The sequence below is a fragment of the Podarcis vaucheri genome (assembly GCF_965113315.1).
Source record: "Podarcis vaucheri genome assembly, chromosome: 3".
NCBI lineage: Eukaryota > Metazoa > Chordata > Lepidosauria > Squamata > Lacertidae > Podarcis > Podarcis vaucheri.
This window is the reverse complement of record NC_138761.1, coordinates 63,517,305-63,589,393: the sequence shown is the minus strand read 5'-3', so window position 1 is coordinate 63,589,393 and position 72,089 is coordinate 63,517,305. Positions and strand designations below refer to the sequence as shown.

General features: G+C 44.5%; 1 protein-coding gene across 1 annotated transcript; it reads left to right on the top strand.

Annotated features, from left to right (window-relative positions):
* The first annotated feature begins 35,068 nt into the window (after positions 1–35,068).
* Positions 35,069–59,974, top strand: TNFAIP3 (TNF alpha induced protein 3). Its single transcript, XM_082215910.1, has 9 exons — positions 35,069–35,486; positions 41,536–41,848; positions 49,278–49,468; positions 50,435–50,582; positions 51,055–51,225; positions 52,929–53,109; positions 53,903–54,831; positions 56,562–56,791; positions 57,797–59,974. Exons 2-9 carry the CDS (start codon positions 41,551–41,553, stop codon positions 58,079–58,081), a joined length of 2,433 nt encoding a protein of 810 aa, XP_082072036.1. The 5' UTR covers positions 35,069–35,486; positions 41,536–41,550; the 3' UTR covers positions 58,082–59,974.
* Positions 59,975–72,089: the final 12,115 nt, after the last annotated feature.

Here is a 72,089-nt window from a genome sequence, read left to right as displayed (position 1 = left end):
CAAGAAGTTAACTAGGTGATAAAACATTGGGTTGATAAATCACCTAAAAAATTATGTATCACAGATTTTGCTTCTCTTTAAATCTATTTTACAAATACAGCGTTGACATTACCATGAAAATCATGTTGTCTAAGACAGGAAAAGTTTAGAAAGATGAACACCAACCACCCAAACCTCAAGATGGAAATCACTCAGTTCCTCTCTTTTTAAGAGGAAGCAGTTCATCATCCTCTAGCTCAGTGTTTCCCAAACTTTTTTGGGCAACGGCACACCTGTTTAATGAAAAAAATCTCGCGGCACACCACCATTACAGCCCCGTGACGTCAGCGCGCAGCGTCACGCCGGGAGGGACGCACGAAAGTGAAAGTTTTTTCCCTCCCCCTTGCCGGGGAACCTCCAAGCTTTGGGGATGGGAGGAGGCAGCAGAGCGAGGGACTGAGGGACGGCGGCAACTGAGGCGGCGGCAGCTGTTGTGGTGGTGGCGGCGATAGCAGACGGAGGAGGGGGCGGCGGCGGGGCTTGAGGAGCCGTCGCCGGGAGTTGCTGCTGCTGTTGTTGCTGCTGCTGCCCGGACATGCCGGCCTCCTCCGCTGTCTCGCGCTCCTCCCTTTTGCACGCGCTGCCCCGCCGCTCGGCACCACCACCGCGGAGCCGCCCCCGGCTCGACGCGGATCCTCGCCGCCGCCGCCGCCTCTCACCGCCCGCCTCCCTCCCACGGCACACCAGCCAACGTCTCACGGCACAGTAGTGTGCCGCGGAACACCGGTTGGGAAACACTGCTCTAGCTCACAACAGAGATAGGAGGAAGATACTTAGAAGACACTTGGTTCTTTGTAAAACTTGGGCCTCATGTTGTACATCTGCTCTGCACCACTTGATGCCTGATGCCCTAACCAGAAAGGACTTCTGCAGAAGCAAATGGCTTATGCTGGATTCGCAAGAACTGTGGCTCTCGTAGGACAGCAGCAGCTAGATTCAGTCCTCCTCAAAAAGAGATTATTCTGTTCAAAGGGGAAATGTGTAATTAACCCAAGGGGTTTTCCTCTGAAGCGTGCTTTCATGTATCCTCTACCTTTTAGCTTGGTGATTTTCTTTAGATTGCTAGAACCTTGCGCTATTGAAAACCCACAGGAAATAATTAAGATGGGGGGAAATATCCAAACCACATCCTGCATCACACCTGTTTGACACAGTCCCCCTAGCCCATGGGCCTGGGTGCCGTTGTGGAGCTTTCTCCCCAGGGGCATTTGCAAAGTCTCCTCTATTCCTGCTTTTAGATAAACTTGGGTGGAGCCGGGGGAGGAGGGTGTTTTTGTTCCAAAAGGCTTTATATGAGGACTTACTATGCTGATATTTGGGGCTGTTATGCAGGTTTTCCTGTTTGACCTGAAGTATTTTAACTGTTGTTTCATTAGGGATTTTTATTGAATTGCCAGCCTTTTTCTAAGGGGGGAAAAAATAGTACCGGTATTTTGAGTAGCAGGATATAAATATGTTTGTTTCTCTTTTTTCTAGGTTCAAGCACAATGCCACATCATTCATTCAAACTGAAAAGGAAAAGCTATACAATCTGAGTCTTTAAACCGCCCCAAATTCATCTGTTCCAGATCAAATTTTCAAAAAACAAGGAAATAGCTTTTGAATGGATGAAGCTTTTGAAATCAGGGCCATCTGCTACATCCAGTGAAACTGCAATGTTTCAGAGTAGAAAACGTTCTTGTCAAACGTGTCTCATCTCTTAGCATAAGGGATATGAATGAATCAGTGCTCTTTTCCTTATAATCCCTTAAGTGATATTACAAAGTCTAGTGCTCAGATGGTTGTGCAAGAAATACTGAATGTCACTGGATTTTCTGATCTTGTGACACACAGATACACACGATGCCAGTTATACAGACTTTTTCCCTGCCTTTAAAAAAAAAGTTGCCACTTATTCTGTTCATTCTGTACTTTCCAGCCTTGTCATGGCTGCACACTTCCTGCAGACACTCAAGTCAGCTGCTACTGACTGACTCTCTAATGCAGACTAGCAGGGTTTTCTCAGACCCACTACAAAGGAGCCGCGGCAATAGGTCAAAACTCATCCTGAGAGAAGAAAAAAACCAAAAGACTTTCCTTTCCTCCCATCCCCATTCATAAATTCTCGCTGAAAGGTCTTCAATGGGAGGCCCTGCAACCCCCTGAGACAAGAACAAAACAGAAAGTGATTGAATAGATTTCAAGAATACCTGGTATTTTAAACTGAAGTTGTTTGTTTGAATGAATGAATGATTCACAGTTACAGTCATCCCAGCACTTTAAAAAGAACAGCTATGGTGTAATGGATAGTGTCCTTGACTTTGGGTGAAAGAGATATGGGTTCAAATGGGTGCTTAGCCGGGGAATCCCTTTGCTGTCCTTAGGCAAGTCACCAAGCCACTACCTCCCTGGATTGTTGTGAGGATAAAATGAATGTAGGGAAATGTGGACAGCCCTGAGCTTTGGTAAATAAATAAAGTGAGAGAGATTATTGATTATTTCATTTTGGCTGCTGTTAGGTGTGTAAGTAAGCTTCGATTTCCATTCAGATCTGTGTTGGTCGCTTGCACCGCTGTTTCCATTCTGCTGCAGCTTAGCTTCCAACAACAACAAAATATTCATCCCACTGTCCTCTGTGTTGGAATTTTATCTAATTAATTATGTAACTATGTTATTCCACACCATTAATTTCAGTGGAAAGGAATGCAATGCAAATGGAAGTCATAGATTGTGTATCATTTGCAGACTGAAAACAACCGCACATACCAATTGTATTCGCTGGATTGAGTTCCATTCCAGACAAGCGACAAGTAAGTGAGCATCGCCAATATCCATTCCCATTTTTTTGCCAGAATTCTCTGACATTCCCAGCTGCTGTTGACCGCTGATCTCTGTTGAGACGGTGGTTTGATGATTTCTGGGGCATGTTCCACAGGGGGGGGGATGCACTGGGACAACTGATCTCAGTGATCACGGGTAGGAGGAGGAGTTACGCTAAGACCAGACCATGTCATTACAGAGGAGGCAGGTTTAGTCGTTGTCTGAGGACTATTCCTGCCTCCGGGTCTGGTCCTGACCGGATGGATACTAGAATCAGCAAGGGATGACCTGAAGGTGCTGCTGTGCAATGCCAGGTCAATGATTCATAAGACCACTGCCATCCATGACGTGATCGTGGATGGAGGACTTGACCTGGCATGTGTAACAGAGACTTGGTTGGATGAAGCATATGGGCCTGTCCTTGCCGCTGCTTGTCCACCGGGTTTCTCTTACGCACAGCAACCCAGGTCATGTGGGCGGGGAGGGGGGGTTGCAGTGATTTTTAGGAAGTCATTAGTTTGCACCAGGCGTCCTATTGGGAAGACCCAGTTTTCTGAGTGCATGTTCTGGAAGTTGGGCAATAGGGGCAGTACAGGATTCCTTTTGGTGTACCAACCTCCCCGCTGCACCAAGGATTCCCTGCCCGAGCTGCTTCAGGTCGTGGCGGATGTTCTCCTGGAGACACCTAGCTTGGTCGTCCTAGGGGATTTTAACATCCATGCCGACACGACCTTACAAGGGGCCGCTCGGGACTTCGTGGAAAGCATGGCATCCATGGGGCTGTCCCTGAATAAGTCTGGCCCAACCCATAGCCGTGGACATGCCTTGGACCTGGTGTTTACCTCTATGGATGTTGGTGATCTGACACTAAGTAAAAGCGAAACGAAAGAAGTGCCATGGTCAGATCACTTCCTGGTGCAACTGGACTTCTCTGCGACCCATCCCCTCTGCAGGGAGGTGGCACCAATTCGGATGGTCCGCCCCCGCCACTTAATGGATCCAAATGGTTTCCAGAGAGTGGTAGGGGATGCTTTATCCCATGTTGATGGCCTTTCAGCTGATTCCCTGGTGGCCCGCTGGAATGTGGAGTTAACCAGGGCTATTGACTGTTTGGCTCCGAAGCGCCCTCTCCGATTGCATGGAGCCCGGACAGCCCCGTGGTTTTCCACGGATCTGAGGGCAATGAAACAATCGTTGAGACGGCTAGAGCGCCGGTGGCGGATAACTCATTCCGAATCTGACCGGACACAGGTTAGAGCTCAACGTCGAGCCTACCAAGTGGCGATAGTGACGGCGAAGAAGAATTTCTTCACCGCCTCTATTGCATCTGCAGAAAACAGCAGCAGGAGACTTTTCCAGGTGGTTCACAATTTAGTGGAACCACCTGCAACATCGGGGCCCAGTACGGGCCACATGTTCTCCTGCAATGATTTTGCAAAGTTTTTTGCAGATAAAATCGCTCAGATTCGGGAAGAAGTAGACTCCACCGTGGGAGCAGGACCGGGGCGGGAGAGTGCTAGAGTTCTGTCTAGTCAAGTTGAGTGGGATCAATTCCAATCTGTTACCTCCGAGGATGTGGACAGGCTGCTTGGACGAGTGAAACCAACCACCTGTCTCCTGGATCCTTGCCCATCCTGGCTTATAAAAGCTAGCCGGGAAGGACTGGGCGATGGGCTTCGTGGGGTGGTGAATGCTTCCCTCCGTGAGGGAGCCTTCCCAGACCCGCTGAAAGAGGCAGTTATTAAACCGCTTCTTAAAAAAAACATCTTTAGATGCGGCCACGATGGCCAACTATCGCCCAGTCTCAAATCTTCCATTCCTGGGCAAGGTGATTGAGCGAGCGGTTGCCGAACAACTCCAGGCACGCCTGAAAGAAGCGGACCATTTGGATCCCTTCCAGTCAGGATTCAGGCCTCATCATGGGACTGAAACTGCCTTGGTCGCACTGGTTGATGATCTCCAGCGGGCTAGGGACAAAGGTGAGAGCTGTTTCCTAGTTCTGCTGGATCTCTCAGCGGCGTTTGATACCATCAACCATAGCATCCTTCTGGACCGTCTTGAGGGGCTGGGAGCTGGGGGCACTGTTATACATTGGTTCCGCTCCTTCCTCCTGGGCCGTGTTCAGAAAGTGGTGGTGGGGGATGAGTGTTCAGACCCCTGGGCTCTCACTTGTGGGGTGCCTCGGGGTTCTGTCCTCTCCCCCATGCTTTTCAACATTTACATGCAGCCGCTGGGAGAGATCATCAGGAGGTTTGGGCTGGGTGTTCATCAGTATGCGGATGATACCCAGCTCTACCTCTCTTTTAAATCAGAACCAGTGAAGGCGATGAAGGTCCTGCGTGAGTGTCTGGAGGCGGTTGGAAGATGGATGGCGGCTAACAGATTGAGGTTGAATCCTGACAAGACAGAAGTACTGTTTTTGGGGGACAGGAGGCGGGCAGGTGTGGAGGATTCCCTGGTCCTGAATGGGGTAACTGTGCCCCTGAAGGACCAGGTGCGCAGCCTGGGAGTCATTTTGGACTCACAGCTGTCCATGGAGGCACAGGTATCCAGGGCAGCTGTTTACCAGCTCCATCTGGTACGTAGGCTGAGACCCTATCTGCCTGCGGACTGTCTCGCCAGAGTGGTGCATGCTCTGGTTATCTCCCGCTTGGACTACTGCAATGCACTCTACGTGGGGCTACCTTTGAAGGTGACTCAGAAACTACAACTAATCCAGAATGCGGCAGCTAGACTGGTGACTGGGGGCGGCCGCCGAGACCATATAACACCGGTCTTGAAAGACCTACATTGGCTCCCAGTACGTTTCCGAGCACAATTCAAAGTGTTGGTGCTGACCTTTAAAGCCCTAAACGGCCTCGGTCCAGTATACCTGAAGGAGCGTCTCCACCCCCATCATTCTGCCCGGACGCTGAGGTCCAGCGCCGAGGGCCTTCTGGCGGTTCCCTCATTGCGAGAAGCAAAGCTACAGGGAACCAGGCAGAGGGCCTTCTCGGTAGTGGCGCCCGCCCTGTGGAACGCCCTTCCAGCAGATGTCAAAACGATAAACAACTACCTGACATTCAGAAGACATCTTAAGGCAGCCCTGTTCAGGGAAGTTTTTAACGTGTGATATTTTACTGTATTTTTTGTTTTTATGGAAGCCGCCCAGAGTGGCTGGGGACACCCAGCCAGATGGGCGGGGTATAAATAATAAATTATTATTATTATTATTATTATTATTATTATTATTATTATTATTATTTCAAAAGCAAGCAACAACAAAAAAGGTACATATCCTACAAGAAGTGACACTAACAATCCTTTTTAGACTGAAAGATGACACTTTGGAGAGACTTTTGTACATGATACAAAAGGTGTGTCGGCGTTTGTTTGCCTTTTGTTTTCTTGGTTTTTCCACCTCTGTAATGGAAATGCTGTAAAGCACCGTATTGAATAGGTAAGTCAAGACCCACAACTAGGTCGCATCCTGGTCCAAGAGCCGCCGTTGCCATAAAGAGAAGGAGAAGTGGCAGAGGCAGGGAGCTATGACGACAACGGGGCCCCTGCACAGTTTGATTTGTCCTGGACCCCACACATCCCTAGGGATGGCCCTGGTGATTAGTTTCCACCGGTCACCATGCTTACTTGGGATATTTAAGGAGGGTCAATAAAACTCACAAGGCACATTTATGGATGCTATGGGGATTCTCATACACTGCTGAAGGAGAAAAGTTAAGGGAGAGATAAAGGGGAGAAATGAGAAAGAAGGAGAAGGAGGAACAACAACAAAATGCTTGGTCCATTATATAATTTAATGCTGTCTGTTCTATTGGATCATATATCATATTATTGTTTTAATGAAGTTTTAATGAAGTTTTACTGCTAAGCACTCTGGGCTCATAAAAGGAATGTTTAGGAATATGAAATACAATTACAGTCGTACCTTGGAAGTTGAACGGAATCTGTTCCCGAAGTCCATTCAACTTCCAAAACATTCGAAAACCAAAGCGTGGCTTCTGATTGGCTGCAGGAAGCTCCTGCAGCCAATCAGAAGCTGTGGAAGCCCCGTCGGACGTCTGGCTTCCAAAAATAGTTTGCAAACCAGAACACTCAGTTCTGAGTTTGCGGTGTTTGGGAGCCAAAATGTTCAAGAACTAAGCTGTTCCAAAACCAAGGTATGACTATATAATGTTAATTTTTCTCTCTCTAATATACAAAATAGTAAGGATGCTATCATGCTGCAGTTCACCTGGTTTCAGATAGCTGCTATTAACAGCTGCGTTATTGGACAGGAGGCCCTGACAAGTTGAGGAGAAGAGAGGAGGAAGGACCTGGAGCATGGAGATGCAGGCCCAGGTGATGTGAGGAGGAGGAGAGATCTGGTGGAGAGAGATGCAGGTGGCCAGGCAGTTCAGGTGAGTGGTCCAGGCAATGTAAGGAGGATGAAAAGGATAGAGCGAAGCAGGTGGACAGCCCAGGCAAGCCATGGAGCTATGGTGAGAACGAAGTGGGGTTTTTTTGGTGAGGTGTAAAGGGAAGGGATGTGGGTGGCGCTGTAGCCTAAACCACTGAGCCTAGGGCTTGCCGATTGGAAGGTCAGTGGTTCGAATCCCAGCAACGGGGTGAGCTCCCATTGCTCGGTTCCTGCTCTTGCCAACCTAGCAGTTCGAAAGCATGTCAAAGGGCAACTAGATAAATAGGTACCGCTCCAGCGCAAAGGTAAACGGCGTTTCCGTGCGCTACTCTGGTTTCAGCAGAAGCGGCTTAGTCATGCTCGCCACATAACCCGGAAAAACTGTCTGCAGACAAAAGTCGGCTCCCTTGGCCAGTAAAGCGAGATGAGCGCCACAACCCGAGAGTCGTTCGCAGCTGGACTTAACTGTCAGGGGTCCTTTACCTTTTTAAAGGGAAGGGGTTTGGCTAGGCATAAATGGAGGTGGAGGGAGTTGGTGAGGGAGAGGAGGTTCATGGGAGCAGGGAGCAAAGTGGGCAGGGGCACAGTCTCTACTACTACTAATAAATGAATAACAAAAACAATGGATCATATCCAATACTGCATTTCCGCAAATGCAACGGACATCCATGCACAGAGCAGAGCTTCCTCTTCTTCTCCTGTTTCTTCCACTCTCCCAGCCCCATGCGCCCTCAAAATCAGCTCTGGGTGGTGCAGATATACTTATGGAGCACTGGATATAACCCAATAATTTGGTGTTCTTCTTGTTATTGTTGTTGAAATCTATTAAATTGGCAATTGTTTACATTTTATCAGTAAGTCAAAACTGAATCTAAGGACAGGGGTCAATTCACACATCCCTAGCTGTGAAAAGTATTCCTTTCATTGACACAATATCTTCTTCCCTATAGAATTAGCAATATGATGCAGCAGCTTTTCCATTACCAACACTTTCCAAACTTTTTAAAATAAGTCTGTAGTTTCCAGGGTTCTTTCCTATCTTCTTCCAGCTCTTTTGCCATTTGTAATCTTCACATGAGCTATCAGCTCCACGTGGAGTGTGCATGATGCATTGTTCAGAAGAAGAGTTAATAAAAAAGATTGAGGGAGTTTATCAGACATCCTGCAGTTTCCTTTGGTCGGAAATGTTAATGTATTAATACCATAGTTTTGTTATTTGAGTCTGTGTTTCTGGAATATTTGTAAGTCAACTTACTTGTGCAAGAGCCAAAAGTATCTCCCCACCTTCTGCCCCCCTTTCGAGTGGGCAGTTTAAAACTCAGAGCACTGCAACCCCAGAGTCATTCGTGACTGGACTTAACTGTCAGGGGTTCTTTACCTTCTTTTATTATCCAGTCATTTGTCATCCACACCAATGGGCACACCTTGATGGAATGTATTCATGCTCTCTTGCTTTGTCCCCCATCCCCATCATTTCTCTTGCTCCCTCCACTAACGTTTTCCACTCTGGACAAGCATGGAGGTATTTTTATACCTCTCTATATGGATTTTTAAAAAGCTTTTCACCAGAAGTGGACAAGAGTACATGAGAACTATTACCAGACGTTAGTTACCACGTCTCACAATAGAGAAAATGGAGGTTGGGCTTTTTTGGGAGGTGGGTTATCAGTTTCCATTTGTGGGCTTAGGACGGTAACAGCCAAGAAACCTAAGAATAACCCATAGGCCCTCAATACCATTAACAACAAAAGCACACATTCTCTCTCTACCTCCTCTAGGTGCCCAAGCATTTTCAGAACAGAACCAGGCTGTGTCTTGCCTTCAGAGACCACCTGGTGAGCCCTTACTCTCATGAGTTTAGGGCTCTTTTCATAAATGGATCCAGTCTGCCCTCCGCTTATTAGAATGGTGAAGCCTTTATGTTAATACCTGTGATTTATGCAAAGTAGGGACTCTACCAACCCCCACACTGCTTTCTCTCTTGTTCTGACTCACCGCGGGGGTGGTTTGCTCCAGACCTCCACCTATTGCCTTTCTACCCAACAGTATCATACTCTGAACCAGGTGGTTGAAATGTGGATATATATATCTCCAGCATGTGGCGACCAGTGGAAATAGGTACTTGGCATTATATGGGCTGCCCTAAACAAAATGGCCAGGTTGTGCTCGGATGAGGAACCAATGGAAGTAGGAATTTGGTGGTAAAGGCCAGCCACCGAAACACCACCACACACACAAAATCCCACAAACAAGTTTCCATACCACCAGTGACTGGATGTTGACCAGGTTAGCTCCACTCGGTGAATTTTCTGTGGAATGGGTAAATCCAGAGTAAATGAAGGAAAAGTACACAGGCTGGAATTTGGATAAACATGACACCATGTGAGAAGCCTCTGAGCATCAGCCGTACTGCTTCCACAATACATTCCCAACTGGAATTACCGTAGAAGCACCTCCACCACTTTCCTTCGGGGGGGGGGATGTTTTGAAAAAGAACAAAGGAGAAAAAAGAAGTGTTTTCTGTGCTGATTCTTACAAACGTAAAGTTCCCCACCCTCAAAATTTTAAAGAATTTTCTCATGTTTAATGTTCTGTTGAAAGCTGGCCAGAGTGGCTGGGGAAATAATAAATTATTATCATCATTATCATGACTACCCTTTTTTTTAACTTCTTCACCCCACCCCCAATTTAATCCCCCCTAACACCCCTGCAAATGTGCCAAAAAACTTCCACCCAGAACTTTCAACACAGGACTCATTTAATGCAAAATGTATCCCAGAATCTTCCACATAATGCACAAGTTCCTATTCTGGGCATTATGTCAGAAGCAGCTGATAAAACAGCAAGCCAGGCAATGAGGCAGTAGGTGAGACTGATCAATGTGGCTATTTTTAGAGAAAGTTCAGAGTCAGACAGACCACATTGTGCCCCCGCACCAACAATTAGCCCACCTCAGAATTCTCTAGTTATTTTTAAAATGCTTCTGTGACCACATATGCTCCAACCCACTCAAAACCTCCTCAATGCTTAACCAGGGGGAAAACCTTGTCAACCACGATATTTCTCTCAAAGGGCTTCCAGTGTGTTTCCCCACCTCATTTCTCTCATATATGATTTCTAGTACTCCCACCCTGACGTGACCAAAATACATTGGGAGGAGGGGAAATTCCATCCTGTCTGATAGTGGTGCTATGAACTTCAATAGGAGGTGCCTTTACCTTAAGCTTGCAGAAGTTGGTAAGGCAGACCTGAGAGTCGTGATGAGGAACCAGTAAAGATTGAATGACTTTAATGAAAAACCACAAACACATAGTGTTTAAAGGCTAGGATAGGAGTAGAGTATGAACAAAATTGAAAGTTTGGTTTGGATAACCAGGTCTAATAGACAATACTGCAGTAAAGATTGAATGACTTTAATGAAAAACCACAAACACATAGTGTTTAAAGGCTAGGATAGGAGTAGAGTATGAACAAAATTGAAAGTTTGGTTTGGATAACCAGGTCTAATAGACAATACTGGGGCAGGTATGTTGGTAATGTCTCTGATTTACTAATAAAAATTAACATTCCTGAGTGGAATACCACAGCAATTAACAACTATTTTAACGTGTGTATATGTGTGTTTTAGAGTTTGACAGCTCTTTTCATAGAATCATAGAATCATAGAATCATAGAAGTTTATAAAGTTCTGAATCACATTTTTTTAAAGAAAACAGGATTTAAATAACTGTCATGAGTATACAAACAGGGAATACAATCCACCTATACTTTGAAACTTTTAATCCCGGTAATTTCAGTGGAAAAATAAAGAGCTTGCTTAAATCTCTGCCACCTTGGCTTGCAAAAGTCATCTTTGTATACCCTGAATTCCTTAACCATGGCAACGTTTTGATACTTTGATTTTAGAGATCAAAATATCTCAGGGAGTTTTCACTGGTGACATATGCACAGCAATGTTCGTTTACAGCAGTGGTGAGATCTGCTCATAGAGCTACTGCCGCACCCATTGCCCTGCTGTGTTGCATAAAACTGCATAAAATAGGATGCATAAAAACTGACTCCTCTTGGAATAAAAATTGTACAGACCAAAATATGGCTCCAAAGCTTTACTAACAGAACCTTCCTCAAACAGACAAAATAACAAATACAGTATGTTACATCCAAATAGTTGCATAAAATCATATAGTTATCCAAGCATAGATTCAGATTCATACAAATATAAAATTACCCCAAATAGACCTAAAACCTCCACACACAGGCTCCGTTAGCCTGCATTCCAGCCTGAAGCTGTTCTTCCTTGGCTGGATCTAGACACATAAAAAAAAATGTTTCAGGAAAAACACTTTGTAAAGCTCATAATGAGAAATCACATTGCTGAAAGACGGAACTCTACAGTGCCATCTACATTTAAATGGATTTTAAAAAGGTAAAGGTAAAGGACCCCTGACAGTAAAGTCCAGTTGCGAATGACTCTAGGGTTGTGGCGCTCATCTCGCCTTACTGGCCGAGGGAGCTGACTTTTATCCACAGACAGTTTTTCTGGGTCATGTCACCAGCATGACTAAGCCGCTTCTGCCGAAACCAGAGTAGTGCACAGAAACGCTGTGTACCTTTGCACCGGAGCAGTACCTATTTATCTACTTGCACTTTGACATGCTTTCGAACTGCTAGGTTTTTCAGGAGCTGGGACCGAGCAACGGGAGCTCACCCCATCACAGGGATTTAAACCGCCGACCTTCCGATCGGCAAGCCCAAGGCTCAGAGGTTTAGACCACAGTGCCACCCGCGTCCCATAATGCATTTTAAAAGCTTTTAAAAAAACAAAAAACCTTATGTAGTTGAGTCCCTGGAGAGGCATGATTTGCACACCTTTCCTCTACAGCAGCTTGAGAACAAAGACGACTCCCTCAAAAGGGAGATTTGCAACTGAATAACCCTCCCATGTGATCTAAGTTAAAGATCATGTGAGAGAGCAGCAGAGATACATCAACAGTTAATTATCACCCTGTTAGGTAGTCAGAGAGCTCTTAACTTCAATAGAATTTTCCATGTCCCTTTAGCAATACACATACAGAACCACTTTCCATTTCAATGTAATGCACAATTAAACAATTATACTGGCCCTTTAATTGGTGAAATGCTAGAGATGGGAGGATCTAAGGCAGACCTGATGGCAGGTAAAAGAGTTCAGCAAGCAGTAGGAATGGGAGAGGAAATTGATTCAGTTTGCATTTAAATTGGGCATCTTAAGGGAAACTTGCTTTGCAAAAAATTGTATTAGGCAACAAGTTTATACCTTGGGAGGAATATGCCCTACAAATTGGTGTATTACCATGAAAACTTTAAAAAACATACTGATGACTGATGCAGAAATACAGACAACTGAACACAACATTGGAAAGATGAGAAACCAAGAGAAACAAAACTGACAGGTTTGCCCATACCTAGCAAGCCTGGCGTGCTCTGGTCCATGGGGTCACGAAGAGTCAGACATGACTAAACAACTAAACAACACCAAAGCAAGCAGTGAAATGATGACAGTCATCCGAAGAAGTATAAACTATATATATTAGCTGGCCACAGAGCCTAGAACTTGCCGATCAGAAGGTCGGCGGTTCGAATCCCCGCGACGGGATGAGCTCCCGTTGCTCGGTCCCTGCTCCTGCCAACCTAGCAGTTCGAAAGCATGTCAAAGTGCAAGTAGACAAATAGGTACTGCTCTGGCGGGAAGGTAAACGGCGTTTCCGTGTGCTGCTCTGGTTCACCAGAAGCAGCTTAGTCATTCTGGCCACATGACCCAGAAGCTGTACAGCAGCTCCCTCGGCCAATAAAGCGAGATGAGCACCGCAACCCCAAAGTCAGCCACGACTGGACCTAATGGTCAGGGATCCCTTTACCTTTACCTTTAGGTCTCTCTCTCTCTCTCTCTCTTTCTCTCTGCCAGAGAAGGTACATACTGTGTCTGTTTTAGTGCCTGAGACAGAAAAATTTCTACCCTTGAGTTGAATTAAATTGGCATTTAACTGTACCATAAAACAGACTGACTGAGATTGCTAGCTTGCCAGCCTTTAGAACTGGCCCTGTCAGCTTTTCCAAGGGACACCCAGATTACTGTTTATTTATTTGCGTTAACTATTTAGAAGAGGGGTTGCCAAACTGAACATCATTCAGGTGGTCCACAGCATCCTTGTAAAAATATACAGCATCTGGCACAGCACATAACAATTGCTACATGAGGTAGGGGGGGAAATTAAATGGTCCCGCAAATACCCTCAGCAAGTTTCAAGTGACTTAAGAGCGTGACAAGATTTTGGGTTCTTTGGGGCATGATTGACAACTCTTCACACGGTCTTGATTTTACTGCTCAGTATTACTTATTTTGAACACCTGAACATCCCTCTGCATTTACGCAGTCATCCATTTCCACACCTGTATGTGGTTCTGAGAAAATGAAAAGCAGAAATAGTTTTGTCCTGTTATTCCCTTAGCAATCCAATCTGCTGTTTCCTTGTTGTTGCTTTTTTAAAAAGCCTCTTGATATGTTATGAAAAATGACTGGAAGATTCACACTATTAATAATAATTGGGCAAGTTCCCCCCCCCCAAAAAAAATAGTGGTTTTATTTATATGCAAACAAAGAAAAAACATTTAAGTCTTAAATACATGTTTCAATGTAATTGGACCACATGACTCAGTCTACATGATGTAATCACTGATACCGTTTCCCTCTTTTGCAATCCCAGAATGAAGGCAAGGAATTGATGGGCTCAGAATACCTTTCTACTGAGTAAGGAAAAGGAAACCAAATGTAAAACCCTGTATGTGACTAGTACTGAATCATGCCTTTAAGATTTATCCAGGCAAAAGGCTTGCAAGTATCTGAACCAGATCACAGGCAAATAAACCAGAGGTCTCGTGGAGGGAGAGGGGTGGGGCACCGGGGAGATTGCATGTGGCAAATAGTACACTAACAAAGCCAATCTGGAACTCCATACCAGCCTCTCTGCTAACTCACCTGGCACCTAACAGAGCAGTTCCACACCTCCACCCCACCCTAGAAACCACTTCTGAAATCCAATACCCTTTACTACACACAAGAAATGGACCCTGTAGAGCTGTTCCAGTAATCCCTAGTGAATTGACAAAGTCAGATTCCATTTCAATAAAATATAAGCTTAAAATAGTTAATAAGTTCATTATAAGTTTTTATGAATGTTTGCTTTAAACTGTTTTTAATATTGTATTTTTAAATTGCTGTAATATTCCCAGGAACCTGATGGCGAAAGCTGGCAAGAGAATTAATAAATAATAATAATAAGTACGCTGCTTATGATATTCTTCTACTTAAATGGTTTATCATTTTTTTTTCTAATTAAAGAAACCCCTTCTGGCAGGGGCCTGACTTTCATAGCCTTTCCCTTGGATGATGTTGTGGATACAGGCAAAATAAAATGGGCAGAGGGAAATATTTTGAGCCTTGTTAAGCATATTTTTTGTTTCATAGAGGAACTAATTATTTGCGCGTTAACCACCCAAAGTCTATAAAGACTCATGCTGATGTACAGCAAATTGGAGTTGTCAATGGTTACTCAGACTTGCTTTTGGCTGTTCTCTATTGGAATATACCCGACAAGAATACAAATTTGCAGTGAATTAAAGTAAGCTTTTCCACATGCTTTCAAGTCTAGAAGTACCCCACCCACCACCACAGTATTTGAAGAAGTACAAATCACAAACCTTGGAAACCAAGTTTTTAAGGTCTCCAACCTACAGCTTCTTTCCTTCCCATTCCTTCAAGTTATTTTTGTGACAATGGAAAATAATGAGCTACTGTACTTGCAGATACATGAGGGGGGGGCGTAGCATGGGGACCAGAGCAGCGGCCCTGGGTGCAAAATTCTGAGGGGGTGCAACCCGGTGCGCACACCCACCCACCCCGACACTGGCTTCCACAGGGATCTCCATCATGCCCTGGCAAAGGTGACAGAGCATCCCGTTTTGGGGATGCCACTGCCACCAAGGCCCCATCTCAGGCTCCTCATCCTTCCCTGCCTGCCTGCTGACCTGCCGCCAGAGGTCTCTGGGCCCAGAGCCTGGCCTATACGGGCCTCACTGCTGCTTCCCCGGCAGAGGCTGGCAACCATGGAGCTTCTGCACAGGCTGGGCAGAGAACTCCATCCACCTTCCTTGTGCTTCCAAGGGCTAGCCTGCGCCGAGGCCGGCCCCCTCACTGAATGGCTGCCTGGCAAGCGCTGGCTTGCTCCTCACTCTGCAGACCACACTCCTCGTGTGACGGTGGGAGCAGCCCAGGCCCATAGTGAGTAGGCACGGACGGTGGGAGGCAGGCAAAGGTGCAGCCTTGCTCAGCCTGACGCTCCTCTCCATGGGCATCAGGGTGATTTGCCCACCAAGGACTGTGTCAGCCTGCTGGGCTCCCCCCTGCATCAGCAGGCAAGTGGGGCAGCACAGCCTGGCTTTGCTCCAGTGGGGGATCGCTCCAGTAGTGGTGGCTTGCCTGCCCCGGGTACCTGCAACCCCCTCTATGCTACTGGAATGCAGTGACTGCTGCACCAGAATCCCAGGCTTTGGTGCTATGCAAGTAAGCTGCAGTTCTATCCAGTTCACATTTAAACACAAACCCACCCAATTCACACTTTCCAAAACCACATGTGAACTAAAACAGAGCCATCTTTCAAAGTTCACACTTCTCCAAATTTCTCAATGCAATTCTCTACATAAGTAATGCGTAAAAAAAAAAAACCCTGCATATACCAGTCAGTGTAGATTGTACTGAGTTAGACGGGCCAATGGTATGATTCAATATAAAGCAATCTCTTGGGTTGATTGTGTGTGTCAAGGAAGAAAGCCAACAGAGAGAGACCAGGCAGGTGTGGGCTGATTTTTCTTCCAATAAGTGCCCTCAAAAATTCACTCACTGCTATTAGGTAACATTCATTTGGGGCCACAGTAACTTAGAACTCAGAACTGACATTTTAGTCCCCATGCCAGGAACCTTGCAATCAAAGGATGTACTGAACTATATTTAGTCATCTGTAACATGAAGCCAACTGAGGCTGCAAATGTCAGAGGGGTGACCTTCTTAAATCTTTTTCCTCTGTGGATTTCCCACTAAAAATTATGTACCCAAGCTGCTCCTTCCCCCAGTTTGAGAAAAATATACTCGTATCCATTCTCTCCTGGAGAGAAAAACAGTTGGTGGGGTGATAGCTAGGCAGAGCCAGCCCACCTATAAGGCAAGATGAGGCAGCTACCTTGGGCAGCAGGCTTCACATGAGCAGCACATCCATCCTCCGACAAATGCTTTGCCCACTGCTGCTGCACACTCCTGGAGGCTGGATCTACTGCCTCTTCAGCAGCCCCCCCTCCACCCCCACTGCCATGCTCCCTCTTAGCAGTGGCGTAGTGTGGGTTCTCAGCACCCGGGGCAAGGCAAGTAATTTGCGCCCCCTAACCCGGGGCAAGGCAAGTAATTTGCGCCCCCTAACCCATGGATTTTAGCACTCGAGTCTCTTCCGCGCCCCCCCCCAGATGTTGCGCCAGGTGCAGCAGACCCCCCTGCACCCCCCACGCTACACCACTGCTCCCACCACAAGTCTTCAGGACAGCCTTCCGAAGGCTGGTACGGGGAGAAGGTCTCTCCGCCCCACCGCCAGCCTTCGGAGGAGGTCCGAGGACAGTGGGGTTCCTGCTTCCTCGAGGAGGGCCGGCCAAACGCGCCCCCCCCCAAAATGTTGCGCCCGGTGCGGCCGGCACCCCTGGCACCCCCCACGCTACGCCACTGCCTCTTAGTGAATACATTGATTTTCTGCTCACTATACAGGTATAGTATCCACGGTAAATTCTGGTCTCCTCCCACCCCTAGGGAGGAAATGGCAGGGGCTGCGCTCTGGGGTCTCGTGCGGTCTGCACCTGTTCAACATGATTGAGAGCAGGCCTGTTTTTGCCTTGCAATTCCCACTTCAGCTGCCAGGTAAGGTTGATCTGAATCATCTGCTACAGTATACTGTGTCCATATCTACATTTGGTGAAAGGAGGGCCCAAGGAAAATCCTGCGGACACTTACGGTAACTTAGGAGCTAAATGGGTTCATCCATACAGGGGCATTATGTCACACAAGATCCAACGAGTCTGCGTGCAGATTTGAGCAAGAGTGTCCACACATGAGCAGTTTAAATTTTCAGCCTTGGATATGTGTAAAGCTGTTTCCCACCCACACAAGGTATTCTTCCTTGATGGAGAGGTTGCACTCAATTTCCACTCCCCCCCCCCTTCAGTGTTGTTTCTCAAGCATGTCTCAAGCTATTTCTGTGACTATGCATTCATACCTTTTCATAGCTAGGGAATGCACCGTACAGGAAGATCAAATCATAAATTCATTTTATGCACATTTCCCTGAAAAGGAATGCTTTTTTCCCCTCTGTGCACATTGGCAAACTGTAGATAAGCACTCCAGCCTTCTTTGGCTTTAAAGTTTTTACCCTAAAATATAGATTTTGTCATTTCTGATCTGCTGTGATGGGAATGTCATTCACCCCTTCCCACTCTAGGGCAGCTGCCATCCCTTCCTCCTAGCCCCATCTGTAGTGCCAGTTCTGTGGTAATGTTTGGATGATGGTGGTAATAATCCAAATTAGCCCTCCATCTCCTCCTCCGAGTGTGTACCTCTCTTCAACACACACACACACACACACAGAGAGAGAGAGAGAGAGAGAGAGAGAGAGAGAGAGAGCGCAGAAGGGAGCATCTTTGGGCTGTTTTGCCAGGTTATTTCAATGGGCCAATGTTTTTACTATTAAAATTATTTAATTATTTGTCACTCTAAAACAGTGTTTCCCAAACGTTTTTGGGCAACGGCACACCTGTTTACTGAAAAAAAATCTCGCGGCACACCACCATTAAAGCCCCGCCCCGTGACGTCAGCGCGCAGCGTCACGCCGGGAGGGACGCACAAAAGTGAAAGTTTTTCCCCTCGGCAGCTCCTCTCAGCTGCGCTCAATCCGCCTCGGAGCGCAGGAGCGATGCCTCTCTCTGGCTCTCCCTCCGCGCAGGCTGAGGGAGGGAGGGAGGGGCGCGTGTGACCCGTCTCTGCTGGGAGACCAAACCCAGCGAGGCAGAGTCGCGCGGAGGCGCCCAGGCAGCGCTGCCGGCTGCGAGGAGGAGCGCCAGGCAGCAGCAGGAGGCGCGACCTCTCCTCGCCGCCGCCGCCCCGCCTCTCGCCGCCCGACTCGCCCGCCTCCCTCCAGGTATCTCGCGGCACACCAGCCGATGTCTCACGGCACACTCGTGTGCCGCGGAACACCGGTTGGGAAACACTGCTCTAAAAAACAAACAAACTCAAAGCACTTTACAACAATTACTTCCGTTTTGTGCAAAAGGGATGCATGAAAAGACAATGAACAGTCTTTTCACAAGCTCACAAGGAGCAGCTATGAGGTACTGAGTGGGCACCCTATATCTGAATTGGTGAGTGTTGCCAATTCTATGCATGCAGAAGTAGTTCAGCTTGATATTGATATTTAATATACCTGTCTTCTTCATGAGCAGATCTGCACAAAGCAGGCGTATCAAAAATAAAATTTTAATGTAGATGTGCCTTCAGCAACTCCTGCAAACAGGCAATCTTTTCCTTTGGGCTGCTAGAAAGAAAATGACTGCATTGTGCACAGGCAAAAAGCAAATGATAGTAGCGGGTGTGGTGACAGAGAGCACCCAACAATTTACATGCATATCTATAGTTGGGCAAAGTACAAATTTATGCGGGACCTCCCTTGCTTTTCAGGTTATGCGAGGATGGGGGTGGGAAGCAGATTCAACGGCGAAAAGTGCAGTTTAGTATTTGGATGAGGAGACTATCGTGCAGACGCCAAGATAAAAAAACATGCAGGCATGAGTTGTTCTGAATCCACATTAAACTGTCATGTGGATGCACCCAAAGTTATTGTACTTAGGGGTGCCATTTCAGATTTCAGCAGATACTGGAGCAAAATTTAAAGGCCTCCTCTTAGGTTTAATTTCATAAGAGCAGTGTTATGTAGCTTAAGAGCATTACAGTCAAATAACTGAAAGAGTATGTGCCTTTGGCATGCATATCTAGGACATTTTTAAATTTTAAATTATTTGTTAGAATATGGACTAAAAATGTGGAATGTGCTCCCACTTGATATTAAACAGGTGCCAAAGGTTGTGCGTTCCTGCGCATGTCAAAGGCATTCTTAATCAGACAAGACCTCCTGGAGTGGTGTTATCAACCTTTTATTTTGATTCCGTTGTTCAATGCAGATTTATGAATTGAACATTTAAGCTGCTGTGTTGAACAAATGTTTTCTGTACAAGATTTTGTGCACCTCTTTTTTGTGTTGAGAAGTTAATCATTTTGTAAATAAATAAATAAATGCCGTGACATGAGTGGAAATGTTTACACTTCTGTGTGCTGTTTTCTGGAGAACTTGAGTAATCTTTTAAAGCTGAGGTGGGGAACCTCTTGCCTAGGAGGTCCAGTGCAGCCCAAGAAGCCATTTCCCCCAAATTATGCACACCCATCGGCTGATGTCTCTGAGGGCATCAGCTGATGTGCAAGAAGACAGGGTTTAATATTGCATTGGCCACACACCCTGTTCCCGTAGTGAATAGTACTGCACAGAAAATCAGCAGGAGTTAATTCCCACTCATAGGGATGCGGGTGGCGCTGTGGGTTAAACCACAGAGCCTAGGACTTGCCGATCAGAAGGTTGGCAGTTCGAATCCCCAAATGGGTGAGCCCCCGTTGCTCGGTCCCTGCTCCTGCCAACCTAGCAGTTCGAAAGCATGTCAAAGTGCAAGTGAATAAATAGGTACCGCTCCGGCGGGAAGGTAAACGGCGTTTCCGTGCGCTGCTCTGGTTCGCCAGAAACGGCTTAGTCATGCTGGCCACATGACCCAGAAGCTGTATGCCGGCTCCCTCAGCCAATAAAGCAAGATGAGCGCCACAACCCCAGAGTCAGTCACGACTGGACCTAATGGTCAGGGGTCCCTTTACCTTTACCATAGGCTAATGAGGGGATTAGAGCCCTTTGCAAAGGAGCTGTTTGAGGTGGTTCACACTTTTCTCCTTTAAGCCAGTGGGCTGGTGGCAGTAGGGTAGGGAAGAGCAGTCTTTCCTACCACCCAACTACCACTGTCTAACCACGTAAAGATAAAAAGCTAAGCAGGATCTCCTCCCCCCCCCCACGCCATATCGGCTGATGCAATGGGAGAGCGATCCTGCTTGGTCTGGGTGCAGGAGTGTTTATATATTTGGACTTCATAAAAAAATTGCAATGGTTGGTATCTGATGCGGATAAATACATATTTATCAGCTTTCTCCCTGTCGAGTTTACATGGCAACTCTGACCGAACTCAATGAACCTCTCTGTAAACATGCCATGTCATCCATGTTGCAAGACAAACTGGTCAAAACCAAGTGAGAGTGACAAGGTTGAGCATAAAAAGTGAAATGTCCAAGAAAGACTTTGTCAAACTTGCATTGATGAGAACAAGTGCCATTACACCATGACCTAAAAGAGGCTTACTGGAACAAAGACCCTCAAATTTTCAGCAAAATTTCCCAGGAATTAAAGAAGCAATTTTGTAGCTCGTGAATCTTCCACCAGAAAATGCACTTTTGTGCAACTTCAATTTGCATAAGAATATTTCAGGCTCGTTCAGAGGGTTTTCTCCCCCTCCCGCCTCGCTTGCTCAATGTACAGCTAGTGGCTTCCCTTTAAGGAAACACTTAGTCACCTGGTCTTCTTACCCAAGTCTGGCATTCCCCTTTAGGAGAAGAAAAAAACTGTAACAGTGCATATGTCTGTGTGTGTTTAAACAAAAAGTAGCAAAAGTTAGCTTGCATGCCTCAAACAGCTTTGCCAGCAACAAAAAATAAAAATAGATAACTGACTCCTTATGTGACTTATGTTATTAGGATCAAAGAAAGCAGCCTGGCACCATCTGATCTACGGGCAAGCTGACAGATGCAAACATCTGGAGGAAAAGATTTGTCATACTGGAGGGGAGGGGGAGTGTAAAATCCTTGTAATCCTTTTCTAAAAAGCAAACGTGCCGTAATTGGAGGAGGGGTTTGTTAGTATGAACACATGCCTCAGTTTATCTGTATGGGAAAGAATTTAAATATTTTAAAACCTTGTGTGCCTCAAGGGAATGGAGTAGGGAATTGCCTGTTTTGGATGCATATTTATGTCAGAGTTTCAGCAAAACAGAACACAGGAAAAAGGAAAAGCTCTTATCTCCCCACTCCCATGCTCCCTTGGGTGCAGCCCAGTTTAAGCTGGCTCCTACTCCAGCTTTGTTTAAGCAAAGACAAAAGATTTACTCCTGACACCAGTGCAGGAGGGTCTATTAGAACAACCAGTGCTCAGCCCTTCAAGTGAAATGCCCAGCAATTTTAACAAAAACGTTTCCATATATTTTCAAAGCCTTCAAATCCCAATGTGTCTGCAAGCCATACACCCCGACAGCTGTTCCTTAAGCACAAACATTTCTGCTTGCCTGATGGAATGATCAGCCCTCTCCAAAAACCATCTAGAACTGCTGGGATTGGCTCAGAGGGCTAGAGGTGGCATGTAACAAACTTACACAGCCTTGTGGAAACTCATGAGACATAACCACAAGGTTCTGGTCTGCTAAAATTTCCATGGAACTTTTCACTACATTTGGGTTATTAATGGTGTTTTTTTGCTCAGATTCCAGTGTTGCTTCTGCCATAGCAAGTTTTCTTGCATTGAGCAAACTTCCCTTTGCCATCTCCCAGCCTAAAGTTCAGTTTGTTGCTGCCTTGGGCTCCTTTGAGAGAAAGGACAGGATATGCAATAATAATCAATAGCATTTTGCTGCAACTGTTAAGAAGAGCCAATGTGCCAGTATGGTTTAAGACTAGGACTTGGAAAACGCGGGCTCAGATGAACCCCAGGCATGTAACCTTCCGTCATTCTGTCTGATTGTAACCTTCCTCATGGGGTCCATGAAGGAAAGGTGGGGGCATAAATGTAATAATAAATAAAGCACCAATTTCAGTAGGGACTATAATAATAATTTTTAAAAAAAACAGAAAGAAGGCTGTCAGGAAACACATGCAATGAAAGAGCTAGAAGTGAGCTAGAGTTATATATATCTACAATGGAACTGAAGAATGCATATTGGAAAATGGTAGATTTTTTATTTTGAAAAATTAGTATTAGGAGTGCCCTAGGTTAATATTAACACATATGCTTAAGTTTTAATTAGTATAGGCAAATATCTGTCCAAGATCAGCAAGCTCAAAGGAAAATAAAGCCACTTGAAAAACCATGTGCTACCTGAGATTTGTCTTTGTACTATACAGGATGCAGAAGTCAGTGGGGCAGTGGGGGAGACAAAAGGGTCGGTCTTCCAGGATATGAGTTTAATTGAAGAAAGCAGTTGTATGACACAATGCTGAAAAATTCCCTGTATATATTCATTCTGAGTAAGTAAATATCGTCTTTGCCAGGCATCCTGTATAATGTGTTTCTAAATGGTTGAACCATCATTCATCACACAGTGACAAAGGGTGTGTCCTTATAGTCACAAAGAACAGTACCAAAGCATTCCTCATGTTGTTGGTTTTTTTATTTAAAGAAGCCATATTTGCTTGCAACATATAAATTACATATAAAACAACACTGGCATTCTCCCAGTAAAATTGTGGCAAGTATGAACAGGCCACCTTGGTAGGCTCTGAAAATCTCATTCTTTGACACTGCGGTTCAGATGAGTAACCTCAAGGAGAACAATTGGTGTGCTGTATGGATTTGAGCTCCTGCCAACCTAGCAGTTCAAAAGCACGTCAAAGTGCAAGTAGATAAATAGGTACCGCTCTGGCAGGAAGGTAAACGGTGTTTCTGTGCACTGCTCTGGTTCGCCAGAAGCGGCTTAGTCATGCTGGCCACATGACCCGGAAGCTGTACGCCGGCTCCCTCGGCCAATAAAGCGAGATGAGCATCGCAACCCCAGAGTCGGCCATGACTGATGGTCGGGGTCCCTTTACCTTTACCTTATGGATTTGAGAGTAAAGGAAAATGAGTGGTTTCCAGACATGGTTGATCCCAGCTCTCTCTCGGGAGCCTATAACCAGGGACTGAATGTGGGAAAGCCTTGCTGAGTTTAAGTTCCATGTGTGGCCCTTGATATTATGGCAAGGACCCTACAACAGCCTGTTCCTTTGCTAGTGTGGTTAAGCTCTTGTTCTGCAGGGTTTGGTTTCTATTCCTGCTGTAAGTAAAGTGCTAGTTGCCAGCAGCACACACCCTAAAATAAACTTTGCCTGGGAAAAGTCACATCAACCTGGGAAGAGGACTAACGTTCATAAAACTGCACTCAGCATGTATGCATTGCAGGATTACTCACCCAGATATACCAATGAATACATCCTGTATGCAGTTTTATCAATGCTATTAGCCCTCTTCCTCACATTCGGGCTCATACCAACAGGTTGGAATAAGGAAGTTTGCACTTAAAGGAGCATTTACCTAAATTGCACTTTCAAAAATAAAACAAGAACTGAAACTGAAGCAGCCATTGAAATTTGCAAATCTCTGAATTTCACAATGCAGTTCTTTGGCCAAGTCATGTGTAAAAAAAAATGCATTATCAACAGTAAAGTGTGCATAAAAATGTGTATCTTATTGAAAATAGCATGTATTATGATTAGGGAAAATACAAAGGAAATACAAAGATAAAAGATACAAAGGGGAAATGTGCTTTAGCATGGAGAAATCCACACTTAAATGGCTGATGAGGGCTTAAAAAGAAATTCACAAATTCATGTGTAAATGTGGAGACTGGAAAAAATGAGAAACAGAGAGAATCCAAAATTGACAGATACAGCCATCCCTACTCACAGGTATGACAACCCCATAATGTGTGGCAAGAAGTTCTGTCCTCCACCATCCTCATAGTGGGACTCACATCTGCAAAGTATGTCTGTGTAAACTGCAAAATGATTGGCAACCTGCCCCATGTGGGTGCCCGTTGCAGACACTTCAACCAGGGGTGGCACATCCCTATTTGCCGCTTGTGATCTCACCCAAAATGGATGTGATCTTGCCGGAAATTGGCACTGATGGCAGCAGTGGTCCTCCGCTGCTGCTGGAGGTGGCAGTGCAGGTGGGGCATCTGTGGGGCATGCTGCCCGGAGGGCTTCTGCCACCTGAAGCAGCGGCTTCATCCTGCCTAATAGCTGGGCTGGCTCTGATGTCAACACGTAGAGATTGGAGGCGGGGTCTGTTGCCGCTCACTCATTGTACATGCTGATAAGTGCTCTTTTTCGAATGAAGAGGGCAATTGCCTCCCTAGAAGATTTAATGGCTTCTGTGCACAAACCTCCAAGTCACAAGGTTATAGTGACCTAGTGCTAGAAAAGGCACTGTGAGCCCTTTCGCGTAGCCTGCTTGTTCATTGTGTGCAGAGGGTGTAGAAAGAGTTCTTCAACTTCATCTTGGCATTCCAGCCAACACTATTTAATTTTTCATCACACTGGTAACCAATGTGTGTGAGTGTGTTGTGAGGGGCGGTCGGACTCAACAGTGAGAAGAATTGTGATTGGTGGGGAGCAAAGGACTTACAGTGGTACCTCGGGTTAAGTACTTAATTCATTCCGGAGGTCCGTACTTAACCTGAAACTGTTCTTAACCTGAAGACCACTTTAGCTAATGGGGCCTCCTGCTACAGCTGCGCCGCCAGAGCACGATTTCTGTTCTCATCCTGAAGCAAAGTTCTTAACCTGAAGCACTATTTCTGGGTTAGCAGAGTCTGTAGCGTATGTAACCTGAGGTACCACTGTATTGAGTTCTCCATGACAGTGGATATTGTTACTCAATTTTGTTTCTGTTGCTATTTTTATTTGACTTTGTTAATGATGGAGCATAGAAGCTTGTGACCACCTCCTACATAACAACAGGGTTAGCCTGGAGTTGTGGGCAGCGTAAGATAAAATCCCATAATAAGCATTTGAGCACATGCCCATAAACTCCTCTTCTAACGATGTTTTTATATCTTGATGGCACACTTATCTGTCTGAATGAGCTTTCATGCCAGCCCACACATCTGGGATAAAATCCACGCAGACTGGCTGCCTCCCTCCACTCCCACGTAAACTGCAAAAATGAACGAGTCAGATAGATCGCTCAGCCAGCCTTTTCCTGAGTCGTTAAATAAATGTCTACAAGTAGGCAGAAGCAGGGAAGGTGGGGGCAGAAAATGAATGAAGTTTGCCTTCGTAGTTGCACTTTCATCTCAGTTCATTTTGTGGGCTCTGCAGGTGTTGTTGTCTCATTTGCTGAAAGATCCATTATTCTGACACCTCCCTTTTATGTCTGGTTCAGGCGCTGGTAAGACATTTGCTAACAGGATTTAAGAGATATGAAGCTCTAAGCATACTTTGATATGGCAGCTTCCCACAGCAATGGCAGCGTCAAACATGAAGTGAGGGAGGAAGTACCCCTTGCAAAAAGGACCAGCTGCTTTGTGGAGATACAGTTGCTGTTTTTGCAGCACAGTTCATACATTAGCTAGCCCATTTCAGCCAGCAACAATCCACACAGAAGTGGCACCACACCAGTGTGAATGGCAGGTGAACCCATGTTCAAAATCAGTTTGACCGATTGTTGCTCAGTATGACAGATACAACCTTAGGAGTCTCAGAAAGACATTACAGTGGTACCTCAGGTTACATATGCTTCAGATTACATACGCTTCAGGTTACAGACTCCGCTAACCCAGAAATAGTACCTCGGGTTGAGAACTTTGCTTCAGGATGAGAACAGAAATTGTGCTCCGGCCGCTCGGCAGCAGCAGGAGGCCCCATTAGCTAAAGTGGTGCTTCAGATTAAAAACAGTTTCAGGTTAAGTATGGACCTCCGGAATGAATTAAGTACTTAACCCGAGGTGGCACTGTACTCATTCAGTCATCCAGTTTTGCTCTTCATCCTTCCTCTTCCAATATACCAATGGTTTTCAACCAGTGTGCCATGGCACCCTGGGGTGCCTTGAATGATGGTTAGGGGTGCCACAGGCAACACTGGCCTCTGTCCCTCTTTCCTTCCCTCCCTCCCTCCATTGATGCCTTCTCGTGTCTCTGCCTCCCAAAGGCTTGTGTGGCTGTTTGTTGCAGCAGTCCTGGCTACAAGCTCCCCAGGCAAATGGTGCCTCTGGGACTGGCCAGGGAGGAGGCACCTCCCTTTGAGGTGGGGAGGGGGAAGCTCAGAGACCAAGGGCAGTGGTGACGACTGCCCAAAGGACTCCCAAGAAGAGGAAATAGGAGGCTGAGGGAACACAAGGGAGGTTGTTTGAAAAAGGGTGAGAGTTTGCCAACTCTGCAGGCAAGGGGTGACATAACTGGGCTGCTGAGCCCCACAGGGATGCCGCAGAAAGAATGTAGTTGGTCAAGGGATCTGTGGACTTGAAAAGGTTGAAAATCTCCGCATTAGACCATTCACTCATCAGATAACATATGAGTTCATCCCTGAAGGTCAGCATTCAGAGTTTGCAATAGTTAGGTAATGAGAAATGTGGTTTCTTTTCCAAGAAGTGATTCTGATCCATGGTAGAAATTTTCCCTTCAGGATTGTCAACTTGGGCATATATATATATATATATATATATATATATATATATATATATATATATTTGCTTTCGTAGATTTTCACGGGTACAGGAATGCAGGTTTTGGTGTCTTCGGGTGTCTTCCCGTGTAAGAGTCGGGGTGTCTGTGCAACGTTTCGACGAGGTCTCACTCGTCATCTTCAGGCTGGTGCTTTCGGCTTCTTGTTATATACACACACACACACACACACACACACACACACACGCACACACACACACACACACACGCACACACACACGCACACACATGCTTTTATTGCAAAACTTCTATAGGGCTTCTGTTCAGTTTTTTACTTACTCTTGTTCATCCAGCCACTGGAACATGTGATCAGCACATGATATTGGCCTAAAAAGGCAAGGGAGGAGGGGCTGGCATCAGAATAGGCTGATGTCATATAATATGAGAATAACTCAGTTCAAAAGTTCAGCAATTGGCACTTACTCAGGAGCCCTGGGAAACATAAATGTGACACAAAAAGTGACCATTGGACAAGTTGCATATTGTTTTCAGAACTGGATTCATTTCACACAGCCATGGGCACCGTGAAACTAAAAGTAGATAGATATTGCAAATCTGACTTATCGCTCTATACCAGTGGTTCTCCAACTTTTTTCTCTGGGCCTCACTTTCAGAAAAAAAATTTGCTTGTGCAACACCAGATTTTTTTTATTGATAAGAAATACATTGGGAAACAGAAAGAAACAACTCTAAGCAGTTTTTGATTTATAACATAGAACACAACTGTAATATGATCATGGGAGATCCAGAAAGTATGAAACAATGCAGCTACATAAGAACATGAATCATTCCCTAAATATCATTATAAACGAGCCTCTTGCATAGGTACCTTAAGTATGTATGCAAACTCAATGACAGCTGTGCGCTTGCTTTTGCTGGGTAATCTCATTTATAATTAGGTCCAATTAGAGACATACAAACTCTTATCTCATCAATACAAAGTAGTGGGGTAGGAAAGCTAAAAATAATGCCAATATATTTCACATCTGGCAACTAATGCGGCCCTTTGGTTTCAGATAGTACATGGGTAGACAAGTCTAAAAAACCTGGGACACAAATTTTCATGGTCCTCTAGCAGCTATGGTGGCTCATTTACCAGAAGTAATGTATTTAGTGCTAATGGTGGAAGTGTATACTTGATTCTGACCAAACTAAGCCTCGTAGAGCAAAATATACATCAGATATTTTGGATATGTATGAATTTCATGTGTTGTTAGGTTTTTTTAAGCAGATCCAAGTCCATGTTCTTCTGCATATTTTATTAATTTGAATTTGTCATGATCTAAAAAGGGAAAATATGGATAACAATAATACAAAATGAAATAAAGAACAGAAAGATTTCAGCATATCTTACACTCCCTTTACAATCTGGAAACAGAAACTGTACTGTACTCAAAAAGGCAACTTGCTTTTTAATGGATTAATAATAGGCTAAACTTAAGATGTTTGCATGTGTGATCAATTATTAGCTAACTATTACTCAGTTTAAAAGGAATCATCTCTATCTAGCAGGCTTTTCAGTCAGAGTCATCTAAGATTCGTTATTGTGCAATGGTTCCCTATTTCAATATTGCCTTAACCACAGCTTGTGTAAACCCATGGCGCACACAAGATACAAATGTTAAAGTTAAAACTTTACTGCATGAGAAATAAAATTAGGGAATAGACTTCAGATAATAACAGTGTACTCATATATTGAAAAGCTTACATCAGGCTTCCTCAACCTCGGCCCTCCAGATGTTTTTGGCCTACAACTCCCATGATCCCTAGCTAGCAGGACCAGTGGTCAGGGATGATGGGGACTCTAGTCTCAAAACATCTGGAGGGCCGAGGTTGAGGAAGCCTGGCTTACATTGTCCAAGTAATAATGAACAAAACTTAAAACATAGTAAGATCAGTGGCACAGTAGAGCAGAAATGCAGGGAACACAGTTCCAGGTCTATTTTCAGAGTAGGCGTGATTATGTCATCTGTCAGAGTACCAAGGTAACTGATGGACCCTTCTTGTCCTGACTAGTGAATGAGGTGATAACGAGGCTTTCAAGTTTTACTATTGTTTATGAAAGATTAGCATGGAGGAAGTCAGAGAATCGACAATCTTTTGGACACCGCAACAGACCCATTATCAGGATTAAAATCCTAATAATAATAATAATAATAATAATAATAACAACAACAACTTATTATTTATACCCCGCCCATCTGGCTGGGCTTCCCCAGCCACTCTGGGCGGCTTCCAAAAGAATATAAAAATACAACAATCTATTAAACATTTAAAGCTTCCCTAAACAGGGCTGCCTTCAGATGTCTTCTAAAAGCCTGGTAGTTGTTGTTCTCTTTGACATCTGGTGGGAGGGTGTTCCACAGGGAAGGCACCACTACCAAGAAGGCCCTCTGTCTTGGGAAAAGGATTTAAATATCTGTATAGAAAACAAACAAACAAACAAATATTTCTATAGAGGACATAGACTGGAAAGCACTTTGGAATTCTAAGCTATACAAATCAGTTCCTTCACATGTGGGAGACTGTTCCTTAAACATTTTACAGTACACTGATGGCAATACACACTCAGTCAACTACCTTGTATTACTTCTAGTACATCACTGAATTGCTGGAGAGGTTGTGAAAATATAGGAGCTTTTCCCCATCTCTGATAGGAATACCCGCCTTTTTCTTTATTTTGAAATGAAATTGATTAGGAGGTATCAAATACTGTTTAAAAAAAACCATTCAAATTTCTCCTCAGTTATCCCTACTAAATATGGGTCATATGAAGGCATTTTGCCGAAAGGAACTGTTGACATGAATGCTGTCAGCTGCAAAGATCTCTATAGCACAATTATTTTGAAAAATATAACTCTATCTTCATGGTATAAAAATCTCTGGAATTTAGTTATTGCAGAAAAAATAATACACAAGTTATAGATCTCTAAGGGATCTCCATATAGTGATCCTTTCTTATCGGCACAACTCAAAACAACAAGCTTTGGTAGCACAAACAAAAATCTGAGACACAAGAAAAAGGTTACTTCTTGTTTCTGTCAAGCACCATGGAAACTCATACACAGAAACCACAAAGTCCCTTTGACAGATCCTTAAGCCATAGATTACACAGATGATCAAGCAATTTATGTCATAAATGGCCAATTATGCCCTTTTAATTGTCTTATATAGACAATTAGGTCAGAGTTTACCTCAAAGGATAAGAGGTAACAAATATGACATCATGCAACAACCAATAGAACATTTCCATCTCCTAAAGTATCACCATTCTGCAGCAAAAGAATTTCCAAGGTAGACTGCTGCATGACACTGCTGAACTACAATTTATCAACAAATAAATTTAGGGCTCAATAGTAGCACAGGGAGGTCCACACTGGCAGAGTGATGCTGGCATCACTCCATGGGCACAAGACAATGGAGACTGCAGAGCTAGGCGGAGGAAAGGAACAGAGGTCCAATCCAAACACAGACAAGCACCAGCACAGCACAAAGGGGTTTGGATTGCTTTCTCTCTCTCTCTTTGGAAGTTCCTTCATTTCATCTGCCTCCATAGCTTAAATGTTTAAAGAAATTGGAATTATTTCTGCAAAAGCCTGAGAAAACAGATGCGGAAAAGCTGGATTAATAGGAACATACTGTAACATTCTTTAATTCCTGTATTGTTCATACTGCCTGTTTAACACCTACATTTGTACATGGTAGCTTTGGCGATATCCTGAGGTTGCAGATTTAAGTCCAATGCAGTAAAACAGGGAAGAATCAGTCATCCCTAAAGCAGTGAGAGAAAGAGAGAGAGAGAGAAAGAGAGAGAGAACATTGCACACACACAATGCAAAAAAGGTACAATATGACAACCAGTGTGTTGCAGTGGGATTGGAACCTATAATGCTAGGATTCAAATCCCTCCTCAGTCATGAAACTCACCAGGTGAGCTTGGGACAGTCACTATGTCTTTGTTTAACCTTCTTCACAGGGTTGTTGTGACAATAAAAAATGAGCAAGGGGAAAGATCACATATGCTACTGTTAGCTCTTTGGAGGCAAGGTGAACTATTTATTCATTTCTTATTACATTTGTATCTCACCTTTCCTCCAAGGAGCTCAAGGTGGTGTCCATAGTACTCCTACTCCCCATTTTATTCTCACTACAACTCTATGAGGTAGGTTAGGCTGAGAGTGAGAACTGGCCTCAGATCACTCAGCGAGCTTCATGGGTGAGTGGCGATCTGCACCCTGGTCTCCCAGGACGACCGAGTCTGACACCCTAACCACTACACCACTCTGCCTCTGATAAACAAACATTTGTGAGTGTGACATAAGAAATATATTTGAATACTGCATCACAATATAATTTATGGTGAATTACATCTAACTATAATTTAAACAGTTTTAGTGAGTAAATACTCATAATGCAATGATGATGAGATATAATCTCACGTTCCAGCACATGCAAAGGATGTTCATCTCAATCTCAATCCAGATGTGCAGGACATAGATAACGGCATGCATTCTGACTCACATCAAAATATGTGACGCTATAAGGATTCGGGGGGGCATTACCATAAATTCATTCTAATTAAGTATGTTTATTATTCTAATTAAATATGAATTGTTATTATCACTTTTCATTTCTGTCCCACTTTTCCTTCATAGGACTCAGGAGAGTCCAACCTATTTTTATCCTCAAAACAGCCCTGTATGGTAGGTCAAGCTCAAAGACAGTAACTGACCCAAGGCCATGCAGTAAGTTTCATGACTTATATGGCTTTGAATCCTTCTCTCCTTTATCCAGAACTCTATCTACTATACTACACTGCTTTCCTTATGAGAAAAGTTCTTATTAATGTCTATTACTTTTATTATATGACTAACAGCCTAATAATCTATCCTGCCTCTTGAATTATTTTTGATAGCATTTGATGAACAGGGCTGTTTTGCTCTAACAAGCCAGTATCAAACGTGCCTGGCTCTAACAATAACAAGTCTAGTCATCATCCTATAAGCCGTTCTACTGTAAAAATAAATACATGAATCCTCACTATAAATGGTAATGTACATGTTCACCTTTCAATGTATTGAGGCTTTAGAATGTAGTTGTGCAAGTCTGTAAACCCTGCAGATTCATGATTTGCAATTTGTATAATGACTTCTCATTTTAAGCGTTATCCAGGCACTCAGTAATAGCTTCACCTGGCCAGGTTTAACCTTTCCTCTTGACTGCATACAAAGTCATTTCCTTTCTGATACATTTGCCGCCTTCATTTCTCATACCCTCCAGAAATGAAAAGGAATCAGGAAACCTCCATTGTGAATGCTGTGGCTGTGTCATAAGTCACATGTGTATGGTGCAATGTTCAAAGATTGCATGTGCTAATTTCACAACCACATCCATGTTACGAGTGTGTAACTGGACTCACATGTGCACAGCCAGCCCTCATGTATCTACTGTACACACTGCTGTGGGGTTTAGGATCTTTTGCTGGAGTGCTTTTATGGATGAGAATTAATCCTTAATCTTATGCCCACAAGAAGCTCACACACAAAGAAATAAAGAAAGCTTGGTTTATTATATAAAACAGGAGTGACAGAATATATAAAAATGCTGCTTTAGACAGCAAGGTTACAGCCTAAGCAGGTAACGAGACAGTTTCACCCGGCGCATCGCCAGCTGGGGCCAAAGCAACTTCTTTCAACATCACAGTTTATTGTCAAACCGTGATGTTTTCAACATTGCAGTGTTGAAAACCTAACATTGACCCCATATTTCTATTTCCGTGCACTGCTCTGGTTCGCCAGAAGCAGCTTAGTCATGCTGGCCACATGACCCGGAAGCTGTACGCCGGCTCCCTTGGCCAGTAAAGCGAAATGAGTGCCGCAACCCCAGAGTCGGCCATGACTGGACCTAATGGTCAGGGGTCCCTTTACCTTTATTTGTACCCCACACATCTTACTAGGTTGCCTCAGCCACTCTGGGTAGCTTCCAACATATATAAAAACATAAAAAGTTTTAAACATTAAAAAACCTTCCCTATATATGATTGCCTTCAGACGGTTTGGGGGTCAGATAATTCCATAACCTCCAACATTCTCCAATGAAAATAGGAACATCCTAAGGAAAAGCGGGACATTTCAGGATCAAATCAGAAACCTGGACGGCTTCTCTAAATCAGGGACATCCCTAGAAAATAGGGACACTTGGAGGGTTTGTATTGCTAGCTAATTCACTAGCTATGTTGGTTGGCATCCATCTGTCTCGGGAAACAATGGAGGAAATGCGCCTTTGAGGATGAAATCAAACCATTGGAGAGTTATAGTGCCTGCTGTGGTTGTAGAAACTGATACGGGAGAGACATGTTTTGTTGCAGCTGGGACAGATGAAGGCATCCATTTGTGCTGCTGCAGATGCATCACAATGTTTCTTCTCTCTGCGCTCCTCCCAATGGTCATTCCTCCTCTGATCACTGCTGTGGATACACAACCTGTCTGTCTCCAGGTGCTGCGGTTGTCTGCAAGGGATTCCCACATGGCGGAGTTGATGTTACCAGCTTTCATATCTTGTTTGCAGACATATTTGTAATGCAGTCTGCCAATGGGCCTAGTTCCTGAAGCCAGCTCCCCATAGAGTATGGCCTTGGGGACCCTGCCTTCTTCCATTCTGTGGGCATGACTAAGCCAGCATAGACGTCGCTGAGACAGGAGTGGGAACATGCTGGGGATGTGGGTTTGGGAGAGCACATCTTGGTTTGACAGTGTCCTGCCATGTGATGCTCAAAGTCTTCCTGACACAGCACATGTGAAAGGCATTAAGACATCGCTCCTGGTGGTTGTAAGTTGCCCATGACTCACTTCCATAAAGTAGCAAGCTCAACACGCAAGGCTGGTAGACCTTCATTTTGCAGAGATGAGCCAGGGTGAACAAACTCCTGTTGCTCCTTGAGTGGATGTACACACCATATTTAATCGAGTTGAAGGCACTAGGGAGAATATTCCAAAGAGTGTTGGGGTGAAAACACAGCCTTGGCTATAGTGAATGGCAATTGTGATGAACACTTACGGTAAATGGGCCAAAGTACCAGTTGTGCTTGCATGCCAGTACAGTAGTGTGCATTTCTTTGCTTCATTTTTAAAGGCTCGCTGTTCTGTGTTCACAACTGTTCTGGCTTTTATAATGGAACTCAGGCTGCCTTTAAAACATGCTGCCGTTCTGTTACTTTAATCTTGAAAATATAGAAAGAACTGGTCCTTGAATTTTGCAACAAATCTTGAACTCACAGAGATCTCTTTCACTGCCAAGAAAAAAAATACAAATACAAATCCCATATGCTACCATTCTGAGAGCTCTGAAATGTGCAAGTGTGTCTGTGGTGTAGTAGCAGCATAAATGTACTCTTTATTTAGGTTACCATTGCCAGGATAGTCTTGTGGCACCTCAGAGTAATGAATTTATTATAGCATAAACTTTCACCGCAGTCCACCATTTCATCAGATGCCTAAGTGTGTATATACAACACATACACAAAGATGCAGTTTGAGGCTGCAAAAGTGTGATTAGAAGGAAATTAAATGCATCCTCACTGCCTGCTCTTTTTTGCATTTCATTTTCTTCTGACTTCACCCTTCTACTTGCTAATTCAGGATTATCACTTCATGCATCTGACGAAGAGGACTGTGGCTCACAAATTTATCGGGTTCTAAGCTGTGATATATATGTGTATATTATACAGTATCCAATATATCATACATACTCCCTATTGGAATACCTAGTAACAGAACGCTTCATTATGAATATTACTTCGGTTGTGTGAATGCAATTTCGGATCAAGCAAAATACGAAGAAAGCCGGGACGTGGCGGAGGGGGATGGGGGAAAAATTTAAACAGATTAAAATACTGAACGGAAGTAAAAAAATAAAAAAAGGATTAACGCGGGTAGGAGGGGAAGCCCAAGGTGATTCATGTGGGAGAACCCCAGCCTGAGAAACGTAAAAGGAAAAAATGGGCGGGGAATTTGCGGAGGTCACCCGTGCGCGTGCGCTGACAGAGACGCAGGCCGGGGAGGAAGTCACGTGCCTGTACGTGCCTCCTCCTCAGGCGTCGCTTGCTCTCGGGGCGCCCCCTGGAGGGGCTGTGCCTGCAGCGCGCCGGGTCGCTTCGCCCTGGAAGCAGCTGTTGTTCTGGCAGGCAGCTGGTGTCACATGTCGGAAAGTCCCTCGGCCGTGGAAATCCCCGCTTCCACACTCTGTGTGTGTGTGTGTGTTTTGCTCCACATAGTAAAACAGCGGAAAGAAAGAACCACACGCAGACAGCAGGAGGCGGCGGCCAAAGCAAAAACAACAACTGTAGCAGGAGCAGGAGGAGGGTGAGGGGCCAGCTAACAAAGGCGCCTCTGGACCAGCCAGCACCCTCGGACCAGGCCAGCAGAGATCCCGAAGCTTCTTCGCGGGATTCATGGCTCCCCCGAGCCGCATCTCTCCAAGTCCGGCTCGTTTGTTCTGAGAAGGATTTACTGGCGGAGTCATTCGAGGGTCACTGCCTCCCCCCAGCCCCCAGCTCGCCGAGTAAGTCATATGCCCTGGGTTGGGGTTTTCGCTTTGCAGTTTGTGGGGTTGCTCGCGGGGTCGGTGACGACGACGAGCCAGCCTGGGGGGGGGGGTGTCTATTTTTGCTTGCATTTATGGAGATGCTACTGGAGAGATGCGCATCTCCCCCCCCCCCGATCCTCCGCCATCCTGGGTTGCGTTTCTGTTTAATGCGAAATGTGTATACTGTAGCATCCAAAAGAGAAGGAGTTCTTAGTTAGTTTGCTCCAGCTAGGCGCAAACAGCGAACAGGTTGGTTCTGAGGATGCTTCGGTAGTTTCGGTTATTGCTTGTGTGTTTCCATTAAAAAAAAATGCTGTAGAGTTTCCCGTGAAGACGAATTGATGGTTAAACTACTCTGTGAATTGTAGTTCTGTGAGGGGAATAGAGGGGGGTCTCTTAACAACTCTCAACTCCCTTAAACTACAGCTCCCAGAATTCTTTGGGGAAAACCATGACTGTTTAAAGTGGTATCCTAGCGCTTTCCTCGCTCTGTAATCTACACAAGCTCAGAGACTTTATTACTTTACCTATTCTAGAAGTTCAGTACTGAAAACAACTTCTGGGCTTGAACCCTGGCACAAGTATGCCCTTGCAACAAGTGCTAGATGCATTCAAGTAATACTTGTTTGTTGCATAAAGTTACATAACTGCATGACAACTCATACAAACAGTTATGAAATATGCATTATTTCCCATTTTTAAAGCAAAGACTTGCATAGGCTATTTGAACACTGCAGTATGTGCATTTTCAAAGTAAAACCATTAGCTATTTAATTCTAATGATTATTACACCACAAAAAAGGGACATTGAGGAAGAACATGAGCACCATTCATACTAATCCAGAATTTTTTGTAACATCTCCAGGCTGTAATCCTGAACATAGTTACAAGGGAATTGCCAAATTATTTGTGTTGGAAACATGCATAAGATTACATTTTCAGGACTTTTGTTTATTATTTTGGTTATTTAAAGCAATAACCAACCCCCTCACTTTAGCAAATTATTTTTTAGTGCCTCCCAACAGGGCTTACATTCGTGAATCTCCAAACTTTAGATAAAGAGAGTGGAACTTTCAACCCAGATACAGACCGGACCCTGCACTAATTAGTCCTAGCTAATGAATGTTAACATAATGGGTCCCCAGCCATGGGTGTTAGGGATGCCGTTTCACTTTCATATCAAGGACTGGATGTGGAGCATAGTACAGTGGTACCTCGGGTTACAGACGCTTCAGGTTACAGACGCTTCAGGTTACAGACTCCGCTAACCCAGAAATAGTACCTCGGGTTAAGAACTTTGCTTCAGGATGAGAACAGAAATTGTGCGGCAGCAGTGGGAGGCCCCATTAGATAAAGTGGTACCTCAGGTTAAGAACAGTTTCAGGTTAAGAACGGACCTCCAGAACGAACTAAGTTCTTAACCCGAGGTACCACTGTACTTTTCCCTAACTGTGTTTGAAAATGCTTGTAGATAGTCAGACATGGATTGTCCTGAGGAATGTACCGGTATATTACCAGGACATAGATTATGAGACCATTTTTTCTCCTAGCTCACTGTTGTCTATGTGTGCTGTTCTGCATTAATTGGCAGCTTCTCTTCAGGGTTTCAGCCAGTTTTCCCAGCCCTGCCTGGAGATGCCAATCCCAATGTGGGACTTCTTGCATGCAAAACGTGTGCTGTGCCATTGACATCCAGCTGTTTCCAGGAGTGCCCCAAGAAATTTGCAAGACATGGGACTTGTAGTCACATCTGAATATTCCAACATTACAAAGATATGCATTCACTTTACTACACACCCTTAAACTGCCATCCAAGACACACTTATCTGAACATAAGTCACATTGATATCAGTGGAACCTGCCTCCAGATAAACTTGTATGGAACCAGAGTGCAAGATATAAAGTTACGACTGAAAAGCAGTCTCCTCCTGCATGATGCATTTGAGAAAATAATATCCAAATAATGGGGTCAATACCTTGTCTGTAATTTCTGTGGCCACTTTCTCAACACCTTGCGTAATTTTATACATCTCTATCATGCCCCTCTTACTCGCCTTTTCTCTGTACAGTACTAGCCCCCCCCCCAACGTAGGCATTTAGGACTTTGTACGTGAGTATAATGCTTGTGGCTAGAACTTTAGACATTTGAGACAGTTCAGTGCAAGGATGTAACAGCGTGGGGATATTTTTCAGGATGTGGGATAAGATTGGCTGGTGAGTGAAGGATATAGCAACAATCTGGTTGCAGCATATGACACTCCATTGATCTCCAAGTTTGAATCAGCTGATCTGACTATGTGAAAAATGAACACAATATTTTAGCTGCAGTTCATTCATTTTCAGCTTTGTATTCTTGCTATAAAAAAAATCGCACCTAGACATTCATGTTGTTGTGCCCATAACCTAGGCTTAAGGTGCCGTTTAGCTTCTAGCTTTCATATCTCGGGTTCTAACACTGCTTTCAGACAATCTCAAGGTCCATTGTAGGAGCAGAAAAAGATATAATTCTCTAGTGGACTTGCTTAATAAAAACCACTGCGAGCCTCTGCAGTAAATGCTGTTTTGTTTGTACACTGTGGACCCTAGCAATGAAATATTGACCGGTGCTTCAAAAATTGAACGTGCTCCCTTTCAAAATGACAGTGGCCCTTTGCATGTTTATTGTACCTGCGAGGTGTTTTTCTCTCTCCCAGCATCTGCATGATGTTGCCCTTATCAAAATTCCAATCCATAAAATCCAGATTAAATGGTGAAATAATGTAGGGTGGTGATTTGATGAGGATAATGTTGTGGGGACAGTGCACAAAGCCTCCATTTATGAGCTGCACAGTAAACTGCCCAGCTGTATAACATTTTGCCTTCTTTACTTGCCCACATTACTTTGTGGGCATCATGATCTGTGAGGAGTAGAGTTGGATTGTTGTTTTATGGCTTCCGAAGGCTCCAGTCCTATGCAGCATTTGTTTGGTTTATTGGTTTCTTCCATGGAACTCAGACTGTCTTCCGCAGAGTTACTGGGCAGCCTGCTTAAACTGGCTTTTGCAGTCCTGGCTTTTGATCCAGTGGACACATTTGCTAATGTAGGAGCGGGAGAGGCCATTTTAGCTAATTCCTCTTCCCCACTTTCATCGCCGCCACCACCAAATTTTGTTCCAAAGAGTTGAGAGACCATGTCTGGAAGGTGGTATGGGAAGCTGCAGGGGGAAGGGGGGCTCAGGAAAAATGGTCACCCCTCTTCTTAGAGCCATCCACTAGCTGCTCTCCTTGTGGGATGCTATTATTGTAGTCCAACTTCTTTGCAGCTTGATTTGGTTTTTAAGTTGTTGTTATCATTGTAGTAGTTCTTATAGTCACGGTTTTAAAACATTCATATCAGTGAGATTTCTGTAGACGAGTTGGTGATATGTAAGTTGGTAAAATTGGCTGAGAGTCTGAGGGTAAGTCTCTGGAAGGAAGTCTCATTGAAATCAGTGGACTTACTCCTCTGATTGTTGGATAACTTCAAAATGGGCAGACGTGCTCCAATCCATAGCACATGCTGCACTAAGGAGGAGAACAGCTGTTGGCAGAATAGGAATGTTAATTACGTAGTGTTCTAATTGAGCTTAACAAATTGGATAGTCTATTATTACTTAACACTGGAAACAACCAGTGCTTGTCCTAAGCATCCCTTACTGATGTCATCATCCTTTACACATACAAACTTTACCAGGGACAATACTGACTCAAAATTGTCCTTTTGTGTTAAGTACTTGCAGGATCACATCTTTCATTTGAACATGTTAACTGCATACACATCTGTTCACTTCTACAGTTCAAAATGCACAGAGAAATGTAATGTGTGTTTGTAGCTCAGGGAGTCTAAATATGCATAGGATTCCTGGACAAAAACTCTTGTGGAAAGGGAACTAGCACCGGCATTATTGTTATGGGGCAGGATGTGGATTTGATCATACTTACAGTAGGCCCCCTAAAATCAGTGGTTAGTCTTCTGTCAGTGGATTTACTCGTAAGTATGATTGAATCTGGATCAAACCCAAGCTATTGGTTACTGATGCTTTTCCTATTCTTTTGTTAATAGCTTATTAGCCACATCCATTCAGAAGAAAGTCACATTTATCTTATTTCCTTCCAAGTGACTTTGGATTAGTAGTTTGCACAGTTCTTAACTATTTTTCCATTTTAGGGCAGGTACTGTCCATCTTCAGCTGCCTTCCATCCCATTATCCTTAATACCTTGTTTTGAAATACATGCTTTTCTTTAAAGTAAAAAAAAGCAACTTTTCACCATTTCTAAGTAATGCTGTTCTGAGTTGGTGGTGTGTGTGTGTGTTAGGCTATATATCTGGGTCCCTTCTAGTTCCTGGATCCAGGAGGATGAAAATCTTGGAATAGCCAGCTTCTTGGTGAGTTAATAGCTCCCTAAGTATGGGTCCTTAGGGTAACAAAGTGGTTTTGTGCCAGAGGGCAAAAGAGTGGGTTCCCCTCCCTTGCCTAGCTGTTGGTGAGGAGGACAAGGGCCAGAGGTATGTGTGAGAGAGCGAAGCTAGAAGCAGGCTTCAGGCAGAAGCTTGGGGGCGGGGGAAGGTGCCTGCTTTCTACTTGGAGCCAAGGCTGTGGCTATGGAAGAAGAAAGACCTTCAGGGGTGTTAATGCTGTGAACCCCTCCATTGTAGGTTTAGTTTGTATTTATGTGTAATAAACCATATATAATAAAGACATCCCAGTCTCCACTGTCCCTCATTCCAAGGAAATGGAAGCCTGGATAAGCACTTGGAACCCATGGAATCTCACACTGCTCGGAGATTGGGGTGATGTGCAACAATACATTTTGCTAAGTTTTTAGTAGCAAATTTGCCTTTGTTGCTCTTAAGCTTTGCAGGCTTGCAGAATAAATAAATAAAAGTTCCAGAACCTAGAGAAAGAGGAGAAATGAGGGAGGCAGTGAAAACGCAACCTTTTAGGTGCATTATTTGTTGTGCAGTCTTAGAGTGCTACTGCTGAGAGCAAATGCAAGGCCAATTAAAATGCGAGTTCTTACTGTTCCTTTATCATTGGCCTATTAGACTAAATAAGTAGCCTAAACAAGGAACCTGCTTATTTATTTAAAATATTTTTAAACTACCTTTCATTAGAAGATTCCAGGACCGTGTGGATAAGTGTGAATTAGAATTATTCACATGTCATATGAAAACAGTATTTTTAAAAAAAACCAACCACAGAGAGGACAAAATAGTAGACAGGCTAAAAACAAAAAACTGAGGAACAAAGAAGACAGTTTTGACTAAAATAATCCACATTGCCTATGCACTGCTCCAGAACTGTAGGACTGAACATTTTTTAAGGTTATTTGAACCAGTTACTCAAATACTAGGTGGGTATTTTCCTACTTCTCTAAACTATGACGTGTAATTATCCATGTCGTCTAAATGAGTTCGTTGTGTGTGGGGTTTCATGCTGTATATTGTAAGACTGTTCAAGAAACCAACCTATGCCATGTGCTACAAGTAAAGCTCCCCCACTCCCCGAAAAAAATCCAGCAGAAAAAACCCAGAGGCTCTAGTTAGTTTGATCATAAGGGGAATATGGAATGGAGAAACAGACAGGGGGGATTCTGAGCTAAGAGGAAATTCTGCTGTCATCTCAATAGATTTACAGCTGAGTAATCCAGGCTCTCCAGTTCTGCGCCATTGGGCACACCGCAGTTCACTAGCTCTAGAATTAACATAGGGCACTCCTCCGATGCAGATTTCATTTTTAGTAGCAGGTGCCTGTTTGCTTAGAATTTCTGATAAATCAGTAGTAAATGTGAGTGGTAATTTTAAGACATTCGTACCAAAGAACCTTCTCATTGTTGCTGATGCACTTGTGTCACAGAAGCTATTGAGGCTGAACTTCCTGTTTTAATGTAATTTATGAAAAAGGTCTGTGTTTTGTGCCGAATTTGGGATAGGGAGGCGAAGGAGGATTTAATGATATTTTTTTTCAAAAACCCTTCTTTTACTAGTGTTCTTTCCTCTTTTAGGTTTCTTCTTGCAAAATGGCTGGCTCGCAAATCATTCCTCAAGCTTTATACTTGAGCAACATGCTGAAAGCTGTGAAGATAAGGGAGAGAATGCCCGAAGACCTTGTCAAGTGCACCAGTGGAATAATCCAGCATTTTAAGACTATGCATAGATACACCATAGAGATGTTCAGAATGTGTCAATTTTGCCTACAGTTCCAGGAGATTCTTCAAAAGGCCCTTATTGACCAAGCAACTCAAACCTCACTAGAACGTCAGAAGAAACTGAACTGGTGTCGAGAAGTTAAAAAACTTGTGCCCCTGAAGACAAATGGTAAGCCGGGCTTATTTTCTCCTTGTTCTGGCAGGACAGAAATAGCATCTGCTTCATTTGTTACCTCAATGGACCTTGAGTGTGCTTAGTTCAAATTGCATTTAAAATTAAATTATGAAGGGGCTATTTTTCTCTTCTTTTAAGTGAAATGGTTGCCTAATGTCAAACTAGGGCATAGATGTATATTACGTTAACTTCGTGGACTTATGTACTGTTGCCCTAAAGAACCTTCCTGGCTCACAGGCAACGCTTGCATACTTTCTGAACAATGCTGCCGAATGTGAACAAAAAGACACTGATCTGGATTGTATATATTTCAGTGGAACATACAAAGAGGATATACAAACGACTGGAACATCCTCTTTTTGTGTTTCCTCCACTTGTTATTTATGACACTTCCTTTTACCCTCCAGAGTTGCTCTCATTGAACCAGGAACTGGAATCAATTGGTTCTTAGTGTTACCTTTTATCCATGCAACTATTAGATGTATATCAGGTTACATATTTGTGAAACCCTTCTTCCAAGTTACTCAGGACATGGTGAATGCTGCATAATTCATTTTGGAGGGTTTTAAAAACTATATATTTGGGGCCTAATTTCAGAAAATTTAAATTTTCAAGTCAGTTTGTGAGCCAGTGAGTGGCCCACCCACTCTTTATCAATTTAAAGGTAACTTTAAATTGCTCCACATGATAGCAAGTATTGTTTGATACACATTCACACAGTTGGGTCGCTATATTGTTGCCTTGTTCTTGTGCGGAGTAAATTGCCATTTTTGTATGGTGAGCCACTCCATGCAAACCATTGGCCTTGTGATATAAGAATACAAATATTCATGTATGTCTGTATTTGTTAAGATATCCTGATTTCAGTTATCTTGAGGGCTTTAAAGGCAGGGTATAAATTTTCAACACAATTAAAGAGACAGTGAAACCAGTTTCATGTGCCCTGTGAACGTGGCCCTCAAGGCATGGACTGCCTTCTGCAGTGCATTGGGTCATTACATGCTTCTTGCCCAATCAGGTATTAAATTAATTCTTGGATTGGTAGCGAAGACTCTGTCTCCAGAATCCTGAATAGTGCCGCCTTTATAACTGTCCTGATAGGACTTCCGTATAATAATTACAGATCAGGGCACTGACAAATCTCTTCACTGGTGGTGCCCACCACTTCAGTGGCTTCCAAGCTCATTTCTAAACTTGGGCCCTGCTTCCAACGTAATAAATGTGATGTCTGAAGCAGCAATTAGCACAACTCTGTGGGAAGGAACGAGTTAGGTGAACATCTGGAATGCCCAAGCACAAGTTGCTGCTTCAGATATGACATCAGTAGTGTGGAAAGAGGATGTACGTCGCTCACACATCCCCTTTTTGACACTTCCTGCAATGTCTAGAGCCACCAACAGCTTTTATAACTTTTTACATCTCCTGAATTCTCCTCATTGAACAAGTTGATCGGATCAGCTGATAAGCGGCTTAGCGGCTTAGAAAAAGGGGGGGAAGGGAAAAAAACCAGCAGGAACTCGCAAGACATTGTCGTCTTGCGAAGCAAGCCCATAAGAAATTTGTTTTGCGAAGCACCTCCAAAACTGAAAACTCCTTCGTCTAGCGAGTTTTCCGTCTTGCGAGGCATTCGTCTTGCGGGGCACCACTGTACGATATCTACATCATAAAATGCAATTATTTGATATGCTTCATTGGGAGAAATGGTAGGATAGAAACTTAGTTAGATAATTAGAGCAGAATTACTATAAAATCATATCAAGTGAAAGGGCAGAGCGGCAACTCAAGACCTTGAGACCAGTTAAAATCAAAACCGCTCAGTTCATTCAAAAACTTAAGAGAGTAAGTGTTAGGTCTCAAATGGTGGATCAGGACCTCTCACTGGACTGTGGGAGCTTTAGGAGTGGGTCACTTGGGGCCCTTCCAGACTATTGCTGTTTTTGTGTGAGATTCCGTCACATCCCAGCAAATCCAGGTTGTGCAATTCAAGCTTCTTGGAGCTCTTGCACAACAAACCCACTTCCCCAAAAGACTGAACTTGATGATAAGGAAAGTGACAGGAAAATGCACTGGAACATGTGGGGCGACACTTGCTTACGCAGTGTCATCTAGTCTTCTAAATCAGAGTGATTGGTCATCTGCATCCATATTGGAATTGTTTTTAGATAATTTAATTGTTTTATTATTCCTGTGTTCACCACGTGTGATGCTTTGTGAAGAAGGGTGGGATATAAATTTACTCATTTATTAAATGAATAAATTTATTGAATGTCATCTAATCTTCGTCAAATACATCAGGATGAATGCTGGGTAAACAGGTAGTCTGCAAGCACCCATGTTGTCCCTATGGATGCTTCAGTTGCATCCAAAGAAAGGCAAACATCTTTGCATGGGCTGTCTTATTTAAAAGTAGACAAGTCACTGTTCTATACTAGTATTCCTCTACTTTCCCTCTCTGAGAGATCCTTTCACTAGAGCCCTGAAACAGAGTTTCAGGTTTCTGAGCACGTGTTAAAACCTGGACTACACTTCCTTATCTCCAATGTGTATATTCTGTTCTGATCGTGTGAACTATTGAACTATTGCATTTTCTTTCAGTGGCCTGGCTTGCACAGCGCAGTAAGCCAAACTATGGCTTCTGCAACGTGTTGGGTAGTTTTGCTCTTTCTGTCTTGTGGGTAATCTCTCTTTTCCTTCATGAGCTGTAGCCAATAAAAGGACCAGAGAGGAGCAAAGCTGCTGTCGTCACCTTCTCCCCAGGAGCCCACACATCCACACGCAATGTGTGAACACAGCCAATGTGTTAAACTACACGCTTACTAGATGAGAGTGTAACAGTAGTGAAAGATCTTCTACTTTGCATCACTTCAAAGTAGAGAAATAGAGAGAAGGACTTGGATTTTGTTTTTTTAATACCCAACTACTGGATTTTTAATAATGGATCCTAGAAAGCACAGACCCATATGGGTTTGTTACGTTGTCAGGTGGTTGGGGAACAGTTCCAGTCCCAACCTTTTCCCCACCTCCACCACATGACTTAAAGGAACGCCCTATTCAGCCCCTCCCCCAAGAATAAAGAAGGAAATTTGCAAAATAAAACAACCCGATCCATTTCCTTTTCACATGCATGCATCTTTGTGAGCATGGAATGGATCTCGACAGGCGTTCTGCTGAGTCCTGTTCCTCCTGTGCTTCCCATCAGAAGCCTGGATGAAACCTCACTTGACTGACAGTGGGTGGGGCATGTTACACAGAAGTCCTTGAGCTAATGGCTCTTCAGAATGATATAGATGGGACCCCTGTCATGCACACAAAGGGTTCTCTCCACATGGAGGAGGTGGTTTGTGCCCTAAATAAATAGTAAAATAACTAATAAGAAAAGAAACAGCAGTTTCATCATAGCCAGTAGCATTGCATTTGGTCGTTCTTACAGTCATAGATCCATTTGTAGGGGGTGTAGCTCTGTGCCCATTTTGAGACCCAAGAAATAAATGCATCTGTTATTTCATCACAAATAATTTTAGCAAAAGTGTAGAAAGATTGCATACAGTTCTGGGAATTTGATTTCAAACATGACATGCATTTGAGGATTGTATTTTTAACGTAAAAGATTGGAGGAAACATCTCATTTTAAAAAGATTCCAACATCTACTGACTAGCAATTTCGCTTCTCTAATGAATAGGCATTCCAACTTACCCTAGCCACGCCTACTTGGAAAGTCCACTGTGTACTTCATAGTTCAAATGTCTCTTCATCGGAACAAGAAGTACAATAGCTGTTACTCAACTACTAGTCAAATAGCTTAACACTGGGGAATTCCAAATGCTTAGGGAATTTTGAACTGGCGGTTCAGTGTGCAGAACTGAAAGCAAGCACACACAGGGAAAAAAAACCCTCTTATCTTTGCTCTAGATTTTGCAAAGGGAAATTCTTTACAGGATGTAATAATTGTCCTACTTGTATGCCATATTTTTTTATGCTTGGTAAAGCCAGAAGACTATAAATCAGCCTTGCAAGCATATTTTTTTTGACCCTTGCATTTAATATCTATTTTTTGTTGGTTTTAAATATGATTATGCAAAGACAAGCCAGCTTTCTGAGTTGTGTTAGATAATTCTGTTTAAAGCAGAAAAAGAAAAAGAAAAGTGAGGACTTACCCCTTTATAAGAAATGCTTCTGTTTTAGCACTCGGATGGGCAGAGGGTGTATATGCCACATAGCTCTGTCCTGCACCCCCAAAGCTATCCTGCTTCCCTCGCCAGGGTTTAAATAATATTGCCAGTCAGGGTGAAGGAGCTGCCAGTCTGGTTGGCTTCTGTACATGGAATGGGGTGAGATGTCAGGTTGTATCCAACTAAGTTTCTCTCAGAGCAGACCCATCGAAATTAATAAAAACAAGGTAGTCATGCCGATTTATTTCAGTGGTTCTGCTCTGAGATGGACTAACATTTGGATACAACTCACCATCTTGTCTTTTTTCTTTTGTCTGGCAGCAGAATACATTGGGACTGGTCTTGATTTTGGTAGAGTGGAGGAAAGGATCCTGCTGTAACAAACAAACAAACAAAAAGAGTACTAGTCAGGACGGTGAAACTGGGATTTGGTTGGGGTACTGTTTACTGTTTACTTAGGCCTTTGGTGCCATTTTTCAAAATGGAATGGAACCTTGGTGTAACCACGACAAAAACAAATATCTCTTTAAAAACCAGGCAAAGGATCCCTTCTGTTGCTTGACACTCCCATCCTTCTCCTGACATTCTTCTGTCCCCACCTTTCCTAGCCAGTTGGCTGCAGGATTCATCCCCTTTTCTGGGCCAAGAATGAAAGGAAGGGATACTAATTTTTCAACAAAAGTCATTTCCTCCCTCCGCCCGAGAGTGCAAAGTTTAAAGTCCTGTGCTTTACTGTAGTTCCTCTCTCTAAAGCAGAGGTTTTCAACCTTTTGAGTCCACGGCTCCCTTGACCAACTGCATTCTTTTGGCGGCACCCCTGTGGGGCTCAGGAGCCCAGTTGTGTCACCCCTTGCCTGCACAACTGGCAGCCTCTCACCCTTTTTCAAACACCCTCCCTTGTGGAATGTTGTCTCTGTCTCCTCTCCCCTCTTCTTGGGAGCCCTCCGGGCAGCTACTGCCGCCGCCCCTGCCCCAAAGAGACGTGTCTCCTCACGCTGCCCCCCAGGGGCCTGGGAGGAAGATGCCCCCTGCCTCAGTGGCCCAGTGGAGGCTGGCCAAAGCTGAACGTGAGGTCAGCACCTTACATTGGGAGGCAGCAGCAGGAGCAGTGGGCACTGCCAGGCCTGGATGGTGGAAAGGCTCCCCTTCAACCCTGGGCACTCAGCTCCCAGGCAGGCCTTGCACACACAGCAAGCACAAGAAAGGCCAGCTCAGTGCCTGCCTGCCTGGCCTTCCACTTGTCCATCCATTCCCAACAGCAAGGGCTCGTGGATTAGCTGGCTGGGCTCCCTCACCCACTTGCTTGCTCACCTCTCGGCAACCAGCACCCTCTTGCCAGCCTCAGAGGCACCAGGAGCTTGTAGCCAGGGCTGCTGCAATAAACAGCTCTGCAAGCCTTTGGGAGGCAGAAACACGAGGGGGCATCGGAGGAGGGAGGGAGGGAAGGAAAGAGGCCAGTGTTGCCTGTGGCACCCTTGGCCATCATTCAAGGCACCCCAGGGTGCCACGGCACACTGGTTGAAAACCACTGCTCTGTAGCAATCCTGGCAACTTTTTCCTCAATGAGAGCGTTCTTCCGCAAAGCCCACGTCTGGAAACAATTGGCTGGGGTGATCTGTGCCTAGAAAGTTCACACAGTGCTGCGTGCATTGCTATATTTTTGTGAGAATTCTCCATGGGTGCCAGAAACTTGTATGTTTTACACAACCCAACTAACCACATTCATAGTAAAGCAATTTCTTATAAATCCACTTTCTCTTTTGCTTCTCAATTTTCAGTAGCTTGTTTAGGAAGGAAAAGGCTGTGCCCATAAAATCTAGTGCTGATAGTGTTGACTAATGTCAGCTCTGAACACTTTATAGAGAATGGTGCCTTTTCAGCAAAAAATAAAGTAAAATCAGCAATTGAACTGAGTATTTTCAGTCTGTACTTCTCCTTAAACCGGTGTAAACGGCAATTTACTGCCTGGCATTCTCTGGTCCATGGGGTCACAAAGAGTCGGACACGACTAAACGACTAAACAACAACAACAAACGGCAATTAGAATAGGGAAATCTCCTCTAGCTGTATCATTAATTAAATGGACATTCTTAAGCTTTGTAGTTTTAGTCAAAGCTCTAATATCCTTTTACCCTTGAACACTAGCTATTGGAAAGTGGTTGAAAATTAAACTCATAGAGCGTGATCCACATGCACAAATGGGAACTGTGCACTCAAAGTGGCGTGATTTTATTTTTATATTGACATTTTTATAGGATGAATAGTTTCATCTGTGTTTTATATTCAGTCACTTCTCTATTCAGGGGCAGATTGTCAACTTTTTCATTCATACCAACTGTGGACACTATATAAACACTATTTTGACACTCTCTCTGTGTTTTAAGGATCAAAGCTGTTCTGCCAACCTACACAGAATTCCTTCAGCACCAACAAGATTTCTGCACAGAAAGGCAGAACATTGGATCTGCTCTTGTTTTCTACATGTAGCATAATCCCATTGGAGTCGCACATTCAGAATTATCGTCACACACACACACATACTTGGTGGGGGAATGCTGGATTAGAAAAATACAGCTATTTGTCAGTGTTCACTTACTCAGACCGGGAGCAGGAGAACAGACTACCCCATACTCCCAAAATTCAAAGGATACTAAGCCAAAGTAAAAAGGGACGCGGGTGGCACTGTAGGTTAAAGCCTCAGCGCCTAGGGCTTGCCGATCGAAAGGTCGGCAGTTCGAATCCCCGCGGCGGGGTGCGCTCCCGCTGCTCGGTCCCAGCGCCTGCCAACCTAGCAGTTCGAAAGCACCCCCGGGTGCAAGTAGATAAATAGGTACCGCTTACCAGCGGGAAGGTAAACGGCGTTCCGTGTGCTGCGCTGGCTCGCCAGATGCAGCTTTGTCACGCTGGCCACGTGACCCGGAAGTGTCTCCGGACAGCGCTGGCCCCCGGCCTCTTGAGTGAGATGGGCGCACAAACCCCAGAGTCTGTCAAGACTGGCCCGTTCGGGCAGGGGTACCTTTACCTTTTAAGCCAAAGTAAAAGTAGATGGCTTGAGGAGAGATTTCTAAGAGACATTAATTGCTTCTCCAAAGTATTACTGGTTTGTGCAGAACCAGATATTTTATTTTTAACGAACTTGAAATATGTATGCTGTCCATTATGTTTTGGATTTTTATATTTATTTATTTGTTTGTTTGTTTGTTTGTTTGTGTTTGTGTGTATGAAACAACTAACCCATTTCATTTCTCTGTAGGGGATGGGAATTGCCTGATGCATGCTGCATCCCAGTACATGTGGGGCGTCCAAGATGTCGACCTAGTCCTGAGAAAAACATTGTTTAGTGCACTCAGGGAAGTGGACACGCGCAACTTTAAACTGCGCTGGCAACGAGAAACACTGAAATCGCAGGAATTTGTGGCAACAGGACTCTGCTATGACACCAGGGTATGTTGGACTGATTTATGTAGCGAATAACGTTTCAAACCTTGGTATGGTTGGGCGGATCGTGACTTCCTGTGTATAATTACATAGGATGGGAGGCAATTATGGTAGTGAGCTTAAGAAAGTAAAATTGCAGAGCTGCCAACTAGTTAAAACATTTTAGTCCATTAAATTTACTGGATTTCCCAATTTATTAACGAAGCGTTTCACTACTGTGGAGTTTCCAACTCAAGTAACCTCCTCAGAGATGGGTTATTTCCATGGACCACCCACATCTCCAAAAGTTGGCATGTCTCTGCTCTTCCTGTTATGAAGAGGCGCTGCTACCACCCAAACAAAACAAAAAACACCCATCCTGCTTTTTAGAAACATACAGCGAGACATAGACTTCCCATCCAAGAATCTACGTCATGTGGGGGCCTCTGCTCTTGCTTCTTTCTACAGGAACCTGCTGGTTGAAAGCATAAATTATCCTCTCTATTAGTTGCTAGCCCAAGCAGGCTATAGACTAGTCTTCTCAAACCTGGAAACAGCCAATACTAGCTTCACATGTTAAGATGAAACTGCCTCTTTACACTGCCGTCACAGCTGCTTATTTGGATGTGGTGGTGGTAAGAGTGGAGTGGTGCAACACAGTTGCATTGGTGCCTCCAACTCACGGAAGTATCGAGAAAATAAGATTCAAGCAACCGCGTTGTTTCACAGTCCTCAAGTTGCAGGCTTGCAAGTAACCACTTGCCTGCTAGGCAAGAAGGCATTTGTAAATCAGAAGAGAGAATGCAACATCAAATCAACTGCAGCCGTGCCCTTAATTAGATAGTGTTTCAGGTTCTATACATCTGGAATGCATATCGTATGAATTAACTTTCTCAGTATTCGGATAAGGAAAAATAATCTGCATGCAAGGCCTCCCAACTTGCATGATACTAACCCAAAGCTAAATAGATGTATTTTCTTTTTCTCCATTAGAATTGGGAGGACGAATGGGAAAACCTCATCAAAATGGCATCTGCAGAAACATCAGTCACCCACAGAGGCCTTCAGTATAACTCATTGGAAGAAATCCACATATTTGTCCTTGTTAACATCCTACGGCGCCCAATCATAGTTGTCGCAGGTAGGAATGTGTCTTTTGCTTTTGAAGTACTGTTTGCAGTGGGCGATCCAATGTTAGTGTTGAACACCCATGCTTCTATGAAGAGCATTCAGAAGGTTTTCAGTGTCATGGAAGTGGAGGTAGGCAACCAATAACATGAAAAGCACCTCTGTTCGTGGCGACTGTTTCCTGTAAATTTCTACATTTCTACAAATTATCCTCTGAAAGAGGCAATTTACCACCGCCCCCAGGTTAACAGTATTTACAACTTAAGAAAACACAGTGTTTATGACACAAAAAGTGTTGATGACCTCACTTATGAAAGCGATTTAGGGTTTGGGTTTATTTGTTTTACATCAGCTTGAATATTTCCTCACAATGAGTTATTGATATTCTTCTGATAGTTTGGAAATTAAAATGGAAATGTTTCCCTTGCTCTGTTGCTGACAAGAGTCATGTTTAACTAAACCTTGCTTTTCTTTTCCTGAAACAGATAAAATGCTTAGAAGCTTGCAGTCAGGTTCAAGCTTCTCCCCTTTGAATGTTGGCGGAATTTACTTGCCTCTCCACTGGCCAGCAGAAGAGTGTTATCGATACCCCATCATCCTGGCCTATGACAGTATGCATTTCACCCCTCTGGTTGTTTTGAAAGAGAGTGGCCCAGGTAGGTCTCAGACATTACCGGTATATTGTGTTCTGCGCTGGTGTTTCCCTGTTTCTTCTCTTCAAACCAACAGCAAATCCATTTTGATCTCTCTCATGCTGTTATACATCAGATGCAGTCTGGGAGTTACTCTTGCTCTCCAGACCACCCCTCTGGGAATTGCTTCCTCTTCTGCATTGTGTGTGTGTGAGAGAGAGAGAGCACACAATGCAATTCTGCAGACTGTCTACTACAGTGGTACCTTGGTTGTCGAACTTAATCCGTTCTGGGAGTCCGTTCGACTCCTGGAACCGTTCGAAAACCAAGGCGGGGCTTCTGATTGGCTGCAGGAGCTTCCTGCACTCAATCAGAAACCACAGAAGCCATGTTGGAAGTTTGGCTTCCAAAAAACGTTCGCAAACTGGAACGCTTACTTCCGGGTTTGCAGCTTTCGGGAGCTGATTTGTTCAGGAGCCGAGCCATTCGACAACCAAGGTACCACTGTATTGGCATACAGTCCCCAAAAGATTACCCCCAAGGTAATGCAGCCTTCAATGGGGAGTGGGGATTATCTACTCCTTTTGTATAGGAAATACTTCGTTTGGGCAATTTATTCACCTTGAAGTGGCTCATAACTTTTGCTCTTTTATAAAGGTAAAGGGACTCCTGACCATTTAGTCCAGTCGTGGCCGACTCTGGGGTTGTGGCGCTCATCTCGCTTTATTGGCCGAGGGAGCCGGCGTTCAGCTTCCGGGTCATGTGGCCAGCATGACTAAGCTGCTTCTGGTGAACCAGAGCAGCACACGGAAACACCGTTTACCTTCCCCACTGGAGCGATACCTATTTATCTACTTGCACTTTGATGTGCTTTCGAACTGCTAGGTTGGCAGGAGCAGGGACCGAGCAACGGGAGCTCACCCCGTAGTGGGGATTCGAACCGCCGACCTTCTGATCAGCAAGCCCTAGGCTCTGTGGTTTAGACCAGTGTTTCCCAAACTTTTTTGGGCAACGGCACACCTGTTTACTGAAAAAAATCTCGCGGCACACCACCATTACAGCCCCGTGACGTCAGCGCGCAGCGTCACGCCGGGAGGGACGCACGAAAGTGAAAGTTTTTTTCCTCCCCCTTGCCGGGGAACCTCCAAGCTTTGGGGGTGGGAGGAGGCAGCAGAGCGAGGGACTGAGGGACGGCGGCAACTGAGGCGGCGGCGGCTGTTGTGGTGGTGGCGGCGATAGCGGGCGGAGGAGGGGGCGGTGGCGGGGCTTGAGGAGCCGTCGCCGGGAGTTGCTGCTGCTGTTGTTGCTGCTGCTGCCCGGACATGCCGGCCTCCTCCTCCTCCGCTGTCTCGCGCTCCTCCCTTTTGCACGCGCTGCCCCGCCGCTCGGCACCACCACCGCGGAGCCGCCCCCGGCTCGACGCGGATCCTCGCCGCCGCCGCCTCTCACCGCCCGACTCGCCCGCCTCCCTCCCACGGCACACCAGCCAACGTCTCACGGCACAGTAGTGTGCCGCGGAACACCGGTTGGGAAACACTGGTTTAGACCACAGTGCCACCCGCGTCCCTTTCTTTGCTCCTTTATAATTCCAGTCAATTTCCATAATTACCTCTCTGGGTGGTGGTTTTCGGTTATCAGCCTTAGGGTCTTAATATTGCTCACTGCTGTGTTGTGCCTGTCTTTTCCCATTTAATTCACAACAATCCTCTTTTTTCCCCTTTCCATAGAGATCCGGGCAGTCCCATTGGTCAGCTGTGAAAGAGGCAGGTTTGAAGACTTGAAGGTGCACTTTCTAACAGATTCTGAAGAAAGGGAGAAAGAAAAGCTGCTAAGAGATTACCTGATGGTGATAGAAATTCCCGTGCAAGGCTGGGATTCTGGGACAACACATCTCATTAATGCTGCAAAGTGAGTCTTCATCTTCTCACTGTCCAGCACTTAACTTGATAACAGATATTCTTAAGTTGGCAATGTACTGTATTCAGCCTCTCACTTTCAGATGCCCTTTTCAAAGAGTGCATTCTCTGCTTTTACTGTGGCATTTAATCCCGGACAATTAAAAGACAATTCAGGCTGGCTCTGGAACGTACAGAACCGATAAAGATCCCAACATCTTCTGTTAGAAAACCAGTAAATGAATTTTCAGAAAAGGAATTCCATTTGCACAACAGGCATTCCCTCATCCCCAAAATTGGCTTGGGGGAAGGGGTCAAGAGACACCCCCCCAAAAAAAACTATGCCCAGGAAGATGGAAGGGAAGATCATTCCGTTTGGCATACTGATGTGCTTGGACAGGTGGAACATTTGTAATAACACAGTGTAGAATTTCACTCAGAATAGCTGTCAGTCAAAACTGAGAGTCAAGTTCTTTCCCACTTAATGGGGGAGACATCTGGCACTGCACAGGGAGAGAAGGAGAGGCAATTTTAAAGAAACTACAGCTTGCTTGTTCTCTTTCAGCCTAGCCCAGTCCTGTAACTAGGACTGAGACAGTGTCTCTTTATCTTGCTAAAAGAGACATTAAAGACCATTGTCAGCTTCATAAGTGTAGGCTGTGCTGCTTTCAATTACGCACTCTTGCTGATGTAGGATGGCAGCTCTTCCTGCTCTCCAGTGTTATTATGTCATCCCAAACTGTAGAAGGTTTGCTGTCTTTTCCCCACCTGGTGATACCAATTCCTTTGTCTCTTTTGCCTTGAAGGTTGGATGAAGGAAACTTGCCCAAAGAGATTAACCTAGTGGAAGATTACTTCCAGCTGGTGCAGCACGAATACAAGAAGTGGCAAGAAAATGCTCGGCCCGCTGGGAGGGAACCGGGTCAGAGGAACCAGGTGGAGCTGAACTTGCCCCAGCTGTCGCTTGTGGAGGCAAAATGCGAGACTCCCAACTGCCCTTTCTACATGTCTGTGAGCACTCAGCCATACTGCCATGAGTGCTTTGAGCAGAAGCAGCAAGGGAGCAAGGCGAGGAGGCAGAACTTCCGGACGGGGTCTGAGAAGCCCCGGACAAGTAAATCCAGCTCACCTAAGAGCGAACACCGCGAGCCTGCTGCACGGGCATCTGAAGAACTAGTGTCAGGGCCTCGCTCGGCACCCCCCACAGCCCCCAGCCTTTTTCTGTACAGTGAAACCACTGCCATGAAGTGCAGGACCCCTGGCTGCCCTTTCACCCTGAACGTGCAATACAACGGGCTCTGTGAACGCTGCTACAACAACACTGCAGAGCTCAGCCCTTGCAACAGCCCAGGCGAGCAGAGGCCGCCAGACCAGGTGACCTGCATGTTCTGCCTCAAGGGCGCCAATAGGACCTTTAATGGCATGTGCAGCTCTTGCTTCAAAAGGACTAGAGACCACTTGTCAAGTGCCAGCAGCTCAGGTGTTGCACCTTCGGGCCATCAGAGGTCCACATCAGACCCCACCCATCTGTCACAGAGCCTCCTTCAGCAGGCCTGCCATACGGCAAGCGGCAGCAGCGCAGCAGAGCTGCCACCGCCGCACCCTCCGCCCCAGAGACCAGAAGAGTGGAAGAAGGGAAGCAGGAAGTGCAGGAAGCCCGGCTGCAGCTTTTTCGGGACTCCTCAAAACGAAGGCTTTTGCACACTGTGCTATTTTGAGTACCAGGAAAACAAAGGTGAGTGTAAGGGAATGTGCTTCTCTTCTCCTTCTCCCTTCCAGAGATTTGGGCTGGCGGGGAGAGGGGTGTTTGCGAGCAGTGGAACGGAAGGTGCTCCTGTTCAATCTCAGCTTGCAAGGAGATGTAAGATGCAAACAGGACGAAGCAGTGAGATGAAGTGTAATTGTAAAGCATTAGTAATGCTGAACTGCAAGACGGAATGCAAGCCTGCAGTGGAAAAGCTCAGCTTACTTCCAGCTGCATTAGTCACTTACAATATTGAAGAATTCCAATGCACTTTTAATGTTTTGCTGAAGTATGTAGAACAGCAATCTAACCTCAAGGGTTTGCCCTATTGGGAATGTATTTGGTTACCGGGGCATGTCCCCAGATTCCTTTCTGAAATCCTGTTAGAGATTCAATTTAAAAGTTCACTATAGGGTGCGGGTGGAAACACGATAGAACAAATTTGATAGTTTTCTAAGCAACTCTCCAGGATGGCAAAATGTACATGTTCACTGAACAAACAATTTAAACTGCATTGGAAAAATTGTATAGTCTGGATTGGAGTGGGGGGGCATGTAAGGGTTAAAGAGGAGAAAATATTCTAGCCATAGACTAGAGCAGCTGATATGAGAGCAGCTGAATAACTTGCTTGGACATATACGAAGTCAGACTGTGGGGTCACTCTAGCTCAATATTATTGTAACTGGTTGGCAGAGGCTCTCCAGGTTTTCAATTAGGGGTCAATTGGGGGGGGGGGTTCAGGTTCTGGGGATTGTTCCTGGGGTATTTTGCAGGCCATGCTGTAACACTGAGTGTTTTAAAAATGAATCCACACAGTTCAATTTTAGAGTTGTCATTTGTTCTCTGCGTCCAGCTGCTGTGTGGCATGCAGAAATTCAGACAGTCCTTCTTTCCTCTTGCTGTATCCCAGTGCTAGAAGGCACACCTGCTGAAAATTGCTCCACGTTACAGGGGGTCCACTTTGCCGCTTGCTCCACTTGCCTGGTAGTGCATTTTAGATCCAAATGGCAGCCAAGCCGTCCAAATCTCTACAGAACTGAGTGGGAAATGAGGCTTTAATTGAGCTCCTGCATTCTCATGTGGAGCAGGAGCTGGCAGAAGAGCTGGGCTCAGCCATTCCCTTGCTAGTATATCTCAAAAGGGACCATTTTTAGCCTCTACTGTTCATGTAACATTGCATTCAGTAATAGCCAAGTGATGGGTAAGGTAGAGCACAGACAACAGTCCCTTTTCCCGCTCTGTGTTTTTGGTCGCCGAAGTCACAGCTCAGTGGCTGATGTTGACCATTGGGACTGGTGGGGCAGAAAGCGGTAAGCCCAACAATAGGTGGAGGCAGAGCTAAAGAGAGGCAGAGCAAACTACTTCTAGTTTTGCCTCCATGCCATCCCTTCTGAGTTCTACAGCGGCAGCACTGGGACAAAGGAGGTGGAAGCTGACAGCCAGGGCCACACCCTGGACTGGTTGGAAGTAGGAAGGCAGGCTGGTTGGGGCTGGCTGTGACTGACTGAGATTGGTGGGGCAGTACCCTGTTCACCCTAATGGACCAGTCATCATTCTTCAGTGGGTCACAGGTTCATTCCCTGGCATCTCCAGGTAGGGCTGGGAATGTCCCCCATCTGAAATTCTGGAGATCCACTACCAATTACTGCAGAATAGACTGAGCAAGATGGCAGCATCCTGCATTCCTAAGTGACCACTTTCTTCCTTTCTTCTCATCATAGATACTTCGGTGCCCCATCACAGAAGGTCTCAGCGGACTTCTCCTGCCTCAGGCCACTCGGGAGCCTCAGCTGCCGTGTACCAGAACACCGTTTCCTGCCTGGGTCGAGAGTGTGGCACAATCGGGAGCACGATGCTCGAGGGCTACTGCCAGAAATGCTTTATAAAAGCACAGAGCAAGAGGCTGCGTGAAGCCAGAAGAACCGAAGACCAGCTAGTGAGACAATCAGAGGTCAGTCAACATAGCAAAATCTTTCCCCCCGATTTAACTTTTTGCCTTTCTTCCTAGAACAGTCTTTATGAGTCCATTTTAAGAAGAAGGGAAAATACACTCCCATTATTATCCCTTTATGTTAGTAGTTTATTGCCTAGGATTCTGGAGATGATAGATACAGGCCCCTGAATAACAATAAAAAATTAAAACCTGCTTTTATTATCTAACCAGAAGGATGCTACATCCAAAGGAACAGGGGGTTATTTCTGTAGCTGTTCTCAGAAGTGTTAACTCCTGTTGATATTAACATCTCAGAAATTACCCTAGTGCTGGTGCTGCTCTGTCACAGTACAGTGGAATGGAAAACGTACATAATCTGTATCGTGTGTGAGAGGGAGAGAGAAATCTGGCCTGTACCAAAACTGGAAAACCTGAGTTTTTAGATTAGCCCAACACCAAACTCTTTTAGAAGACCTAGCCCAAGTCACAGGGCAATTATTCTTTCATCCATTCTGCATTTTGCAACCATCAGAATTGTCAAGAAAGTGTTACATACTTGTAATAGTTTTCCTTTTGTAACTAGAAGGGAGCAGTCTACTAGTTCTATGCAAGCCAGAAGCAGATTACCAGGTGGAGATATGCTGCTGCATTTGCTTCCTAGCTTTTGCATCTCTGTTGCTTATGGGGAAGGGAGAGGAGGTGAAGAGGTCAGCGCAGTGCAAATGCGCTAGCAGGAGCAATGGGTCATCTTGGCTTGTGTCCTGCCCTCTTCCTGTAAGCCACAGTGATCCACTCTGCAAGCCACTTCTCATGCAGCCTGTGTCAGTGTCTTATCCAGGGCGCTTGCACAGAAGCAGCATGATTGTTTTCTAACTTAAAAAGCACACCACTACTTGTTTTCATTTTGGTTTTCACCTTTGGGAACTTCTGGTCAATAATATGACATGAATAAAAGTAACTAAAGCTCAGATAAAGGCTGTGACTGTTACAATTAAACCTGACAATGTTCTCCGTTGTTTTTAGCGAACAGGACAACACAGAGATTTACGCCAGACATTCCCAAGCTCTCAGAAGCACAAGTGTGCCACAGCTTCTTGTAGGAACAACTTAGCTTCCAGGAACGGGGAACTGTGTCCGGAGTGCCTACACATTGGTCAGCAGGCCCAGTTGGGGGGACCTCGGGGGGACCCTCCAGCAGCTGAGCTCCCCAAGGAGCGCTGTCGAGCCCCTGCCTGCGACCACTATGGCAATAACAAGTGCAACGGCTACTGCAACGAGTGCTTCCAGTTCAAGCAGATCTATGGCTAGCAAGAGAGAATAAACGCCGGCTTTTACCTTGTGAAAGGAAAATGGTGCTAACCTCCAAAACACTCAACCCAGTCTCATTCGCAGTCTGTGGAAAAAGTACACGTGACTTTGTGGCAAAAACAATAAGCTGAATTGTACATGTACACCTGCTTGTGCGTGTACGTACAAATGCACATTGTGGCACAAAGAACAATATGCTCTCTGGAATTCTGTATCCTGGGACAGAAACACAGTTTGCAGATGCAGGATGCTTATGCCAAATACTTGACTACAAACTCCTTTCTCAGTACTCTGACTTTGTTCTATGCTAATACGCAACCATAAGAGATGAATAGACTGTGTTTCTTGCACCCCTCTTTCTGCTGATACTTCTCTTGCACACTGTCTGAATAAGAAGCATTCAAAGTCCAAGGAAACCTGCCTGAGATGAAGGGTTTCCTGCACTGCAACTACCACACAACCTGGGGCTTGTTGTCCTTGAAAATGCTCATCTCTCTACCAAACAGAGTCTGCTGGAAGCCGTGAATGAAACAAGGTTATTAGCAAGTCATGGTAGAAGCCTTTAAAACTTGATTGTTAGGCTTAAAAAAAAAATATTTTAAAGAAACTGGTTTTGTTCTTTCTCTCTTTGTTCTTAACCAGAGTTTCATGCACGTAAAACAGCAGTCACCATCAGCAACTTGGGCCCGTTGCCCACTGTTTCTCCATTTCATAATCTGTGTTTGCTTGTTTGCTACTAACCCTGCTGTCATAATTTAGAAATATGGAAAACAGCTGGGTACGCATCTCTTCCGATATGAAAAGTTCCCCTAAATACATGCTGTTCATACATACTTGCTGGCATAGGACAGGGCTTAGGCTGGAATCATAACGAAAGCATAATGAAGATGCCCAAGGGTGCAATCCTAACCCCACTTACCTGGGAGCAAGTCCCACTGAATTTCTTCAAACGTGCTTCCAGGTGGACATGGTTGGGATTGTTCTGTTAGGCACGCTAAGACCCTGTGCTCCATGCAAACTGTGGCTGGTATCTGTCTGTCTTGGGGGACAATGCAAGAGGGCACCTACAGTGGTGAAGTTAAACAGTGGAGGAGTTGCAGTGCCTGCTGTGACCAGTGTATGCCCCTTTTTCTCTGCCAAAGAGAACATACCAGGGGCCCACTTAGCCGCTTGCTCCACTTGCCTGGTAGTGCATTTTAGATCCAAATGGGAGCCAAGCCGTCCAAATCTCTACAGAACTGAGTGGGAAATGAGGCTTTAATTGAGCTCCTGCGTTATCATGTGGAGCAGGAGCTGGCAGAAGAGCTGGGTTCAGCCATTCCCTTTTCTCCTTCCCTGATTGCTACTGCAAAGGACCTGTGAGTGAGTGAAAGGGAATGGATGGAGTACAGTTTGGAAGGTTCTGCAGAAACCCCGTTTATTTCCATAGTGTTTGGGACCAGCTTTTCAATCGGAGAATTTCTCCTTGCCATTATCACAAAGCCTATCAGATCTGCACGAGTTAGGCACTAAATAAAATGGCACCTGAAGCCCCGCAGTCTAGAACGTCCTTTCTTTCCCCACCTGGCCTGATGAGTCTCTTGCTTCTGCTGTGCTGCTTGTGCTTCTACTTTCGTATATAATCCTTCCATAGCGCTCTCTTCTCCAGCCCCATTTCCTGTGAAAATCCTACACCCTGTTTTGTAAACGTTGTTAAATGTGAAGACATGTTAAAAATATTTATATTATGTATTTCAGAAGTGTAATTTTTAAATTTGCACAGTTTTGTTTTTAAGTATGGTTACATTTTCATTCATTGTTTCATTTTACCTCCAAAGCTGCGCAAGTCTATAACTGTGGGAGAGGGCGGAAGGGATAGAATCCAATGGTAAAAATAAATTATTTAAGGATTCATTGTTCTTAGCGTTGTTTTATTCTTGCAGTTATTGCAATTGCTATTCTTAGAACTGTCATTCCAGTCTAGCAGCTGTTGTCCATGAGTAGATAAATGTGCTCACACAGCTGCCCTACCAGGAAAGGAAGCACCAAGCCACACGACATGACCACCTCCTAACAGATTGTCAGGAACGTTGGGTCTAATGGCTTTATTCACCTGTTTTCCCAGAGGTTGAGGAAAGTGGGAGAGGGGTATTCAGCAGACCATGCTAGGAATGCTGGGGGAGAGAGAGATTTTACACTCCCTCCTCCTTTGAGATAAAGCTGTGTTTATAACCCTGGGGGATATAACCCAACCTATGACCTTTTGTCCCTGCACCAATTACAGTAGCCCTATTTAGGCATCAAAGAATGCAGAAGGAAGCAATACAGAGTAAAATGGGCCATGTGCCTCTGCTTCTCAATATCCTTGTCTCTGCTGGCTCCACCTCAACTTTTCCACACTGAGTGGGAAGCCCAAAGGGGAATTCTTCACACATTCAGCTAAGTATGCTTAGAATCTTCCATGCAATCAGAAACCTTGATTGTGCAAAGTTCGCAGTCGTTGCTAGGATTCCCCCTTAAGACCTTTGGCCCCAATATGTGAAGGTTAGGGGTGGAACAAGTGCAGGTAGATGAGGAGAGCTTTGCTGGCTCAGGTGAAAAGTCCACAGAGTTCAGCATCCTGTTCGTAACCAACCAGATCCCTATGGAAAGCCTGCAAGGAGGACCAGAGTGCAACAGCTCCCCCCCCCCCATCGCTTGTGAATCCCAGCAATTGGTATTGAGAGGTGGGTGGGTCTCTGCCCGCTCTCCGTACTTTATATCCCCACCTTTGAACACTTGGATAGTGCTAGTATATCATGCAATGTTGCAGTGTTGATCTGTATGTAGTGATGTGATAGTTCATATCTATTGTATTTATTCCGTGAACCGCCTTGAGACCTCTGGGTATAGGGCAGTATATAAATTCAATAAACAATAATAATACCTGCAGGCACATCACTACATACCACCAAACATAACTTGCATACGTTCCACTGAACAATAATTTCCACTGGAAAGTCTTTGAAAGAGGTATCTGTGCACAGGGGTGGCATTTTCACACTAGTATCACTGACCTGGCAGTTCCCTCTCAGCACTTACCACTGTGGTCAACTTGGGCTCCACATTATTTTTCTTGTGCTCTAATCAGCACAGAGTGGGTCAGTCTAGATTCCATTTTGGATTTCCCACAATGCCCCATAGTAAAACTCCTTTGTGGGAACTTAAAATGGTAGCTAGACCCAGAAGCACTTGGAGCACCAATAGTGGAGGGGGATCTTTGCCAAGCCTCACCCCCCAAAATCTTAAACTGGCTCTGGCACATTCGGGATTGATTTGCCAGCTTCAGACAGAAAGCTGTCTCCATCAAGCACTATTATACCACTTTACAAGTCATGCTTTCCCCCAAGGAATCCTGGGAACTGTACTTTGTTAAAGATGCTGAGAGTTGTCGGAGGCCCCTATTTCCCTCAGAAAGATACAGTTTCCAGAGTAGTTTTAACAATTAATCCCTCTTCCCATGGAACTCTGGGAATTTGAGCCCTGTGGGAGAAATAGAGGTCTCCTAACAAGTCTCATCACAAACTACAGTTCCCAGGATTCTTTGAGGGAGGCCATGACTAATAAAATGGTATAATAATGTTTTAGCTGTATGGTGCAGATGCAGCCTGAATTTCAAAGCGGAGGATAAGAGAAAGGTCATCACCTTCTTAGGTACTAAACACTTAGCTCTGAAGAGCACATCAGACAGTCTAAAGCTACAATGGCAGCTGTTTGGCGGCTTTAAATCTCGGAGCCAGAATGGTGACTGGGTTGGATTTTAATCAGATTTCAAAGTCGCATTCCCTTATCATATGCAGACACTCAAGAGGCAGCATCGTTGAATGCAGATATGTCAATGGTCAAAGAATGTCCATTACGAAAATTCTCCTTTATTCTTATCTGCTCAGCGTCGCAAAGCTGTTACTCATATCTTTCGGTCACAAGAGGTGTTCTGTATCACGCTGAAGTACCTCATGCAAATGACAAAGCCTTCTGTGTGAACCGCAAATTAAGCATTTTAAACACACTGGTATTTCCCTGACTTCTTTGGGGGAGGCTGTCTTTTAGACCACTAACATAGCCTATAACCAGGTTTCAAGCTGACAAGTATTTTCCAGGAGGGATCTCAAATGCAGAGGCCTGAATCACAATTCTCGCTCAGAATAGGTAAGAGGGTTGCACAGTTGTACCACACACCAAGAATACAGCTGCTGGTGTGGAGCACTGGCTCTGCAAATTATAATAGATGTGCCCATCCTACGCAACGTGGTGTAGTGGTTAGAGTGCTAGACTAGGACCTGGGTTCAAATCCCCACTCAGGCACAAAGCTGACCTTGGGAAAGTCATCTTCTCTCGGCCTAACCTACCCCACACGGTTGTGAGGGTAAAATGGGGAGCGGGGGGAGCATGTATGCCACTTTGAGCTCCTTGGAAAAAAGGGTAAAATACATATGAAATAAATAATATAAATAAATCTCACTTTGACCTTGTTAGTGTCTGAACCCAGGCTTTTGTTTCTTTTGTCAGGAATGCAGAACGAAGACATAACATTGGGTGTAATAGGTAGTTTATGACAGAAACTCCATGCCTACTCTCACACAAATCTCCCAGTGTGCAGCAGCCATACTTTTTTTTTGGGGGGGGTCATATAATTTTTAGTCTCACACTGAATGGATTATATCAACCGTGAAGCCACATGCTAAATTCACTCAGTCACTCTATGGGTGTAGATTCTTGATGATGACTTGGCTAGGCTTTACCAACCAGCAACTTTTGATGGCTTCCTCTGCTCAATGTGTCCTCTATAATTGGTGACTCCTGGGTACCCGTGAGGCCCCATCAACCATTTTATTTACTTCCCCAGGAATATGCTGTCACTTTAAGAATGCAAAGGAATAAAGTAAATAATCTTAATTAGCTAAAATAATATTGGGAGTGTTTTCACCCTGAGGTACCTACCTCTGGTAATCTGCATGCCTCTTCTGGTTTAATCAGGGGAACTACCTCCTGCATGCCTTAGATACGTAGACCTACCCTGGGGAAGAGAAGATATTTCAGGACTATCCTGAAGTAGGCTGGGTGCATTGTGAGATCAAAGACTGCATTCCAGTGACATTCCAGAAACAACCTCCAAAAAGAAATTCAACAGGCTCGTAAAAAGTTTGCCTCTGAAGCAGCCTGTGTCAACCTGGTGCGCCCCCCCACCCCCCAATGTTTTGAACCATAATTCCCATCGTGGTTGAGCTGGCTGGGACTGGTGGTAGTTAAAGCCCAACACGTTTGAAGGCACCTTGTTGCAATCAAGAGTCAGTGCCTTAATTCTGGAACAAAGTGCATAGAACCTAAAGCTGCTGTTAGAATTAAGAGCATAAGAAGGGCCTGCTGGAGTCTATTTGCTAGTACAGCATCCTGTTCCCGCAGTGGTCAACCAGACGCCTGTGTGGATTTCGCAAGCAGGACCTGAGTGCAACAGCAACCTCCCCTCCTGTGGTTTCCAGGAACTGGTATTCAGAGGCACACTCCCTCTTCCAGTGGAGATAAAACATAGCCATCTTGGTTAGCAGCCATCGAGAGCCTTGTTGCCCATGAATTTGTCTAATCCTCTTTTAAAGTTGACGGCCATCACTGTCTTTCAGCGAGTGAATTTAACAATGCGCTGTGTGAAGATCTGTCTTGGTTCTTCCAACCTTTATCTTCCTTGGATGCCTCCAAGTCCTAGCATTATGAGAGAGGGAGAAAAGCTTTTCTCTATCCACTTTATCAACACCGTGGATAATTTTATACAGCTCTGTCATGTCCCTCTTACTGACCTTTACTAAAAAAACAGAAACCACACCCAAATGTTATAATCCTTCCTCAAAGGAATGTTGCTCCACCCTCTGGATCATTTAGGTTGCCCTTTTCTGAACTTTCCCCCAACTTTGCAGTATCCTTTTTGAGGTGTGGTACACAGTACTCCGGGACGCGGGTGGTGCTGTGGGTTAAACCACAGAGCCTAGGACTTGCCGATCAGCAGGTCGGCGGCTCGAATCCCGTGAGCTCCCGTTGCTCGGTCCCAGCTCCTGCCAACCTAGCAGTTCGAAAGCACGTCAAAGTGCAAGTAGATAAATAGGTACTGCTCCAGTGGGAAGGTAAACGGCATTGCCATGTGCTGCTCTGGTTCGCCGAAGTGGCTTAGTCATGCTGGCCACATGATCCGGAAGCTGTACGCCAGCTACCTCGGCCAATAAAGCGGGATGAGCACCGCAACCCCAGAGTCGGCCACGACTGGATCTAATGGTCAGGGGTCCCTTTACCTTTACACAGTACTCCAAGTGTGTTATCCCATAAATTTGTATAATGGCATTACAGCAGCAAGTTTTATTTTCATTCTATTTCCCGAAGTTTCCTATCATGGAATATGCTGTTTTCATGGCTGCCACAGATGGGGTCCACAACTTCAAAGAGCTATCCACTATGACCCCAAGTTCCCTTTCCTGATCTGGCACTGTCAGTTTAGACCCCATGAGTGTATATGGGAAATTAAGATATATATTTTTGCCCCAACCTGCATCATTTCACACATGTGTACATTCTGTTGCATCTGTCTTTTTACTGTTCATTCACTCAGTGTGGAGAAATCCTTTTGGAGCTCTTCACAATCATTTTTTCTTTAACCACCCTGAAGAATGTAATATTGTCTGCTCACCCCCTACCTCTTTCTTATTTATGATCAAGTTGCTAAACCCAGGTTCCAATACCTAGCAGAAAGCGCTTCACAGGTTTATAATATAAATGCTTGCATAGTCTAAGGCTCTAAGCTCATTGTGAGGACTGAGAAATGAAAGGATTTCCTGAAAGTTCCCCTCAGGAAGCAGATGAGCACCCTGCCTTTTCAGAACCCAAATGACTTAGCCTTGCACTCAAATGTATGCAAAACCCCTCCAGACTCTTTGCTTCTTTTCCTCACAAAGTGACAGTGGGTAGAAATATTTTCATCGGGTCACTTGCCTTATTAGCAATGGGAAGTTCAGTGAAATGTCTCGGCATGCCAGTTCATTTCTAGTATTGGACTTTCCTGGAGTTTACTGGCAGACAGCAATAAAAGGACAAAATGTTATTAAAAACAAAATCACTACAATGCCAAGAAATTTCCCTAGAACACCAGAGCAATGTTGTGACTTCCAGTTTACATCATCTTAAATGTACTCTGATTTGTCTGGCTCTGATAGTTATCACAGGGCAATTGCCTTTACACTAGGGCCCCATTTTCCGTGAAGTCCTTAAAATTTGACTTCAAGTCACAGGTTTCTCATACTATGCTGCGAATGACGTGTCAACATTCTATTGCCATTAAACGTAATGATGGTGACAATGGAAAAAATAGCAAAAGTAAACAGTTGACCTGGCAGTACTCCAAGTGGAAACCCCACGGAAACAAAAGAAAAATGGCATAATGGCCTTACAAAGGCCCCGTCTGGTGCCATGGGATCTGTGAAGGGAACTTCCTGGTGAGTTGTCCCAAAACGTAGGTTCCTGGAAACCACATTTATTGGAGGAGTCATGAGTACAGTAACAACAGAGAGTGGTTTTAAAGGTGCTCTTCCGCTAGTTGAAAGCCTCTCTTACTCATGGAAAGGCTGTTCCCAATTTAGCAGAAGAGTATTGTATGCGAAAAATGACTCCAAATTTAGAGGAGTTCTTCTGTGTGCCCAATCCATGCATATTATCAAAACCTTCATAATAAAATACCTTTGGGGGGGAGTCAAATTTCTTTTCTTTTTTTAATTGATGCTTTATCGAACATTTTTCAAATATAAAGCAGTAAAGTGATACAAAAAGGAAGAAAAGAACAAAGAACAAAACACACAACTGTGTAAAGGGGGGAAACTCATTATATGAATAAATACAAAAATACCCGAACCCATACGTTCTTTTATAAATTTGATGGTATTAGCCTGATACTAATGTAACTATTAATAGCCTGCTACATTTTGTATGAATTCGTTCCAAATATTGTCATATTTATCCAAGCGGAGTCTACGTCTGTAAGCAGTCCGTTTGTAGGTTGCAAGTGTTATCATATTATCAATCCACTGTTTAAAGGAGATAATGTCTTTACTTTCCCAGTTCATCAATATCAGCCTCTTGGCTACCATTAGAGCACGTAAAATCCGTTTTTGTTGTTCAGTTGTTAACTTCCATATAGTAGGTATATAGTTCAGAACAATATTCTCTGCTGAAAATTTTAGTTTTTTTCTGATCAGTCATAGTTATACAATCCAGCAGTTTCTCCCAAAATTTAGTAAGTATAGAACACTGTGTAAACATATGTTTCAGTGTTGTCCTGACCACATCTCCAGCATAATGCGGTCCTGGGAAATCCTGTAAAAAGACAGCAGGTCAGTTCTGGGGAGGGAGGGGGACAGGAGGAGATGGCTGAATCCACAGGCTTTTTTAGAAAGACAATTTGAAATGTCTTTAAATTCCCCACATATTAATACAATCTGCAAGGCTGTTTTCACCCTTTCCCACCTCCCCATGCCCCACCCACTACATTTTCCAGCTAAGGAGAGTTAGAGTCCAAAATGTCTGGACAACATCCAAAACAACCTGTCACCAGGTTGGCAAAGGTTGGATCAAATATTCCAGCTGTCTCCCAAATGCAGCTGAAACACCAGCACCAAGAACACATGAATGGCTGTGCTGTGCTGTCTTGGAGATTTCATGGATAACTGCAGATTTGATTGCAGCCACAGTTCATATGTTAGGTTCTTCCTAGGTTTGTCTACTTTCTTTTCCCTGGCTTTGCTTCTGTGTCTGTAGTAGTAGCTGCAGGACAAGTGTAAATCCAGAAGACAGAGTCTTTTTAGCTATGCAAATACGGTGATAGGAAAAGCTTCCCTAGTTGCTTTTCTGAGCGGGGGTGGGGAGAGGACGGCAACTTTATTCCTTCTCCATTCTACAAGCTTTTCTTAAAACTCATGTCAACACTAGTGCTTTCTTTCCAGTCCCATACACCTTCTGTTTGGATAAAATATGACACAAAGACATTTAGGACAAGGAAGATGATGCCATCCTTTACCTGGTGCATTTTGCTGTTTTCTTTATTAGCTGAGCACTGCCATCTAGTGTACAATTGAGTTTACATAAACCAATTTAGAAAGTTTATTGGGACAGTAAATAAATACGTAGATTACTGTTATAACTGTTGCAAGGTGTCAATTTTATATATATAGTGTCATTAATGTGCATGATGCTCTCCAGCGAATAATGGGGTAAGTCCCTGTTCCAAAAAGCTTACAATCCTACACATTTTTTTCTTGGTTCTATTTATGGAGTAGAATCATAGAATAGTAGAGTTGGAAGATACCCTGTGGATCATCTAGTCCAACCCCCTGCCAAGCAGGAACATGCAGCTGGAGATCAGGCCTGCAACTTTGGCATTATCAGCACCATGATCTAACCAACTGAACTATCCAGGCAGCACTTAAAATGCTTTTTGCGCCGCCCAGGAATCAAACCTGGGTCACAAGAATGAGAATCTCGCATAAAATACATTCCTAAACAGGATCATTTTAGACTACAGTGGCTCCCGGTATAAACTGAGGCAGACATTAGATATTCTGTTGATAATGAAACTGACATGGGGACAAATAGAAGAAGACACCTTGACCCCGGTATGGCTCCCCTTTATCACATACACAGCCCAACAAGATAATGACAAAAATCCACCAACAGCATACAAATCAACATGGCTAACCTGATCCAAAACACCCACCCACCCCCATTCACACATGAAAACAAAGATCACCGCTGCCAATCATAAACAACCAACCACACCCTAGGCCAACCCCAACCTCTTTCACCAACAAAGAAACACAAGTGAATAGCAGAGAACCTACACAAGCGAGGCTGACGCAAAACCCCACATATATTAAGGAAAATAGAAACATCGCCACCCGACCCCACCCCACTCACCTTTCCCCCCTCCACCTCTTCCCCCTTTTTCTTTCCAATGTCTCAACAAATGAAACTGATCTGTAAAAAATGTTACTTGAATAAAAAGAGAGAGAGAGAGATTGCACATACTTTTGTAACCCAAGAAAATCTTTAATAAAAGTACATTTTTTAAAAAAAAAATATTCTGTTGATGAAGGTACAATGGTCTTATCACATGTCTGAGGCTCTGCCCTCCTTACATACATAAACCCCAAGCAGTTTAGAATCCGAGTGATTTAGTCACAAGGATGCAGAACAGGTAACAATCAGAACTGGGCCCGAGTATCCCCCTTTGCTGCCCCATTCATCCCACCTCACTGCTTCCATTCTGTATTCTGCACAGGTCCATCTACCGCTCTTAAAATGATTTCTTTGTGCAGTACCCTACTTTTTCTAATAAACAGCAATGGCAACCAAAGCATCTAGTATATGTCTCCATACAGGTGGATCTTGAGCATTTTAAAGTACAGCTTGGAAAGGGAAAGAGGCATCTTTGAGCAAATCATGGGCGGGGGGCAGATCTGAACTTCCTGGGATTGATGGAAGTGAGAGGGTTCAGTTCCACTTACGTTGTGTGTCGTTTTGGTACTTCTTTCTTGTTTAGGAGTCACACAGCATTCCCCACATTTATTCCACTTCTTCTCTCATTTTATCCCTGGGTTTTTCAGACTCATTTTCTGACTTTCCCCATCATTTAGGTGACCAACTGGTCAGGAGGACCAGTTCTACCGCATGACCTGGATTTTCCTACTTTCCCCCAGCGAGGCAGGGAGATTCCATGCTGCTGTACGGAATCCAATGGAAAGTCAGAGCAGAGGACCCACTTATCCGAAAGGGTTGTGCCACCATCAGTTAATAGAAACTGTATTGGCAGATTCCCAATATGATTTTGTGGGTTTGCACACACCTTCTGTTATGTACTGAGTTGAATAGGATCCAAAAGGCAGCAGTCAGATTGGTCCTAGAATAATAGGATCCAGAATGCAGCAGTCTGATTGGTCCTAGAACAATAGGATCCAAAAGGCATCTGTCTGATTGGTCCTAGAACAATAGGATTCAGAATGCAGCAGTCTAATTGGTCCTTGAACAATAGGGTCCAGAATGCAGCATTCTGATTGGTCCTAGAACAATGCAGCAGTATGATTGGTCCACAGGAGCCACCCAATCCAGCTCCAGGTGGAAGTGAATCTGCAACCTGATTGGCCTACAGGAGAATCTTAGAATTAGCCAATCACATGGGGCCCATTGTGTAAATAATGTATATAAAGCAGATATTTTGGGGGAACATTCATTCCTCACTACTATGAGCTGAATAAAGAGCATGAAATCCACACTCGACTCCGAGTATATTTCACCTTCTATACCCCTCCCCCCAATTGCCTATAAACATTCTAACTCCAGGTGCCAAATTCACTTCCAGGTAGAACAGTCATTCCTGGAAGATGCTTTGATTTTCATGCATCTCCAAACAGAGATTGTCCAAAATATGTTTTCTTTTTAAGAGACTGTGGGAAAGGTGCCCTCACATCATCACACTTTCAACTGTTATTGTACAGTCTCACATGGCATTCTTTTCTAAGGTTCTAGAGAAGGATGCAGTCAACTTTGCATTGGGAAAAGCTGTAGTTCAGTGGCAGAGCTCATCTTTTGCACGTTAAAGTCTCAGGCACAACCCAGGGCATCTTCAGATGTGTCTAAAACTCTGTAAATCCCCTGCCAGTTTATAGAAATAATATTGATGTAGATGGACCAGTGGTCTGACATGGTAGGCATGTTCCTAGGCCCCAGGACACTAGTGTCAATTTTTGAGCAATGATAGTAGGTCTTTCTATCACAGGGTCAGTCTTAAGTTTTTCACTGCCTAAGAAAAAAGCTAGATGGATGCTTCTGGACCCAGCTGGTCTGTCCACTCTCACCTCACCTGATCAGCTTCCTCCTCAGCTGATGGTAGAAGAAAAGAGCCTTCAGGCAGGTGCTGGGTATACACATACGCAAGTCTTTCTAGATCAGTTGTTTTGAGTGGTTTTTGAGGTTGGTGGTGTTGGTGAGGGCAGTTGTATTGCCTACATCAAAACTGCTCAAGTAAATATGCTGCAAGGGATATAGGCAGTGTGACTAAAATTAAGACAATGCCTTCCATGCACACCAGACCTTTAAAGCACATTGAGAGCACATATTCCTGGGAACTGTCATTTGCCAAGGTTGCTGGGAATTGTAGGTCTGCGAGGGGCAAACTATAATTCCTATAATTTTTTGTGGGTGGGCTGTGCTTTGAATGTGCTTTACAGGTCTGGTGTGTATGCAGCCAATATAGTAAGTTATGAGTTTCGTCTGTACACAATATCTTACTATATAATAATCTTGTAAGTCTGTCGTCTTGCTACAGTTTATGTGGCTGCCAATAGGTCACCACAGCAATTCTAGTGTGATGGCAGCAGGCAGGCAAGGAAGCAGTGCTGGTGGCAAACATCCTAGGAGGTGGGAGGTGCTTGCCAGGCTGCTTGCCACTTCAGGGGCAGGGGTGGCAAGTGCAGTAAGCAGGGGTGTCAGCCTCCAATACTCCAAATGCATAAAGGTTTTGTCAAATACTTGTTCGGAAAATACCCTCCATTGTATTTTCCCCACCCACCCATTTCATCCAATACTGCATTCAATATTGCTTCGCGTCATAATCTTTGTAATAAATCTCCTCCAGGTGGCATATGTGTGCCTAACAATGAGCACAGACATCATAATAATCTTCAGACACAGAGTCCAATTTTGGCTGTTGGGTGTAGGTCATACAGTTTAGCATTCTCAAGCAAAGGGAGCTGAAAAGCATAGAATACTGTAAATCAATAATCCTGTTATTAACTTTTTTCCTGACCCCATCATATCTTTTAAAAACGATGTGAATGCTTTGCACTATTATTGCAGTATTTTAATATTCCTGCATTTTCGACTGTGTTTTTGAGTTTTTGTGGTATTGCACTTTATACCAGCAGCATGAGTATTATTACTGCTGCTGCTGTTCTTGTTACTGCTTGTATTTTTTAATCACTGCCTGGGTCCAAGAGAAGGATGGGATGGGCCAGGCATTCAGGGGTGCCACCACTGGCAGGATCAAGGGTAGAAGAAGTATTTTGTGACGAGGTAGCCATGCACCCTAGGAGATAAGCAAATCTATGCCACAAAGTCTTGGTAGCCATGCCAACATACCCTCCCAGCTGGGTGGGTGAGCTGGGTGGACCATATCTGACCCTGTTCCACTCACCTGGGTACTCTGCAGTACCAGTACAGGTTGGAGAGGTAGAGGTGGTGGTGGTGGGGGAACAGGGGTTCAATCGTCCATAGGGATTCCATGTCTCACACCATAAAATCAATTTGTCTGAAAGCCAGGTGTGAAGGTATGAACCTGATGTTGGACCAGAGAGACAGAATGGGGATTTTTGGGTGTTCGGTATTTCCTATATCCAGTCTAGCAATTTTGTGGGAAATTCTTCATTGCGGAACCAGGAGTGGCAGCTTAGAGAACATGAACTTTCTTCTTGAAATAATAAGCAGCATTTGGTGTGGCTTTCAATAGCTGACTAGCTGCTGACACAGAACCAGTTTCTCAAAGAATCTTTTGTCTTCTACTATATATATATATGAAGTCTCTGCCCCACCCTCCTTCCCTGGCAATCTTTCAACAGAACACCCTTTCAATACTGTATCCTCTGTTCTTATGCAGCCACAGGCACCATCCAAACACAAGAGGGAGCAATCAGCCAGCTTGGGGGAACTGCAAAGTGTACAAAGTGCAAAACAAATCTTTGGGCGAGGGGACCAAAATGCCCAGTGAGGACTGAGCATGCCCAGTGACCATGGAATATTTAGCAATTGTTGCTGAGAGAGAAGGAAACAGATACCCAGGGTAGAGGGTTAATGGAATGCACTGTTCTAGAACAGGGCAAGGTTCCAGCCAGGCTTGAATGTTGCAAGCATTCCACACGGCAATATTTTGATGTAGTTCCCACCTGTTCATATAGTTTCCAATTAAAAAAAT

What these genes read in the sequence shown, in the direction of transcription:
- TNFAIP3 (XM_082215910.1), top strand. Translation starts at nt 41,551, where the DNA reads ATGGCTGGCTCGCAAATCATTCCTCAAGCTTTATACTTGAGCAACATG. An exon ending in GACTCTGCTATGACACCAGG is followed by an intron (nt 49,469 to 50,434) that starts GTATGTTGGACT and finishes TTTCTCCATTAG; the next exon opens with AATTGGGAGGACGAATGGGA. An exon ending in AGCTAGTGAGACAATCAGAG is followed by an intron (nt 56,792 to 57,796) that starts GTCAGTCAACAT and finishes CGTTGTTTTTAG; the next exon opens with CGAACAGGACAACACAGAGA.